At 38.6% G+C, this 72,089-nt stretch overlaps 2 protein-coding genes across 2 annotated transcripts; both read right to left on the reverse strand.

The window, feature by feature from the left end:
• Positions 1 to 31,012: 31,012 nt before the first annotated feature.
• Positions 31,013 to 31,525, reverse strand: LOC132272677 (uncharacterized mitochondrial protein AtMg00810-like). The gene has a single exon (XM_059773777.1). The coding sequence runs from the start codon at positions 31,523 to 31,525 to the stop codon at positions 31,013 to 31,015; it is 513 nt and encodes a 170-aa protein (XP_059629760.1).
• A 3,771-nt stretch (positions 31,526 to 35,296) lies between these two features.
• Positions 35,297 to 36,394, reverse strand: LOC132272678 (uncharacterized). Its single transcript, XM_059773779.1, has one exon. It carries the CDS (start codon positions 36,392 to 36,394, stop codon positions 35,297 to 35,299), a length of 1,098 nt encoding a protein of 365 aa, XP_059629762.1.
• Positions 36,395 to 72,089: the final 35,695 nt, after the last annotated feature.

The raw sequence follows: 72,089 nt of genomic DNA on the forward strand, positions 1-72,089 counted from the left end.
GATGCAGGTTGGTGGGTTGTGGAAGTTGGTCTGTAGAGATGCCGAGAGGGGGTTGTTGTGAGTATAGTGGTGATGCTGTTGGAGAGAGAGGAGTTTGGTGGTGAGGTTGAGCAATCTCGAGCACTCCAAATAAGAGCTTGGGGTGCTCGAAATTTTTTGCAGAGGGCTCGGCTGTTGAGTGAGGAGAGAGTGGGGTGCAATTCGAGCACTCGACATGGGGTCTTCGAGTGATCGAATTAGAAGCAGTAGCCGCGGAACTGAGGTAGGCAGCTGCGAGCACTCGAAACTTGGTCTTCGAGTGCTCGAAATTAGGACAGTGGTGTAAGCAAGATTGGAGGCAGCAGCGAGCACTCGACAGGGAAGGTAGATTGCTCGAAATTGGATCAGTAGGCTCAGAATGTTGGATCAGTAGCCAGGGATGGAAGATGAGTGCATGGATGAGCCTGCATGGATGGATGGTAAGTGTATGGATTGGCATGGTTGGTGTAATGCTTGTGAGTTGCAGCCAAATTGAATGCAAGGAGCTTGCATGAGGATTTAAGCAACATTGACTGAGCTGGTGCACTCTAAAAATGAGGATTTAAGCAACATGGACACCTATGCATGCAATGCAGCAAGTTGTGAAGGCATGCAAGGATGCTGATGGATTGTGCCACGGTTTCAAAATGTTTCTATGCATGCAAATGTAGTGCCAGATGATAAGCGCCAAATATTGTATATTCAAGCGCCCTAAATTGCATTAGTAAAGTCCGTTGTATGTTAATTTATGTAGATTATCTTCATTTCTATGTTTTTATGCATTTTCAGGTTCATTGGCCAAAATGGAACAAGAATAAGGCCTTGTGGAATCTTGAGCAACAAAAGGTGCCAATGCTGAATTCTGGCAGCAGTAGAACCTGGACTTTGCTCACCATTTTGACCTTCCAAACTCGAGAAATGGACTTCCCTCATAACATGAAAGATTTAGAGCTCTGAATTAGCTTTCCAAATCTTCAAACGGTTTGTCATTCGGAGCTCGGAGCAGAGAGTTATGGCCTTGTTACCAGAGGCGCGCAGAACTGCCTGGCAGCAATGAAATTCTGCCTTGATCTTCATTTTCGACCAACCATCCTTGAGAATTGGATCTCCACCAAAACATGAAATATTTAGATCTCTGAATTAGCTTTTAAAATCTTCAAACGGTTCATCATTCGGAGTTCGGAGCGCAAAGTTATGGCTATTTAACCAAAGTAGGTCTGGGCGGAGCAAGTGAAGCATGGGCATTTTTACACTAAATTCGAGTGCTCGAGGCCTTGCTTAGAGTGCTCGAATTTTGGGCAGAATGCCCTTCGGAAATGGCTCATTTCAGCCTACTTGCACCTTGGTTTCTTCACTTTGCTTTCCTCTTTAATGAAGTGGTTGGAGATGTTGGTTGGTGACCTTTTGGTGGTAGATAAGGCAAGGAAGGCCACACATATCATGATCCCATATTCTACAAGATTAGAGGAGAGAGAAGAGAGCAAGGAGGAGGAGTTCTTCAAGCCAACACAAGGGAGCACGAAAATGGAGTTGGATGCCTTGCTTCCTCCTTCATCTAGAGCTACCATGGGTAACTAAACCTCTTCTTAGGGAGTTGATGTAACCCTTGTCAAGTAAATATGTATTAATTGTGTTTATATTTGGGGAACTTTGCATTTATGTAACAAGTTGTCTAATCTAGAGATACACTTTGAGGTATTTGTGTTTCATTCCATATTTAATCTTGTAGAGACTCTTATCTTGTCTTAGAAATTGTTTCTTCATGATTATGCTACTTACATCTTTATAGTGAGAATGAAGATGAGATTATACAATGGTTTTAATGGCATGTTGTTTAAGAAATTTGATATTCCATGGCTTAGGGAAACCTTTGATGGATTGTGGCTTAGTTCTAGACTTCATGTGCACTTACCACACAAATTGAGGACTTTGATAGTTCATAGCTTAGGAAGGATACTTCATTCTATACCATAGTTTAGATAGATGACTTATGCCAACCTTGGATGGATTATACTTAATTCTTGAATGTGTGAACTTCTTGAAGATATTGTAGTTATCTTGCATTTCTACATATCATGGTTGCATGTATACTTTGTTCCCCAAGTTAATTGCAATTAGGCATGTTTATATGGCTTGTGGTGAAGTCAATTCCCTAGTATTTTCTCTATTGTTCTATCTCTTTACTTCCTAGCACATTACTATTTTATGCATCTTAATTTCATAGCTTTAGTGACAAACCAAGCAAACACCCTATTCCCCCTTATCATTCTAAGAACAATTCTAGACACTTAGGTTGCCATAGACTAGCGCAGTCCCAGTGGTTCGACTTACCCGACCAATAGCCCTATTTTACAATGATTCGTGCTATTGCGAAGGTTGATGTTTAATTGACCAACCGATCAATTTTTGGCGCTGTTGCCGGGGACTGCAAACGGTTTAGCAACCAAAGTTTAGGGTTAATTTTAGTTTGATTGTGAATATTGTGTCTTGTGAATATTCCTTGTGTGTTTTGACCATCTTTGTGTTTTAAGTGTTGTAAGATTCTAGGGACTCGAAGCTCGCCGTGGGAATACTAGCAAATTGTAAGTCTAGAGGACCCCAGGTAAGTCTCGTGACTTCTAGTTTCGAGTTGTGAATATTGTGCATGTGTTAAATTTAGTTTTAGTTTAGTTGTGAAGCCCTTATTGAGGCTCTTATCCTGTTTAAATTTTGTGTTCAAGCATCGGTCCTTGTCGTGGCCATTTATTTCCTATCTTGTTGATAATTGAGGAGAAAGGGATCATTGTATGTGGAGTTTATGATAAAGAATTGTTGTGTTAATTGCTTTGTATGTTGTTGAATTACTCCTAGATGGAGGATAATTATCTCCCAACTCAATTCTACACACCACATGCGTTTTGTGCTTTTTGCTCTAGTAATTCACATCATACAAGAGATTGTCTTCCAACGAGACAATTCTCGGATTTTTATCTAGAGCAACCAAATGAAAATTTCTTTGAACCGGGTAGTAATCCATACTTCAATGGTTACAACTCGGGTTGGGGAGACCAACAAAACTTCTTGTGGCATGACATAGGAAATTCAACCCCACAATCTCATATGCAACCTTTTCAACCCAATGATCATTCTTTCCCGCCCTCTTCTCCTTTTCCACCGTCTCCATTGGATGAGCTAATTGTTGCTAACAAACAAATGATGGAGTCTATGCACACGCAAATGATGGACTCCAACAATCAACTATTGGCCTCCCTTGCTAGCATGCAATCCACAGTAGAGTCTATCAATCAAGTGGTACCATATCACCAGTCCCAAGTTAGTGCAATGATAGATGACCAAATATCTCAAATTCAACAAAGGATTAATGCTAAAAATCATGAAGAGGAGGAAACATTTTCATTTGAATTTATGGCCAATCCAAAAGAAAATTCTATGAATGATGAGATTACTCCTAGTAACTTTCATCATGAGAATGATCAAGTGGTCATCACATATGAAAATGATGAAATAGTGGTTGAAGATCAAATTGTTGCCACTCATAAAATGGAAGAATTTGTGGTTAAAAATGAGGAAAAAGATGATGAGATTGCATCCTTTAAAACTCTAGAACAACCCCTAAATAATCCTTTGCTTGATGCACCTCCTTCAATGGAGGATCCTCTAAAAGCTTGTTTGGCTCATTTCAATTGTGAGGATTTTAATGTTGACAATTCCATTTCAGAGGTGAATTCTTTGCTTAATATTCATCCACCTATTCATTCTCTTCCTTGGTCAACATCAAATGTATCTCTTTCTTGGGAGCTTGCATCTCATCTCATTCCTTCTCCTGAGTTATCTCAAGCTGTTGAGCCCGAACCACCGGATAAGTGTGGGGAGGATGTTGAAAGTTTGAAGGACAATTCTCCGGGCATTCCCGTGCTAAATATGATTTTTCAAAAACCTTTGCTAGGTGTGCCCTCACTTGATCCACCTTTCCCTTATCCAAATCAGCCCCTAAATAATCCAAAGTTCTTCATTGAAGATGAAGAGTGGATTGAGGTCTTTCCATTACCTCTTTCCAACTTTTGTCTTCAAGCTCTTTTCCTTCCGCTTCCAAAAGAACTTTCTTACTTAGGGAAGCTTGAATCTCTAGAGAGACATGGTATAGGGTAAGGAGGACTAACTTGATCTCGGTGTGTCTAGCTATCGAGATTTTTGAGGATTAGTACCTGCTCTAACTTCGTCTAGCTATCGACATTAAATTTAGCAAAGCAAGGGAATAAATTCTTTCGATGTTCCAAGCTTCCCTACCTTCTCAAATTGCTCGTGCCTTGAAAATTTCTGGGAAATGGTTTCGAAAAGCCAAAAATTTGATTTTTCTAAAATGGTCTTCAGTTGTGTTCCGCAATTTTAGACCGGCTTCTTAGACCTTCTCAGCCCTAATTTTCATTCCCGAAAATTTCCATCGCTTCCTAGCAATTTCATCGGATCTTGAGAATGCTTCTCATGTGCATATTTTCTCATTTTTAATGCACAAGTTGGAAATTTTCTCAAAATTCTCCATGCATTAGAGAGAAGCTGCAAGGTTTGAAAATTTTCTCAAAATTTTCCATGCATTGGAGATGAAATGCAAAGTTTGAAAAGTTTTTCATCCAGGCATTAGAAATGTTGAGCAATTTGACAATTTTTCCAAAAATTTTCCACCCATGCATTGGAACGGACTGAATTTGCAAGTTTGAAAAATTATCCATGCATTAGAGAAAAGTTGCCAAGTTTAAAATTTTTTTAAATTCATCCAAGCATTGGCACACAATTGCAAAGTTTGAAGAATTTTCAAAAATTAATCCATGCATTGGATTGACATTGCAAGTTTTAAAAATTTTTCTACATTCATCCATGCATTCATGTTGGCTGAAAAATTCATTTCCATGTTGCTCACATTGCACATTCCATTGCAATGAATTCATTTTCGAGCCTACTGATCCAATTTCGAGCAATCTACCTTCCCTGTCAAGTGCTCGTTGCTGCCTCCAATCTTGCATGCACCACTGTCCTAATTTCGAGCATTCAAGATCCAAGTTAGAGTGCTCGCAGCTGCACACCAATTTCAGCCCATCATTCGCAGCTACTGCCTCTATTTCGAGCCCTCGAATCCCAATTTTGAGTGCTCGAACCTCCTCCACATCTTGCCAATCTCTCTGCCCCAAGCTCGAGCACTCTAGCTCCCATTTGGAGTGCTCGAGCCTAGCCAACATGCCCACCATGCAACAAACCAAGCAACCTTCCAATCATCAACCAACCTCTTCACCCCATCCTCTCCACCAACCTCCAACCAACCCACAACCCCTTCACCTCACCACCTCTCCCATTCTCGGCAACCCAGCAACCACCACGCATCCATCTTCACCCTCCACCATCAGCCCCATGTAACACACCACCCAACTCCAACCTCACCACTGAACACTTCTCTCTCTCGCCAGCCCTTCACCCAACCACCACCTTCTCTCTTTCTCTCCTCAACCCACTCCATGCATCCCTCTCCCTCACCTGCAAACCACCAACTCAACCTCAACCCCACACACCACCCTTCTCCCTCTCGGCAACTCCTCAACCAACCCACATCAACCCACACCCATGCATGCACAATCATGCATGCACAACCTTTATCTCAAACGCATCAACCTCACCTCATCATCCTCAACCCGCATCTCATCCCACCATGCATGCAACCCATAACTCACCACCATCAACCCCCCAACCTTCTTCATCTCTCTCGGCAAACCTCAACCCATCAAACCCACCCTCTCGGCATCTCCATCCACAACCCCAACTCTCTAACAACCCACTCCATGCCAACCCCAAGCCACCCCACAACCTACATTTTCATGCACAAAGCTCCCCTCACCTCTTTGCCATATTTTCGAGCACTCGAAGCCAAGCTTCGAGTGCTCGCACTTGCTTGAGTTCTCACACAACAAACACCCGAGCCCACTGCCCCATTTTAGAGCACTCGAAGACACACTTCGAGTGCTCGAACTAAGCCACCTCTCTTTTAAACACAACCTCAACCAACCAACTCCCTCTCACTCGGCTCAACCTCTCTACAACTCATCAACCTCACCTCACAACCCTCTCCCAAATCCACTACCCCTCTCTCGGCAACCATGCACACCATCCTCCAAACTCAACCTCTCGGCACCCTTAAGCTCCAACCCAACTATCCAAACCCACCACCTCATGCATGCCTCCATAACCACACCACCACACAAGGACATGCATTCATGCATGCACCACCACTTCCACCCCACATTTCCCACCATGCATGCATGCATGCACCTCTCCATACATGCTTATCCATTTCCTTCCACTCCCCATGCATGCTTACCCACCCATCTATCAATCTCTCATCCACATCTTCCATTAACCACAAATAATGGGCCTTGTGTTCTCCATTGTTGGGTAAGTGTCTACCCTCTTTTTCTTTTAATTTTTGATCCATGGAGGATGGGATTGCTTGTGTGAAGGATTTGTGATTGTTTGGGAGTTGTGTATTGCATTTGCAGGGCCAAATTTTTGGATTTTCTCATCTCTAATCAACCTTTGGCCCTCTTCCTTTTTGTCTTGCACACCACGTGTTTGACGAATTGCCTAAGCCAACTTTATCTCTCTAAATGCACGGCTTTTGGCATTATTTTGTTTTCCATTTTACACTTATGACTCATGTATGCTAATTTGTATTTTGTATGGATTTTTACCTTGCAATCACATTCAGGTTAGTATTTTTCTTTCTGTTTTGATTTTTCTTACGAGACCTATGCTTTCACCTGTGTACATTAGTTCTGTTTTGATAGGTCTTCATGTCCAAGTTTGGGGGACGCCGTTGCGCACTCACATGGCTGAACATCTACGTCGTCGTCACTCCACTTGGTATTATTGTTCTTTTACCCTCTTTACGCTTATTTTGATTTACTTGTCTTCTCACATTGGGGACAATGTGACATTCAAGTTTGGGGGTGCATTTATGCATTTTTGGTTTTGCATTTTTGCTAAGCAATGATAGTATAACTTGACACTAGTTGGAGATGAAGCATATGTTTAATACCTTGTGTATAGAAGCAATTGAAATTTTTGAAAATAAAGAAAAATTTGAGTTGAAATGATCATGTAGATTCAAATTAGTCTGTATAAATGTCTCAATTAAATTCTCGCTGGATTTGACACTCTTTTAAGCTTCACAATGCACAGATGCACATTGGAAACTTAACTGTGAGGCATGCAACTTGATCGACCTTGACCTTGGCCTAGTTAATTTGATTTGATGAACCTGATAGATGAATATCTTTGGCATGATTTAAGTTGTCTAAAAAAATTAAAAATAAAAAAAAAATTAAAAAAAAAAAAAAAAAGCCTGAAAAGGAAAGAAAATAATGACCAGTTGACGTTCGTAGCCTTTCCAACTCGAGCTATTAAGCCCTAGGAGTGTCTCTACACTTAACACCCTAAAGCCATCTGGTTTGGGAGTTGTTGGCCTAACGCTTGCTACAAGGGTTGGTTAGAAAGCTTAAAGGACTTAAACATTGCACGGTCATTCAAAAAAAAATAAACTGGTAATAAACATGGTTCGTTGGAGTTCGTAGCCTTTCCAAATTGAGCTATTAAACCCTTTGGAGTGTCTCTACACTTAACACCCTAAAGCCATCTGGTTTGGGAGTTGTTGGCCTAACGCTTGCTACATAAGTTGGTTAGAAAGCTTAAGGGACTTCAGCATTGCACAACCATTCTATGTTTCGCTTATGAGTTACAATAAATTGTCAACAAGCAACAAAAGTTGTCTTGTAAATAAAATCATGCCTTAGGGACCTCATTTAAAGGGGAATTCAATGATTTGAAAACTTGTGCTTTGGAATTGGAAAAGAAAGTAAAAGCCGCATGTTGAGAATCTAATTCACTTTCACTGAAGCTAGAGTTGATTTCCATTCAAGAGATGATAATTGAGTTATCTATATAGACTTTGATGTTGATGCATGTATGTGGAAATGTATTTAGCCAATTTTTGTATCAATGCTTCATATATGCAAGGTAGTCTTCCCAATGACCCCATCTCCAGCTCTTTTTCTATTTCAAGTTATTTTTGAGCAATGTATATATCTTATTTTACCATGGATGATATTTTTGTAGTAGCAAGCCCATGGTTGTCTTTTCATTAAGTTTTTCATTGTAGATTTGCTAAGGGACTAGCAAAATGTAAGTTTGGGGGTGTGATAAGCGCCGAATATTGTATATTCAAGCGCCCTAAATTGCATTAGTAAAGTCCGTTGTATGTTAATTTATGTAGATTATCTTCATTTCTATGTTTTTATGCATTTTCAGGTTCATTGGCCAAAATGGAACAAGAATAAGGCCTTGTGGAATCTTGAGCAACAAAAGGTGCCAATGCTGAATTCTGGCAGCAGTAGAACCTGGATTTTGCTCACCATTTTGACCTTCCAAACTCGAGAAATGGACTTCCCTCATAACATTAAAGATTTAGACCTCTGAATCAGCTTTCCAAATCTTCAAACGGTTTGTCATTCGGAGCTCGGAGCAGAGAGTTATGGCCTTGTTACTAGAGGCGCGCAGAACTGCCTGGCAGCAATGAAATTCTTCCTTGATCTTCATTTTCGACCAACCATCCTTGAGAATTGGATCTCCACCAAAACATGAAATATTTAGATCTCTGAATTAGCTTTTTAAATCTTCAAACGGTTCATCATTCAGAGTTTGGAGCGCAAAGTTATGGCTATTTAACCAAAGTAGGTCTGGGCGGAGCAAGTGAAGCATGGGCATTTTTACACTAAATTCGAGTGCTCGAGGCCTTGCTTAGAGTGCTCGAATTTTGGGCAGAATGCCCTTCGGAAATGGCTCATTTCAGCCCACTTGCACCTTGGTTTCTTCACTTTGCTTTCCTCTTTAATGAAGTGGTTGGAGATGTTGGTTGGTGACCTTTTGGTGGTAGATAAGGCAAGGAAGGCCACACATATCATGATCCCATATTCTACAAGATTAGAGGAGAGAGAAGAGAGCAAGGAGGAGGAGTTCTTCAAGCCAACACAAGGGAGCACGAAAATGGAGTTGGATGCCTTGCTTCCTCCTTCATCTAGAGCTACCATGGGTAACTAAACCTCTTCTTAGGGAGTTGATGTAACCCTTGTCAAGTAAATATGTATTAATTGTGTTTATATTTGGGGAACTTTGCATTTATGTAACAAGTTGTCTAATCTAGAGATACACTTTGAGGTATTTGTGTTTCATTCCATATTTAATCTTGTAGAGACTCTTATCTTGTCTTAGAAATTGTTTCTTCATGATTATGCTACTTACATCTTTATAGTGAGAATGAAGATGAGATTATACAATGGTTTTAATGGCATGTTGTTTAAGAAATTTGATATTCCATGGCTTAGGGAAACCTTTGATGGATTGTGGCTTAGTTCTAGACTTCATGTGCACTTACCACACAAATTGAGGACTTTGATAGTTCATAGCTTAGGAAGGATACTTCATTCTATACCATAGTTTAGATAGATGACTTATGCCAACCTTGGATGGATTATACTTAATTCTTGAATGTGTGAACTTCTTGAAGATATTGTAGTTATCTTGCATTTCTACATATCATGGTTGCATGTATACTTTGTTCCCCAAGTTAATTGCAATTAGGCATGTTTATATGGCTTGTGGTGAAGTCAATTCCCTAGTATTTTCTCTATTGTTCTATCTCTTTACTTCCTAGCACATTACTATTTTATGCATCTTAATTTCATAGCTTTAGTGACAAACCAAGCAAACACCCTATTCCCCCTTATCATTCTAAGAACAATTCTAGACACTTAGGTTGCCATAGACTAGCGCAGTCCCAGTGGTTCGACTTACCCGACCAATAGCCCTATTTTACAATGATTCGTGCTATTGCGAAGGTTGATGTTTAATTGACCAACCGATCACCAGACAATATTGAAGTGGGATCACGTGGTGAAAGTTGAATGCGTGAACTCATGAACGAATGCATGAATGCAATACAGGCATGCATGCATGCAACATTGTAACCTATAGATTGAACATTCTTATGCATGCATGATAAAATAAATAAAAATAATAATAAATAAAAAAAATAAAAAAAAATAAACATAAAAATAAAAAAAAATAACAAAATAAAATAAGATAAAATTAAATTAAATTAAATACTTCAATGGATGAAATCCCCCCCCCCCCCTTTTTTTTCTTTTTTTTTTTTAAACTTTGCAATTTCTAATGCATGGAAAAATTTGCCAACTTTCAGAACATCACACAAAGCATGATTGAAATTTCCGGAGAAAATTTTAAACTTGCAAATTCATTCCATTCCAATGCATGGGAAATTTTGAAAGTTTGGTTTTGAAACCTTGCAATTTTTCAACCTTTTAATCATCTCAAATGCATGAAGAATTTTGAGAAAATTTTCAGACTTTTCATTAAAAATGATAAAAGATGCACATGAGTCGCATTTGAAAAAAATCTAATGAAATTGCTAGAAAGCGATGGAGACTTCCGGGAATGAAAATTAGAGTTGAGAAGGTCTAAGAAAAATCAAAATTTTGGCTTTTCTAAACCGTTTCCCAGAAATTTTTTTTTTTTTTTTTTTTTTTTTTTTTTGCAAGGCACGAGCAATTTCAAAGAGAAGGAAGCTTGGAAATTGAAAGAATTGCTTCCCTTGCTTTGCTAAATTTTATGTCGATAGCTAGACAAAGTTGGAGCAGGCACTAATCCTCAAAAATTGGATCCGTCAAGGGGACTTCCTCAACTCTTTGGGTTAGGATTGTGCCGTCTATGCAAGGCTTAAGCCGTTGGCCATTTACCTTGAAGAGTGATCCACTTGCAGGATCACGAAGTTCGATTGCTCCATGAGGAAAGACGGTAGTGACAATGTATGGACCATCCCATCTTGACCGGAGTTTATCGGGAAAGAGTTTCAAGCGGGAATTGAAAAGCCAAACCTTTTGTCCGGGGGCAAAAGACTTCTTGACGATGTGTTTGTCATGAAAAGCTTTAGTCTTTGCCTTGTAGATTTTTGTACTTTCATACGCGTCATTACGCAATTCCTCAAGTTCATTTAATTGCAACGCACGATTAGAGCCGGCTGGTTTAAGATCAAAATTGAACCTTTTTATGGCCCAATAAGCACGGTGCTCTAATTCTACCGGGAGATGACATGCTTTGCCAAAGACAAGTCGATATGGTGACATGCCAATGGGTGTCTTATAAGCTGTCCGGTAAGCCCAAAGCACATCGTTTAGCCTTAATGACCAATCTTTGCGGTCCGGTCTAACCGTTTTTTCCAAAATGTGCTTAATCTCCCGGTTAGAAATCTCTACTTGACCACTCGTTTGAAGGTGGTAAGGTGTAGCAACCTTATGAATGACGAAGTACTTGGTAAGGACGGATTTGAGATAACGATTTCGGAAATGAGATCCGCCATCACTAATGATTGCTCGGGGCGTACCAAAACGACTAAAGATATGGGACTGAATGAATTAGATCACAACTTTATGATCATCGGTTTTGGTAGCCTCAGCTTCAACCCATTTAGACACATAATCCACCGCTACAAGGATGTACTCATAGCCATAAGAAGATGGAAATGGTCCCATGAAGTCAATCCCCCATACATTAAAAATTTCAACAATCAAAATGTTAGTGAGGGGCATCATATCTCTTCGGGACATGGATCCAAGTTTTTGACATCGTTCACACGATTTGCAAAAATTATATGCATCCTGAAACAAGGTAGGCCAAAAGAATCCGCTTTGAAGAACTTTGTTAGCGGTCTTTTTGGCACTGAAATGGCCTCTACAAGCAAGAGTATGGCAAAAATTTAGAATGCTTGTGGCCTCGGTTTTAGGAATGCATCGCCGGATAATTTAGTCCGGGCAATACTTGAATAGTTCTGGATCTTCCCAAAAGAAATGCTTGACTTGGGAGAAAAACCGGTCCCTCTCTTGTTTAGACCAATGAGCTGGAATTTTGCCAACCGCAAGATAATTGACAATATCCGCAAACCATGGAAGAGTAGAATGTGAAACTTGAAGAAGTTGCTCATCCGGAAAGGAATCACGGATGGCTGCGAATTCTGAAGATTTCTCAATAAGCAAACGAGAGAGATGATCGGCGACAACATTGTCGGTCCCTTTTTTGTCCCAGATGTCAATGTCAAACTCTTGAAGTAAGAGGATCCATCGAATTAAACGGGGTTTTGTCTCTTTTTTCGCTAACAAATGCCTAAGAGTGGCATGATCCGAAAAGACGATGACCTTGGAGCCAAGAAGATAAGAGCGAAATTTATCCAAGGCGTACACCACAGCTAGCAATTCTTTTTCAGTGGTGGTGTAGTTCAATTGGGCATCGCAGAGAGTTTTGCTAGCATAATAAATGACATGTGGAAGTTTATCCACACGTTGGCCCAAAACCGCCCCTAATGCATAGTCGGATGCATCACACATGATCTCAAAGGGAAGAGACCAATTAGGGGGTTTCATGATTGGGGCGGATGAGAGGAGAGTGCGAAGTTTGATGAAAGCTTCCATGCAAGCGTCATCAAAATTGAACGGAATATCCTTGGCTAAGAGATTACACAAGGGCCGTGAGATTTTGCTAAAATCTTTGATGAAGCGACGATAGAATCCGGCATGGCCAAGAAAAGAACGAATTTGACGGACTAAATTCGGAGGAGGAAGATTAAAGATTAACTCAACTTTTGCCTTGTCTACCTTGATTCCCCGCTTAGAAATGACATGTCCTAAAACAATGCCTTCTTGGACCATGAAGTGGCTTTTCTCCCAACTTAGAATGAGATTCGTCTCTTTGCATCTTTGGAGCACAAGAGATAAATTTTTGAGACACGAGTCAAAGGAAGAGCAAAATACGGAAAAATCGTCCATGAAAACTTCCAAAAACTTTTCAACCATATTGGAGAATATGGACATCATGCACCTTTCGAACGTTGCTGGTGCATTGCATAGACCAAAAGGCATGCGTCGATAGGCAAAAGTACCAAAGGGACATGTGAATGTTGTTTTCTCTTGATCTTGGGGGGCGATTGCCACTTGGTTATAGCCAGAATAACCATCAAGAAAACAATAGAAGCTTTGGCCGGCTAACATTTCTAGGATTTGATCAATAAATGGGAGTGGGAAATGATCCTTCCTAGTTGATGAATTGAGTTTCCGATAGTCAATGCACATACGCCACCCGGTGGTGGTTCGTTGTGGCACGAGCTCACCCGCTGAATTTTCAACAACGGTGAGACCGGATTTCTTGGGGACAACTTGTGTGGGGCTCACCCACTTGCTATCAGAGATAGGGTAGATGATTCCCGCATCTAGCAATTTGATCAAATCTTTCATGACCACTTCCTTCATATTTGGATTTAACCGGCGCTGAACCTCTCTAGTAGGCTTTGCGTCATCCTCCATATGAATGCGGTGCATACAAATGGATGGGTCAATTCCTTTCAAATCTGCCACTGTCCAACCAATAGCTTCTTTATGCTTTTGGAGCACCGCTAAAAGGTTGGTCTCTTGGTCTTTTTGAAGGTCCGAGGCAATAATGACCAGAAGGGTTTGCTTTGGACCAAGGAACACATACTTGAGATGGGCCAGGAGTGGCCTAAGCTCAAGTTGTGGCGGAGATAACAATGATGGGACCAGAGGAGTGGTGGAAAGTTGGGGAAGTGGTTCTTTTGGAATTTTCCAAGGAGGTACATCCATGATAGCATTAATATCAAGTAAGGAATTGACTTCTTGAATGGCTTGATCAACATCAAAGTTTGAGAAGTCAAAATGGGACATGCAAGTTTCAAGAGGATCTTTGCTTAGAATGAAGGGGAGAGATTCTTCGACCACTTCATCAATGACATCCACAAGAAAACAATCATCCTCATTGGAGGGATGTTGAGTTGCATGAAAGATGTGGAGTTTGACTTGCATGTTTCCAAAAGCAATGTCCATCACCCCGGTTCGGCAATTAATTGATGCATTAGCTGTGGCTAAAAATGGCCTACCAAGGATTACGGGAATGTGCTTTTTTGGGTCATGGACCGGTTCCGTATCAAGAACCACAAAATCTACCGGGAAGTAGAATTTGTCCACTTTGATGATAACGTCCTCGAGAATACCTCGTGGATGCTTGACCGATCTATCGGCAAGTTGCAAAACCACGGAAGTCGGCTTAAGATCTACCAAACCAAGTTGTAGGTAGACTGAATATGGAATTAAATTCACACTAGCTCCTAAGTCAAGGAGGGCCCTCTCGATTTTGCTGTCACCAATGACGCAAGAGATTGTGGGGGCACCCGGATCCTTATACTTTGGAGGAGTGCTGTGCTGAATGATAGCACTAACATTTTCAGTCAACCTCACTTTTTTTGGCAAATGATTTTTAGAAGTGCGCTTTTGAGTGCACAAATCTTTGAGAAATTTTGCATAGGGAGGGATTTGCTTGATAGCATCCAAGAGGGGCAAGTTAATCTTCACTTGCTTGAAAACTTCCCACATGTCTTGAATTTTACAATTCTTGTTCCCAAAATGTGTCGACTCTTGAAGACGTTGAGGAAACGGAGCTTTTGGCTCATAAGTAGTTTCCACATTTGGGGTGACATGTGTGGGATTTTCGTGAATGGTATTTGGACAAGAATTTGGATTAGAAGAGCTTGAATTTGGATTTGAAGAGCTTGGATTTGGATTTTTTAAAGGAGGGTTTTTCTCACTTGTGTCTCCATCAACCTTGTTGTCAACCACTCTACCACTCCGAAGGGTGGTGATAGCTTGAACTTGTTCATGAGTCGGCCCACTCGGAGGAGGGGTTTCATCAATCACATGCATTCCTCTAGGATTTTCAAAAGGTTGAGAGGGAAGCTTGCCCTTGTCCTTTTGAAGCAATTGATTCACCGAGTTAGCTATTTGGCCCACTTGATTTTCGAGATTAGCTATGGATTGAGTATGAGAGTGAACCATTTGGAGAGTAGCTGCAAGGATGTCAAGAGTTGCTTGTTGGCATCCATTATTTGCTTATTTAATGATCCCATCATTTGCTTGTTTGCAGCTACTATCTCATCAGTTGGACAAGAGGTTGATTGGAGACATTTGGATTGTAAGGAGGACGGTAGCTTGAAGAGGCTTGGAAAGGTCTACCTTGATATTGAGAAGAGGGCTGATTTTGCCGCCCTTAGTTTTGGAATTGGGAATTTTGTGGGGCTTGTTGCCGCCACAAGAAATTCGGATGATCTCGCCAACCCGGATTGTAGGTGTTGGAATATGGATTGTTCCCGGGCCGCGAGAACATGGCATTAGCTTGCTCTTGGTTGGGATTGGGAAATTGCTCCGATGTGGGGCAATCTTCCGAGAGATGGAATGGACTAGTACATGAAGCACAAACTGAACTTGCCAAATTTTGAGACAATGAAGGAGGAAGATGTGGTGCCATCAATTGGTAGAATTTATGAGCGATGACATCCATTTGAGATGATTTCTCCCTTATTGATTTTGGCTGACAAGGGTTGGTGTTGTTTGGAGTGGTTGAGGTCGGAGCCCTACGAGAATTGTGTTGAAGTGAATTTTCACTCAAATTCTCAAGTAAGGTCTAAGCCTCATCCGCATTCTTGGACATGAACATCCCACCACACGAAGAGTCAACCATGAATCTATGGGTGTCGGTCAAGCCGGCATAGAAAGCTTGCACTAATTGCCATTTTGGGATCAAATGATGAGGACATTTTTGAAGAAGATCTTGTAGCCTTTCCCAAGTCTCATGGAGTTGTTCTCCATCAACTTGAGAAAAACTTAGAATGGAACACCTCATTTGGTTGGTTTTACTCACTGGATAATACTTCTTAAGGAATTCTTGTTGCAATTGAGCCCAAGAAGTAATGGAATAGGGAGCGAGGGAGTTCAACCAATATTTTGCCCTATCCTTTAGGGAGAATGGGAAAAGATGGAGATGAAGTGCATTGTCCGGAAAACCTCTCAACTGGATGGTCGAACAGATTTCAAGGAACTCATCAAGATGCTTATATGGATCTTCATTATCAAAGCCATGAAATGATGGAAGCATTTGAATGGTACTAGACTTGATCTCATATTGAGCTGCATCGATATTTGGCATCACTATACAAGAAGGAGAAGCATAGGTGGTAGGAATGAAATGATCTCTAAGAGTCATTGGTTCTACATTAGGAATTTCAGCCCTTTCATTCCCCGGATTTCCTACGTTATCCCCCATTGTATTGAATTCAGTTTCAAGATCCCTTATAAGAGTGGGTTCCCTAAGGTTCCGTCTAAGAGTTCTTTCAAGTGAATTTATATCAATAGGTGAGTCAAGTGTGGGTAGAGAGAGTGACCTACGTCCAAACATCAACAATTCACAACAACATCATCACAACAAATCTTTATCATCAACTCCACATACGATGTTCCCTTTCTCCTCAATTATCAAGACAGAAAATAAATGGCCACGACAAGGACCGATGCTTGAACACGAAATTAAAACAAGATAATAGCCTCTACAAGGGTTTCACAACTAAATTAACTACTTCTAAAGTTAACACATGCACAATATCCACAATTCGAAACTAGAAGTCATGAGACTTACCTGGGGTCCTCTAGACTCACAATTTGCTAGCATTCCCATGGCGAGCTTCGAGTCCCTAGGATCTCACTTACAACTTAAAGATGACTAAAACACACAAGGAATATTCACAAAACACGATATTAACAACCAAACTAAAATTAACCCTAGAACTTTGGTTGCTAAACCGTTTGCAAGTCCCCGGCAACGGCGCCAAAAATTGATCGGTTGGTCAATCATACATCAACCTTCGCAATAGCACGAATCATTGTAAAATAGGGCTATTGGTCGGGTAAGTCGAACCACTGGGACTGCGCTAGTCTAAGGCAACCTAAATGTCTAGAATCGTTCTTAGAATGATGAAGGGGAAATAAGGAGTTGTTTGTTTGTCACTAAATTGAATATGTGAAGTGCATGAAATAGAAGCTTGCAATAATTGAAGCGAGATAAGATACGAGTAAGAAAAACTAAGGAAGTGAATCCGTCTCCATCCCTATACACATGCTAGGCTAAATTTAAATTCGGGAAATCAACATAAACGATGGTCATGATACATAACAACCCTTGGTTGCTATAATATCCTCAAGAGGTTCATTGAATCAAAAACAAGAATAATCCATCAAAGAAATACATGCTTAAACTACCTAAACTAGGGTGTAGTCTTCAACATGCTCCCTAAGCCAAAGATTATCAAGCCCTTAATTGAATGATAAAAGCGCATAAAGTTAGGAATCAAGAATAGACCATCAAAGGGGGAACCTAAGCAATGGACTATCAAAGTTCTCCAACTTCATGCCATTAAAACTATTCCATGATCTCACTACCATTGTCACCATGAGAGTGCAAGCACTATGATTAAAAGAATAAACCATCTAAGATAGATAATTAATTCAACAATAATTATTAAAATACATGAAGATCCATTACAAGAAGCAAAATGCTCTAGACCATGAAAAGACCATAGGTTATACATTGAAATCCCAAAATAAAATCTACACTAGAACATGCTTACAAGGGAGGGACTTCATCACCTCCCTAGAAGAAGAGTTAGTTACCCATTGGAGCCTTAGAATGAAGAAGAAGCTTGAACTCCATCTCCAATTTTCGAGCTCCCTCCTTTAAGCTTCAAGAACACCTTCTTTTCTTGCTCTCTTCTCTCCCTCTATCTTGCCAAAATTCAAGGATATAAAATGTGTGACCTTTGGTTGCCTTTTGTCCTCCAACAAAACCCTCTCTCTCCTCCAAGGAACACCTCCAACCACTTCATAAAGAAGGAAGATGGCATTGAGGAAACCAATGTGCAAGTAGCTGAAATTGAGCCATTTCCGAGTTCAATCTGCCTGATTTTCGAGCACTCGAAGAGTGGTCTCGAGCACTCTAAATTAGTGCAATGTGCAACATGCTCTTCTTGCTCAACACTGACCTACTTTGGTAAAACTGATATAACTTTGTGCCCCGAACTCCGATTGATGATCTGTTTGAAGATTTGGAGAGCTGATTCAATGCTTTAAAAACTTTATGTTTTGATGAAGATCCAATTCTCAAGTCTGGTTGGTCGAAAATGGGGAGAAAGGAAGTACTTCAGTGCTGCCAGGCAGTTCTGCGCACCTCTGTTAAGAAGATCATAACTCTCTGGTTCGAACTCCGAATGACGAACCGCTTGAAGATTTCGAAAGCTGATTCAGAGCTCTAAATCTTTCATGTTATGATGGAAGTCTAGTTCTTGAGTTTTCTAGGTCGAAAATGGCGACAAAAGTCAGGTTCTACTGCTGCCAGAAATTCAGAATTGGCACCCTTTTTATTCAAAATTCCACAAGGCATCATTTTTGCTTTCTTTTTGCACTTTAACCTGAAAATGCACAAAAACATGCAAATGGAGTTAATCTACATAAAATAATCAATTAATGGACTTTGTTAATGTAATTTAGGGTGCTTGAATATACAGTATTCAGCGCTTATCACAATTCTCAAGGATGGTTGGTCAAAAATGAAGATCAAGGCAGAATTGCATTGCTGCCAGGCAGTTCTGCGCACCTCTGGTAACAAGGACATAACTCTCTGCTCCGAGCTCTGAATGATAAACCGTTTAAAGATTTGGAAAGTTGATTCTGAGCTCTAAATCTTTCATGTTATGAGGGAAGTCCAGTTCCTAAGTTTTCAAGGTCAAAATGGCGAGCAAAGTCCAGGTTCCACTGCTGCCAGAAATTGAGCATTGTGACCTTTGATGCTCAAAACTCCACAAAGCATCCTTCTTGCTTCTTTTTGGCCAATGAACCTGAAAATATGCAAAAACGTGCATATGAAGGTAATCTACATAATTAAACAAATAATGGACTTAAATAATGCAATTAAGGGCGCTTGAATATGCAATATTCGGCGCTTATCACACCCTCAAACTTACATTTTGCTAGTCCCTTAGCAAAACTACAATGAAAAACTTAATGAAAAGATAACCATGGGCATGCTACTACAAAAATATCATCCATGGTAAAATGAGATATATACATAGCTCAAAAATAACTTGAAACAGAAAAAGAGCTGGAGATGGGGTCATTGGGAAGACTATCTTGAATATATGAAGCATTGATACTAAACATATTTCAACATGCATGTATCGACATCATAGTCCATATAAATAACTCAATTGTCATCTCTTAAATGGAAATCAACTCTAACTTCAGTGAAAGTGGATTGGATTCTCAACATGCGGCTTTTACTTTCTTTTCCAATTTCCAAGCACAAGTTTTCAAATCATTGAATTCCCCTTTAAATGAGGTCCCTAAGGCATGATTTTACTTACAAGACAACTTTTGTTGCTTGTTGACAATTTATTGTAACTCATAAGCGAAACATAGAATGGTTGTGCAATGCTGAAGTCCCTTAAGCTTTCTAACCAACCTATGTAGCAAGCGTTAGGTCAACAGTTCCCAAACCAGATGGCTTTAGGGTGTTAAGTGTAGCGACACTCCAAAGGGCTTAATAGCTCAAGTTGGAAAGGCTACGAACTCCAACGAACCATGTTTATTACAATTTTTTTTTTTGAATGACCGTGCAATGTTTAAGTCCTTTAAGCTTTCTAACCAACCCCTGTAGCAAGCGTTAGGCCAACAACTCCCAAACCAGATGGTTTTAGGGTGCTAAGTGTAAAGACACTCCTAGGGCTTAATAACTCGAGTTGGAAAGGCTACGAACGTCAACTGATCATTATTTTCTTTCTTTCTCAGTTTTTTATTTATTTATTTATTTATTTATTTTTTTTAGACAACTTAAATCATGCCAAAGATATTAATCTATCAGGTTCATCAAATCAAATTAACTAGGCCAAGGTCAAGGTCAATCAAGTTGCATGCCTCACAGTTAAGTTTCCAATGTGCATCTGTGCATTGCGATGCTTAAAAGAGTGTCAAATCCAGTGAGAATCTAATTGAGACATTTATATAGACTGATTTGAATCCACATGATCATTTCAACTCAAATTTTTCTTTATTTTCAAAAATGTCAATTGCTTCTATACACAAGGTATTAAACATATGCTTCGTCTCCGACAAGTGTCAAGTTATACTATCATTGCTTAGCAAAAATACAAAACCAAAAATGTCTAAATGCAAAACCAAAAATGTCCTATTGCACCCCCAAACTTGAATGTCACATTGTCCTCAATGTGTGAAGACAAGTGAAACAAAATAAGAGCAAAGAAGGTAAAAGAACAATATTACCAAGTGGAGTGACGAATACAAAAATATCCATCGATGTGAATGCGCAAACGCGTCCCCCAGACTTGGACAGGAAGACCTGTCAAAACAGCACTAATAGACACAGGTAAAAGCATAGGACTCTTAAGAAAAATCAAAACAGAAGAATCAAAACAGCACTAATAGAAATGAAAACACTAAGACGACTGTTAATGCAAGGTAAAAATCCATACAAAATACAAATTGGCACACATAAGTCATAAGTTCAAAATGGAAAACAAAAAAAAATGCCAAAAGCCGTGCATTTAGAGAGATGAAGTTGGCTTAGGCAATTCGTCAAACACGTGGTGTGCAAGACAAAAAAGGAAGAGGGCCAAAGGTTGATTAGAGATGAGAAAATCCAAAAATTTGGCCCTGCAAATGCAATACACAACTCCCAAACAATCACAAATCCTTCACACAAGCAATCCCATCCTCCATTGATCAAAAATTGAAAGAAAAAGAGGGTTAGACACTTACCTAACAATGGAGAACACAAAACCCATTATTTGTGGTTAATGGAAGATGTGGATGAGAGATTGATGGATGGGTGGGTAAGCATGCATGGGGAGTGGAAGGAAATGGATAAGCATGTATGGAGAGGTGCATGCATGCATGCATGGTGGGAAATGTGGGGTGGAAGTGGTGGTGCATGCATGAATGCATTTCCTTGTGTGGTGGTTTGGTTTGTGTGGATGTTGGTGAGGAGTTAAGAGGGGTTGGGGTGTATGAGGTGGTGAGGGTGGTGAGGGTAGTGGGTCAAGCAAGGTGGTGAGGGTAGGTTTGATGGGTTGAGGTTTGCCGAGAGAGATGAGGAAGGTTGGGGGGGTTGATGGTGGTGAGTTGTGGGTTGCATGCATGGTGGGATGAGATGAGGGTGGTGAAGTGAGGTTGATGCGTTTGAGATGAAGGTTGTGCATGCATGGTTACGGGTTGGTTGGAGAGTTGCCGAGAGGGAGGAGGGTGGTGTGTGGGGTTAGGTGGGTTTTAAAATAGGTAGGAAGTGGGCTTGGTTCGAGTGCTTGAAGCTGCACTTCGAGCACTCGAAATGGGGTCAGTGAGTTGGATTCATGGGTGTGAGAGGTCGAGTATCTGCGAGCACTCGAAGCTTGGCTTTGAGTGCTCGAAAATATTACAGAGGTGAGGGTGAAGTTTGGTTTGCCGGTTGGATGAAAGAGTGGAGAGTGGTTGTATGGTGAGGTAGCTAAGAGAGAGAGTGATGTGTGTGCAAGGTCGTGGGGTTAGGGAGAGTTGGTTGAGAGTGTTCGAGCATGGTGTTGTGTTGGGTTTAAATAGTGAGTTGTGGTGAGGGTTGGAAGGTTGGGGTTTGTGGTCTATGCATGGTGCACTCGGCATGGTGGGTTGGTGGAGAGGTTTTGAGGTGGCCGAGTGGTAGAGGTTGGCTGCGTGGGTTTTCATGCATGGGCATGCAGGGTTGATGGGCATGCATGGGGTGAGGAAGTGGGTGGGTTGTGAGATGCAGAGGAGGTGTGTATTGGTGCATGCAAGGGGTTGGGTTGGGTTTGCATGCAAGATGGGCATGCAGGAGGGGCTGCATGGGAAGGGAAGTTGATGGTTTGGGTTGAGGTTTTGGATAGCAGGTCGTGGAGTTGGTTTGGTTGGTGCCGAAGTGGGGTAAAGGTTGAGATGCTGTGCAAAGCTGTGGAGGTTGTGAGTTGGTGTGGTGGTTGCATGGTCGTTTAGAGAGAGAGAGAGATGGTGGGTTTGGATGTGGGGGTTGGCATGGTGCATGGTGTGTATTGATATGTTGATGGCATAGTGGCCGAGAGGTGGTGTGAGTGAAGTTGGTGTAGGTTGGTAAGAAGGGTGAGTTGTTTCTTGCATGGTGGCTTATGCATTTGGGGAGGGTTGCAGATGGAAGGTAATTACTGGAAGTGGGTTGTTGCCGAGAGAGAGAAGGTTTAGAGTTGGGCATTGTCGAGCAATCCAAATGGGTGCTAGAGGTGCTCGGAAATTGGGCAGTGAGATTGAGAGAGGTTAGTATGGGATGGAGCAAAATTTAAGCACTCCAAAGAGGAAGCTGGAGTGCTCGAGCTTGGGGCAGAGAGAATGGCCAAGATGTGGAGGGATGTCGAGCACTCGAAATGCCAATTCGAGTGCTCGAAATTGGATCAGTAAGCTCGGGAAAATGAAGAGGCTTATGAGATGAAATGCTGAGCACTCGGAATGGGTGCTAGAGCCCTCGAACTGGAGGTAGTAAGCATGTTAGGCGGACGAAATCACTGGGAAGGATTTTTTGAACAATTGTAACATTATGCCAATAGAAAATTTTCCAAGCTTGATACATTGCAACATAATGCAAAATGGATGAATTTCTCAAAAATGAAATTTTCAAGCTTGGCATGCATCGGAAGAAATGGAGACTTTGTATTGGAATATCATTGGAAACTTTGCATGCTATTCCAATCCAATGCATGGATAGATTTTTAGGAAAATTTTGAAAACTTTGCATGCCATTCCCATGCATGGAAAGATTTTTAAAGCTTTGCAACTTCATTTCAATCAAATGCATGGAAAATTTCTGGAAATTTTTTTTAAATTGCTTAACCTCTCTTCTAATGCCTGGATGAAATTAAGAAAATTTTTAAATTGCACACAATTGCTCCAATACATGGATGATTTTGAGAAAATTCTCAAAGTTTGCAAGAATCATGTTAATGCATTAAGATAGAAACTTCCAGGAATGAAAGTGAGAATTGAGATAATCTAAGAGGCCAGTCTAAAATTGTGGAACACAACTAAAAATATTTCCAGAAAAATTAAACTTTTGGCCTTTCTAAACCGTTTCCCAGAAAATTTCAAGGCACGAGCAATTGAAGACAAGGGAAGCATGGAAATTGGAAGAATTGCTTCCCATGAGTGCTAAATTTAACGTCGATAGCTAGACGCACCGAGATCAAGTTGGTCCTCATCACCCTATACCATGTCTCTCAAGAGATTCAAGCTTTCCTAAATAAGAAAGTTCTTTTAGAAGCGGAAGAAAAAGAGCTTGAAGACAAAAGTTGGAAAGAGGTAATGGAAAGACCTCAATCCACTCTTCATCCTTAATGAAGAACTTTGGATTATGGGGCTGTTTTGGATTATAGGAAGATGGATTAGGTGAGGGTGCACCAAGCAACGACTTATGAAGGGTCATATTGAGTACGGGAATGCTCAACAAGTTATCCTTCAGAATTTCAACATCCTCCTCACACTTATCCGGCGGTTCGGGCTTAACAACTTGAGACAACTCAAGTGAGGGAATGGGATGAGATGCAAGCTCCCAAGAAAGAGATACATTTGATGTTGACCAAGGAAGAGAATGAATAGGTGGATGAATATTAAGCAAAGAATTCACCTCCGAAATGGAATTGTCAACATTAAAATCCTCATAATTAAAATGAGCTAAGCATGTTTTTAGAGGATCCTCCATTAAAGGAGGTGCATCAAGCAAGGGATTATGTAGGGGCTGTGCTAGATTTTTATAGGATACAATCTCATCATCATTAATTTCCTCATTTTTAACCACAAATTCTTCCATTTTATGAGTGGCAACAATTTGATTTTCAGCCACCATTTCATCATTTTCATATGTGATGACCACTTGATCATTCTCATGATGAAAGTTACTAGGAGTAATCTCATCATTCATAGAATTTTCTTTTGGATTGGCCACAAGTTCAATGGAAAATTCTTCTTCATTTCCATGATTTAGAGCATCAACCATTTGTTGAATTTGGGCTATTTGGTCATCTAACTCTACTCTAGATTGAGAATGAGAATGAGTCGTGGATTGCATGCCAACAATGTCATCCAACATTTGCTTATTGGACTCTATCATTTGCGTGTGGAAAGACTCTATCATTTGTTCATTGGCAGCTATTAACTCATCCAATGGAGACGGTAGAAAAGGAGAAGAAGAGGGCTGGAAATAATGATCATTGAGTTGAAAATTGGAGTGAAAATGTTGCCCTAGAGATTGTGGGGCTGAATTTCCTATGTCATGCCACAAGAAGTTTTGATGATCTCCTGAACCCGAGTTATAACCATTGAAGTATGGATCACTACCCGGTTCAGAGAAATTTGCATTTGGTTGCTCTAGATAAAAATCCGAGAATTATCTCGTTGGAAGACAATCTCTTGTATGATGTGTATTACTAGAGCAAAAAGCACAAAACGCATGTGGTGTGTAGAATTGAGTTGGGAGATAATTATTCTCCATCTAGGAGTAATTCAACAACACACAAAATAATCAACACAACACTTCATCACCATAACCTCCACATATGATATTCCCTTTCTCCTCAATTATCAAGACAAAAATTAAATTGGCCACGACAAGGACCGATGCTTGAACACGAAATTAAAATAGGATAAGAGCCTCAACAAGGGCTTCACAACTAAACTAAAACTAGATTTAACACATGCACAATATTCACAACTCGAAACTAGAAGTCACGAGACTTACCTGGGGTCCTCTAGACTTACAATTTGCTAGCATTCCCACGGCGAGCTTCGAGTCCCTAGAATCTTACAACAATTAAAACACAAAGATAGTCAAAACACACAAGGAATATTCACAAGACACAATATTCACAATCAAACTAAAATTAACCCTAAACTTTGGTTGCTAAACCGTTTGCAGTCCCCGGCAACGGCGCCAAAAATTGATCGGTTGATCAACTAAACATCAACCTTCGCAATAGCACGAATCATTGTAAAATAGGGCTATTGGTCGGGTAAGTCGAACCACTGGGACTGCGCTAATCTATGGCAACCTAAGTGTCCAGAGTCATTTTAGAGTGATAAGGGTTTATAAAGGTTTTGTTGTTTGTCACTTAAGCTAAGAATATTGAAATTGCATAAATTAGAAACTTGTAAGAATTAAAAAGAGATGAAATATAAGTAGAGAAAAACTAGGGAAATGAATCCGCTCCAACCCTATACACATTCTAGATTGAGATTAAATTGGGAAAATCAACATAAATGATGGTCATGACACATAACAACCCTTGGTTGCTATACTATCCTCAAGAGGTTCATTAAATCAAAAACAAGAATAATCCATCAAAGATTCACATGCTTCAACTACCTAAACTAGGGTGTAGTCTTCAACATGCTCCCTAAGCCAAAGATTATCAAGCCCTTAATTAAATGATGAGAGCACACAAAGTTAAGAATCAAGTATAAACCATCAAAGGGCATCCTAAGCAATGATTTATCAAAGTTCTCAAACTCCATGCCATTAAAGCCATTCTATGATCTAACTTCCATTGTCACTATGGAAATGCAAGCAATATGATAGGAAGAGAAACCATCTAAGACAAGATGAATAGCTCAAAATAATCATGTATAGACATTAGAATTCATTACAACACATATGATGCTCTAGATCATAAAATCACCAACAATAATACATTGAAATCCCAAAAGTAAAATCTACACTAGAACATGCTTACAAGGGAGGGGCTTCATCACCTCCCTAGAGAAGATTTAGTTACCCATAGGAGCAATGGAAGAAGGAAGAAGCTTGAAGACCTCCTCCATTTTCGTGCTTCCTTCTTCAAGCTTGAAGAAATCTATCTCCTTGCTCTCTTCTCCCCCCAAAATCTGATCAAAACTTGCTTAAAATATGTGTCGCCTTGCTTCCCTTCTCTTGTATAGATAAGGCTCTAAAAACCCCCACCAACCAACATCTCCAACCAACCATTAAAGAGGGAAATTAGAATTGAGGAACCCAAGATGCAAGTGTCTAAAAATGGGCCATTCCCGAGTGCAATTCTGCCCTAATTTCGAGCACTCGAAATAAGGGCTCGAGCACTCGAAATTGGAGCAGAATGCTCCATTCTTGCCTTGCTCCGCCCGGACCTACTTTGATGAAATGGCCATAACTTTGCGCTCTGAACTCCGAATGACAAAATGTTTGAAGATTTGGAGAGCTAATTCAGAGCTTTAAATACTTGATGTTTTGGTCGAGATCCAATTCTCAAGGATGGTTGGTCAAAAATGAAGATCAAGGCAGAATTGCATTGCTGCCAGGCAGTTCTGTGCACCTCTGGTAACAAGGCCATAACTCTCTGCTCCAAGCTCCGAATGACAAACCGTTTGAAGATTTGGAAAGCTGATTCAGAGATCTAAATCTTTCATGTTATGAGGGAAGTCCAGTTCCCAATTTTTCAAGGTTAAAATGGCGAGCAAAGTCCAGGTTCCACTGCTGCCAGAAATTCAGCATTGTGACCTTTGATGCTCAAAACTCCACAAAGCATCCTTCTTGCTTCTTTTTGGCCAATGAACCTGAAAATATGCAAAAACGTGCATATGAAGGTAATCTACATAATTAAACAAATAAGGGACTTAAATAATGCAATTAAGGGCGCTTGAATATGCAATATTCGGCGCTTATCATGGGGACGGTTGTAGGCATATTTTTGTTTGGGTTACAAATGATCTCAAAAATTTATAACTTTTGATGTTCAAATTAATAGTCATGTCTTTTTGAGTTTCAACCAATAGACATATCTTTTTGGTTTGAACCAACAGACATGTCTCTGTACCTACAGAGTCATGCATGTTGCATGCACCGGTACATAGCCTTTGTGATCTATGCACCAAGAGTTATGCGCATGGTATTTTAGAGATGTTTTGCTATAAACTCAATTGTCGTGTTATAAACTCAATTGTTATATGTTTTAACGTACCATTACATGTTTTAGTTTGGGTTACTAACGTTGATTCGTTATATATATACATGTATGTATATCATGTCTTTTGAGTTGCAATCAATGGTCATGTCTTTTGGGATTAAACCAATAGGCATGTCTTTTGAATTTAAACCAATAGTCATGTCTCTCCATTCAGAGAGTCATGTGTTGCATGCACTCCTACTTACTCTATCAATAAGGGTCGCTAATTTAATATTTATAACATGTATAAATTTTAAAAATTTTGGATCTTATTTTGTCCCTTAAATATTAATTTTCATAAATATGTCATTTTTCTTAAGTTATCATCACTAGTTGAATGTTTTATATATTTGATGATATACAAGGCATAATCAATGATTAATTTAAAGTTTTATAGCATATAAGTTTATGAAATTATACATGTTATTAAAATTATATACATAATTACGCATGTGTCTCATGTTATAAATTGTTGCATAATATGTATATGTATATGTATTGATTCATTCGGGAAAATTGAATTATATTTTGCAATTCTAAGCATAAGTGTCATTTAATTTGATTGAGTGTTTAGTCACCAAAGTGACCCACTCATGAAAATTTTAATGATATTTGTAACTAGTGGCAAAATTATTATTTTGTTAAAGTTAAAGGATTGTGTTGGCGTTTCGTAAAGACGAGCAATGATCAAGCCCAAAGGTGGGTCATTGAGTTTGTCCAACTAAGCGGATTGAGGTAATTAGTGTAAAAGACATAACTGATGACTCACTATGCCCAAAGGAGTATAAGTTATTATTGTGTTTTCTATGATTAATTAGCTTCAAAGGTGAAAGTTATTTCACCAGTGGGAGACTAATATATGATAATTTTGGCCCAAAGGAAAGATAATTATATGTTATGTTGATCTCATTCAGAGTTAATTATTTTGAGGCATTATTTAATTAACTCTGGAAAGTTTAGTTGACCTTCCCATCAATTAAACTATAAATGTGTGGCCTTAGTTATTCTCAAAGTTAGTGGGAGTAAAATTCATCTTTAGTGTAAAATGTGGATGACAGTGACATTATTGTACATGAGATTAAACAATTTAACTTCTCAAACATTTGAGATGAAGGTGTTGGTGACGCCTTTTTATTGGCATTAAGTTTCACCTAAATCAATTAATCTTGTGAAATTCTTGGATTGCCACAAAGAACCTAACTAGATAAATTTTTGAAAGTATTTGACATATAATACTATAGAGGTAGAATTGCACCCATTGTAAAAGTTGAGAAATTTGGTAATTTAATTACCAAGAAAATATCTATAGTAGTACTACGTAAAAGGCATTTTTTACGCCTTTGGGAACCTAATCTATGCTCAAGTTTTGCATATGGTTAACTATAATATAGCATTAGCTAGTTAAGCAGATATCATAGTGATCCTGGTTTGGATCTATAGTATGCGGCAAAGAAATTTATAAGTTACCTGCAAATAATTAAGAACCATATCTTTCTAGGAGTGGTGAAAACTGACTTTATTGGTTGTCAAGATAGTATACAAATCCACTTCAAGTATTGTTTTACTATTATGATAAGTGATAGAAGCAAAGTTTATGTGCATGTTATAAAGTCACATTTCATGCTTTATAAAATATCAATTTTGGACTTCAAGTCAATACTGCTACAGTCTTGTATTAAAGAAACAACAAGAGTCAAGTTGGTCTAAAATATGACCGTTAATACCTTGCTGTGAAATAGAGGATACAGAACCAGCTAGTGTCTGATTGAGCACATTGATACCCAACAAAAGATTGTTGATCCCATAACTAAAGGTTTGCCGCTAATGTTGTATAGTAAGCATGCAAATTTCTCTTTGACAACATTAATTTACTTAGTTAGCGGGAGGTTATAATTGGCTCAGGTAAAGACAATTTTATTTTGTGATCACAGTTATTATCCTTATTTACTAGATTTTTTATATTAGTGCACATGTGTATGGAAAATTTGTGAAGTGTCCAGTTTTGAGACACGGTGTGTTCTTATTGAGACACGGTAGGGCCGATGCATGGCATGAATATTGTATTGAATAGATGCACATGCAAAATATATGTGACGTTGGAGTTGAGTTTGATAGTATCAGTGACCATTGATGTCTTATATCATTGATGATATAATGATGCCTTTGATCCCATATTAGTAGACTCAAAGGTACTCCCAATTGATGAAAGATGTGTTTCTTATATATATGGATTAACTTTTGGAGTACACTCAATGATCATTTTGATCTTGATATGATCAGAATTAATTATCGTTAGACTAAGTAGGAGAATGTAAGCAAAATATTAATAGTCTAACAATAATTAATTAATATTTAGTTATCCATATATTTGAATGAATAGTCACCTATATATTTAAGAGTTGTGTTGTTTTGTTGAAGAGTCACATATAAAGAGTTGTGTTGGTTGATGGAACCAACACACCTCTTAACATTTACTTGAACGATCCCAACCCTCATCTATATATATGCATAGAAGTCTGGAGTCCATCATCCTGTATGCAATGAAAGATAAGAGGGTTGAAGGTTGTCTCCCATATGATATAAATAAGGTTTCCGCTATAATTCCCTTTAATATATTTTCATATTGGGTATGTCTTCTTTATCAAATTTATGCATTCGAACCATGTTTCTATTTATGTTAGAATTTTCTAACATCTCCCCCCCCCCCCCCCTCCCCTGAATAATATCAATCTCACCTCTCTCCCCCTTTTTGTCACAAATTAATAAAGGTCTAAAGGAAGAAATATCCTAGAAGTAAGAAGCAACCAACCATATAGAATCTGTAAATTGAATTCAATGAGAATAATAGACTCCACAAGACAATATGAATCAACACATATTACCAAGATCAATTCAATGAAGTTTCATAAACTTAGTAAGTGTAGTAAAATTACCACCAAGTTCCAAAAACATATGATTTGTAAACTGTTTAGATTTCAGATAATAAATCAATGATATCACATATCCTTAGAAATCAAATAATCAACATGTGCAAAATACATTTTTTTTTCTCTCTTTATGCTCTATTTTTTCTTTTTGCACATTGACGGCTTTCACTATTTTGGGCAACCAGTTCTTTCTCTTATTCCCATTTGTTCAAGTCAAGGTAGTTTCAGACAAATCCCAAAGATAGCATTTTCCAACTCTTACAAATTTTTTTTTAACAGCAATTATTTTCATATTTTTTTTTTCAGAATTTTTCATTCCAAACTATTTTTCATTTTTTTTATTTCACTCTTTTGGTCCAAACCACATAAAATCAAGTTTAAATTCTACGACAATAATTAATCATGTCAACATCATCTTTGACCATAACAATGACATAAAAAGTAAGTAAATGTACTATCAATAATCCATTTACTATACGAAACAAGTAAGCAAAATCAATTTCATTAATTCATAGCCATAGTATATTTTATACAGATAATCCATGTGTCATAAAACTCCTTTTGTTCAACATATTTAATCAATTAATATGGTTTGCTTAACTTCCCAAAAACATAATCTAGACGCTCAAGATATGCATGAAAAACCTTTCTAAATTATGCCTTTGCAATGCATATAATTAGGGCAACAAAAGCCTATAGATTTCCTAAGATGAGAAAACTTAAGAGTATCTAATGGCTTAGTGAGAATATCAACCAAATTATAATCAGTATGCACTTTTTCCAAAGACACAACATTTTGTTCAACAAGTTCCCTAAGAAAGTGATGTCGAATGTCAATGTGCTTAGTCCTAGAATGCAAAACTAGATTCTTTGAAAAATTAATTGTATTAGTATTATCAAAAAAGATAGCAATAGTACCTTGATCAATTCCATAATCCAGAAGCATCTATTTCATCCAAAGCAATTATGTGCAACAACTTCCAGCAACAATGTATTCCGCCTCACAAGATGATAATGATATGCAATTTTGCTTCTTGCTATACTATGAAACAATATTAGTACCAACATAGAAACAATCACCTAAAGTATTCTTTCTATCATCCTTGTTACCAACCCAATCAACATCAGTATAGCCTACAATCTTAGAGTTAGATATAGAAGAATAATGCAATCCATAATTCAATGTACTACTAACATAACGAATAATGCACTTCACTGCAAGAACGTGTTGTTCTATAGGATTAGCTTGATACCTACCACAAACACCTATGCTAAATGAAATATATGGCCTACTTGTTGCCAAATATAACAAGCTACCAATAAGACTCCTATACAAAGAAGGATCAACCTTGTTAGGATCAGAATCTCTATCCAATTTGGATGAAGTACTTATAAAAGTTTGCATATGCTTTGAATCTTTCAAACCAAATTTCTTGACTAGCTCATTTGCATATTTTGATTGAGATATGAAAATCCCATCATCAAATTGTTTCACTTGAAGAACTAGGAAGAAACTCAGTTCACCAACTATGCTCATTTCAAAAGTATTACCCATATTTTTAGTAAAATCATGAATAAGGTTATCATAAGTAGCACCAAAAATAATATCATCCACGTAGATTTTAGCAACAAGAAAATCTTTTCTTTTCCTGAAAATAAAAAATGTTTTATCTTCTCCTCCTCTTCCGAAGCCCTTCTGCATTAGATAAGAAGTTAACTTCTTATACCATGCTCTAAGTGCTTGCTTTAACCCATAAAGAGTATTTTTAAGATGAAAAACATAATCAGGATTATGTGGATAAAAAAAACCGTTTGGTTATGCTACATAAACTTCTTCCTGCAAAATAGCATTAAGAAAAACACTTTTTACATCCATTTGAAACAATTTGAATTTAAAGTGACATGTAAAAGCAAAAGAAGTCGAATAGACTCAAGTCTAGCAACAAGTGCAAAAGTCTCATCAAAATCAATTCCTTCAACTTGAGTATATCCTTGTCTAACCAACCTAACTTTATTTCTCATCACAAGACTATATTCATCAAGTTAATTTTTAAAGATCCATTTGGTCCCTATGATATTAATATCACTAGGTCAACCACTCATCCACCTACACATCATACTTTTACCAAAATCGAGATGCTAGAACTATTTATGTTAATAGTTCTAGTATCTCGATTTTAGTAAAAGTATGATGTGTTGATGGATGAGTGGTGAAATTTAAAGTAAAGTGTTTTGTTAATTGTAGTATGATGTGTACAGAGATGGCTGATAATTGTTCTTCATTTAATTTACTTCGTTGATTTTACAAAATGCAAGACAAAATGGTGGCCCAATCATTAGATCCGTGGCCCAATCATTAGATCCATCTGTTTATGTGGCTACTAGCAGTTCTGTCCCGGAGGATGAGCATATTTTGGAGAACTGTCTTGGAATAGGAAATAATACATAGTTTCATGGCTTCGGTTATGGAAAGAAGGCTCCAGCAGCATCCTCAAGTCGTATGAGGAAGACAAATGTAGAGTGGGAGATAGAGTTGGAGGCTGAAAGGAGGAAGGCTAATAGAGCTGAACAAAAATGTGATGAAATGATGGAGTTCATAAATGATTTGAAGGCACTGTGAAAGATATCTTGGAGAACCAAAGGGTGTCTTCTCCTCAATTCATGTTCACACCATTCGGCGGATATCGTCCTACACTTGGCAGCCCACAACAGCAACAACCTCCTTATGGACCTTTTGGTAGCCTATTAAATAATCTGCAGCCATCGATGTTTGGCCTGTTTGGTCCGTACACATCACTTAACTTCGACTCAGCAACAAGTGATTAATGATTCCAACTATGTTATTGATATTTACATATTTTGCTATTAGGTATTGATTTGACCATAAATTGATATCACTTTGTTTTTTAATTAATGGTTATAAAATTTAACTTTTTTTTTTTTTGAATTAATTTCGACCTTCTTTAGAGTTTTAATGAATGAGCAATGGATATAAGATATAACAGACAGGCAAAAAGAAATTTGGGCAATTAATATAGTAGCCGGGCATACCACCATTAAAATAATAATAATAATAATAATAAAATGGAACATTCGGCCCATTTACTTAATTGGGACTATTTGAGACGGATGTTTTTCTGTCCTAATTAAGTATTTGGGACGATTATTTTTCTGTTCCTAATAAGTATTTGGGATGGATGTTTTTCTATCTCAATTGTTCGGTCCCTAAAATCCTTTTGGGACGCAACTAACGGTGACATTAACCATCCCTAAAAGGTAATAGGGATGATTTTTAGTACTTTTAGATACGGTTTTTTTTGTCCTTAATAACTAAATTTTTTTTTGTTCTTAATAACTAAAATTCTCGTAGTATACTAATGTGCACATGGGATGTTGTTACCGAATAAACTGAAGAGAAGTCAAAAACTTTTGATTCATCGATCATTATCGGAAAAATAGGCTCCATTCATATGGAATACTAGTCCTAAAGCCAAGCAACGTTCACCAAGTAATTAGAGTGGAGTTCAAGAGTCTTCCACATTTATGTGAAAATTGTGGAGTATTAGAGAGAGAGAGTGTGTTAAAAGATTATACAATGTTGGAGAGAGATCGTAAATATTCGGAGGGAGTGAAAAACATTCTGAAGTACTAAAAGGTCAATAGGATGCTCTACAAGGAGTGTGTGAGTATCAGGCGGCTGAGGCCGGGAAGTGAGACAATTCAACACCAGCAGGGAAGTTTACGTGAGTACATGCTATATGTGGATTAAATTTGTCTTTCAAGGTCACGACGTACTATTCAATGAAAGTCATTGAGAGTATGATGATATTACTAACATTCTTTGTTTGACACTAGTCTAAGAAAAATGCACAAATCCAAATGTATCCTTCAATACACATCAAGGGTGATCCAAAACAGAAAAATATTAAACTAGTCTAAGAAAAATGCACAAATCCAAATGTATCCTTCAATACATATCAAGGGTGATCCAAAACAGAAAAATATTATCCAAAACAGAAAAATATTAAACTAGTCTAAGAAAAATGCACAAATCCAAATGTATCCTTCAATACATATCAAGGGTGATACATTTGGATATTTTTTTATTAACCAAAATCAATATGTTTTAGAAATAGGAAGGCAAACGAAACAAGACGACATTGATATATGTATATATAACTAAACTACATGGACGTTTAATTTTTTTGCGTAACACTCAATTAAATAAAACCACAAAAACAAACCTCATGAGTCACTCCATAAAAGAATCAGAATCAAATATTATAGACTATAGTCTTACCCATTAAACAAACAAAATTAAGAGAATTAAGAATGAGCCAATAAAAGAATCAGAATCAAATATTAGTCTTACACAATATTAGTTTTACCTGTTTGGCAATAGATCGCGATTGAAATCCATTCTCATCAATGTGTTCAATGTGGAAAAAAAACCTCTCCAGCTAGGGATAAAAAAAGCTGACTGGCAGTCGAGTTAAATTTATATTTAACAAACTTTTAATATATACATAATAAATTTGACTTTCACTTCACAGGCTGAATTGATTGAAATCTCAACATCCCTAAAAAAAAATAAAATATAAAATAAAAAAAATACTACTACTACTACTAGATGTATAACAGAAAAAGAACCACAAGAATTCTTATATCTATCAAAAGGTAAATTTGTAAATTTTTTGTGAATTTTTCTCTTTAATACGAACAATCCTTCAACTATTGATAATATTTGGAGCCTAAGAAGAACAAATGATACACCAGTTAAAGGGAAGAACAAAATAAGAAAGAAGATTAACCAGAATTAGAACGATTTCTTTCCTAATGCAAAAAAAAAAAAAAAAAAAAAAAAGGGTAAAAAAGGTATTTTAAATTTATTCAAAAGGTAATGTTGAATGGTATAATAATATACTTATATAATGTATAAAGTGGTATTTGTACATATGGTAAAACAAATGTAGTTGAGTAATTTTTTTTTCTTCATTTGCTGACTTTGCGATCACAAGAATATGTTGGCATCTTACCGGGCCTGAGAGAGTAATTGGTGATGATTTTTTTCAGTGTTAAAAGGCTAATTATTTAAAATTTTCTAAACAATTCTTTCATATTCACACAAATCAAACAAAAAATAAATAAAAAAGAAATTTGAAGAAGAAGATGTTGATAGTATATAAAATCTCTCTTGGATATGAGAGGACAAGAGAGAGATGAGAATCAAGTGCGCAATATATATGCAACAACTAGTTAATCCTCCAAATATTGTTACGGTAGCTTTAAATTGATCATAGTATAGTAGTTTGTTACTACTACTAAATTAATTGTTCCATGGGTTAGGGGTGAGCCAAATGGGGGGTGGCTGATGAATCTTGTTGAACGGATGGAGATGAGACGGGAAAAAGGATGTGACTGTGAAATCTCTCATGTTGTAAATACCCATCTCATAGTCTAATTTGTCATTCTCAGGAGTGAAATAGATAGAATTGGGGATCAATACCCCAGGAGCGAAATCAAGAGCTGATAAATGGAAGGCTTGGTTCAATCCCACGAACACAACTCCATCACCAAGGTCTGTCACATAGTCCCAACCTCTTTTGGGTGCATTGAGCCTATAAACATCGATCCGAATCGTCCTCAAAGGGGATCGAAAATCGCAGTACTTGGAAACAAGCAAAACATCCCCAGAATGTGACTCCACCACCAGGTAGTGTTGCCAATTCCCATAAAGGTATCTCTCTCTTTGTTTCTTTTCTGACTCCGGGTAGTCGGGCATCCCATAAGCGAAGGCCGAGTCGATATCAATTCTATGTGGGGAACAAGAATTGCGAAGATCCCAAGCTGCAAATTTTGATCCGTCGTAGTAGTTCCTGGAATAGAACAGCTGATCCTTGTTCGAATACACAATCACCTCATGATCGGCTTCTAGCTCAGTCCAAGAAGAATCGCCTACTTTACAGAAGACAAGATTATGACAATTGCATGATATAGTCACCATTACGGTGCAGTCGTTGTTGTCAGAAGATGGAGAACATGACATGACAAGCTTTTTAAAATCAGAGCATGACTCTGGGATAAGGAACCGAGGAAGCCTAGGAAGGCGGATTGTGGGCGGAACAGGGGAGACCAGAGGATTGGTTAAAAAGAGAGCACATTCATGAGGATCCAAGTAGGCCAGCCATCCGTGGGAGGACCCGACGCAAATTGCATGATCGGGTATGACAATGTTACTCTTGCTCCTCACATTGTTGAGGCTCACCACTTTTCTTTCGGCGAGGCTGTAGAAGCAATACTCTGGAAAATGAAATTCCTCCTCCTCTCCAGTACCTTTACATACCTCCTTGGCAATGGCTGCAATCACCTCATCCTTATGATCATCATCCTCTTTGGGAGAAGGTATCAACAGACACGGCGCCATCGACCACAACAGTGGATGATTACGCGGTTTTATCCCATCCTCTTAACTCTGAAGCAGATGTAGTGAAACAAGAATTACAAGAAGAACAAGAGTTGACTGCTATTCCCCGCGAACAAAGAGGCCAACTTGAAGGGCTATAGGAGGTGGAGGAGGAGGATATTGGTTGTTTGACACCCCCACCACAACCACCACCACCACCGTTGTCAAGAAGAAGATACCCTAGTTGCCTTCCCCTGTTGAGATTGAGATGACCCAAAGAAACAGTCCTCCAAACACAAACAACCGAATTCAACTTAAAAGCCATGGCTCAAATGGAATGAAATTAATTACCCAGGGACAGAATCGATCGATCAGAGTAAAAAGTAGATACTACCCTGGTAGTCTTTGGGAAGAGGGTAAATAAGAAATGTTCAACAAATTAGGGTTTTCGAAATCTAGAAAAATGATGAGAAGTAGAGCATAAACAATGACATCTATTTAGTTGGGGATGAAAGACGAGAGCAATCACAAATCTGTAGATAGGGGGAGTTAGCAAGAGAAGTCTGAGTCAAAGAGAATGAACATTTAATTAGGTCTGAAATTATCAACCACACACTATGCACACGCAGCAGCATTAGCTCTTTCAAAAATGAAAAATAAAATCTTGGCTTCCAAGAAAACCAATTATTAGTCTACTACACCTACCCCACTTGCCAAATTAACTTTATGAAAAATTTGAAGTTTAAAATTTTGGAAAGTTAAAAGATATTCGGTGAAAAAAAGTTACTTAATTAAAGTGATTATAATAGGACAATGTTTGCATCCTCCATTTTGGAGGATGAAGTTCTGTCGTGCTCCATTGTCATTGTTCATTCTCTATTTAATGTGATCCAATGTCATTGATACACGTTTAAAAAAATAAAAAATAAATTAAAGATGGGCGTTACCCTTACAGATTAAACCGTTTGTCTTTCCTTTTCTTTTTCTTTGTTTTCTTTCCTTCTTAAACACGATAAGATACCGGCGGACCAAACTCTCCTCTATCTTCCTTTCTCTATCCACAGCAAAGCAATTCTCTCTCTTCTTCTTTTTCTTCTTTTGGTCTTACCGCAATGCAAATCTCAATTAACTAAACATATACAGGGCCGGCCCTATGCGAACTTTTGGTTACAAATTTTTTTTATTTATTTGGTGGCGCATCATTCATGGCCTATAAATTTTGTCCGTTCTATCCACAGCAAAGCAATTCTCTCCCTTCTTCTTTTTCTTCTTTTGGTCTTACCGCAATGCAAATCTCAATTAACTAAACATATACAGGGCCGGCCCTATGCGAACTTTTGGTTACAAATTTTTTTTATTTATTTGGTGGGGCATCATTCATGGCCTATAAATTTTGTCCGTTAAATTATTTGCTGCATTTGATTACAATATATATATATATTTTTTGTGGCCCATCATTTATGGGCCTATAAATTTTGAGACCCCTTAATTTTTGAGGCCCTAAGCGACCGCTTTAGTCGTCTTGGGTGAGGGTCGGCTCTGAACATAGATAAAAATAAAAACTCATAATTTTGTAGAAAATAGTAAATAAATAATCATTCATTGTCCAAACTTGCTCCATAAATAAATAATTATTTTTGACTCCAAAACAAAATAATCATTCACTTTTTAGTAAAGAGAAAAAAATATCAAAATTCTATAGAAATCATAGAAGAAATAATTATCCTTTTTTTTTTTTTTTTTTGCCATTATCATATTTTGCATGAACTCTATATGTAATATTGGATTGCTAGGCATACTACCCTATGAATTGATAAAATTCCATAAGCAGTCGAATTGAAAGTGATGAAAATAGAGATAAAAAAATTTAGAAAGACCTGTTAACCAAGCAATAAATAAACAATTCATAGGGCTTGACTAAAACTTTTAGGTTTTTAAAAGTATATACATAGTTTTCTATTATACTATTCCGTGTGAAATTATAAAGATTTTACACTTATTGAAGACTATATACTTAGGGTTTTAGAGACTCGTAGGGTTTTAAAATGGAGGCAACCACAAGCAGTGGAGGAAGGTGGTGGCGGCGGCATGCAGTGCAAGGTGGAAACTAGGGTTTCAGATAGAGGTTGGATATGGAGATGGAGAGAGATTTGTTTTGCTGTGAAGAGAGAGATGAAGACAGATGATCGTGTTGTAGAAGGGAAAAAAAAAAAAAAAAAAAAAAAAAAAAAAAAACGGTTTAACTCGTAAAAAATGGGTAATGTCCATCTTTAATTTTTAATTTTTTTTATTTTTTTAGACACATGTTCCAATGACGTTGGACCACATCAGATGGAGGATGAATTTCATCCTCTTAGACGGACTACTCAAGCATTGTCCATTATAATATGAACAATACTTGCCTACTCACCGATGAGTAGGAAGTATATGCTTACCCCTGATGTATTGCAAAAGTAATGTGACAAGTGTCCCTAAAATAGAAAATAATAAAAATTTAAAAACTTAAATGCTTACCGGGTCAACCCAAATGAATGTAAATCAAATCTTAATTTAACTCTCCCTCTTTCTCTCTCTCAAACTATTTCGCTGAAACCCTGATCTGTTTATAGTGGAAGTTTTGACTTTTATCTTTAATGGTTTAATGTGTAATCCTTATATATACCTATCAATTATTTTTATTTAAAGTACACCAAATTACATAAAATCTGGTTCACATGGTTTGATAGATGATTTGTTGATTGCAGAATCGATTGTTATTGCTTATTTCTAATCTTCTTTTTCTTTTGGTGGAAAACAAATATCTATGTACATTTATAATTATTCTTTCTATTCATCATCCAGAGCTTTATTTGTATCTTGTAATATTATTTTATTTAAGAATTTTAGCTTAAAATGTTTTTTTTTTTTTTTTTCCTTTTGAGTTCCGTAGCTTCGTAGGAAGTTACGTTGGCGTCTTAGGGATGACATACATCTCTAGAAACCATAGTTTTGTCTTTCGTTCAGCATTTAGGATCCAATATTGGGTCATCTTTCGAGTCATCACTGATGCACCAAGTTTGAAAAACTAGGGTCGTCATAGGTGGTATCAGAGCATCTGGGTTCAAAAACCATAGACGATGGGTTTGGGTTCATTTTATGTGTAATACCCCGTATGTTTAAAGAGTTTATTTAAATTAATTCTGTATATTTAATGAGTAGATTTATTCACCTATAAATTGTGTATGTTAAATTATTAAATTAATTTTATTTATTTGTGCACGTAATATTGATTTTATGTTCTATATATTATATAAAGTTAGTTTAGAAATTTTATTGGTTATGTTTTATATTAATTAATATTAGTTAATTAAAGTATTACATTTGTATTATAGTATAATAATAATAATAATAATAATAATACTAAAGCAATGTCATGATGTAAAGTTGATATTAGGATTGGATTTCATTTACTAGGGTAGAATTTTATGGCAATTGTTGGACTTAGCTTACATGGCCTTAAAGTAATGTAGGTAGGAATGTTTGGATAGTTAATATAAGTTAGATATTTGTATGATATATATTATATAAGTTAGTGTATATATAATAGTTAGCTAACTTACCATTTGAAGGAAAAACCTCACGTAAGTAGAAGAGTAAAAATAACAGTGAGCTATTCTAGAAGAGTGAAAGGAAAAGAGAGAGAGAGGAGCTTGGACCGGCGTAGGTGATTTTACCCGGCTACGCACAACCGGCGGATTTGTTTCAAATCCTTAAGGCAAGTTGTTATCTACTTTTCCCATTTGAATCCATAAATTAATTATTTAATGTATTTAGATTATTTTGGAGCATAAAGAATATGCTAGGATTTTAATAAATTATTAATTTTGGTTTATTAAATTACGGAAATATTAATTATTTAAGGGGTTAGATATTATTTTATTAGCCTATGTAATTAATTATAGCTAAAAATAATTATTAAAGGATTTAGGGATTTTTTTTAGAATTTTATAGAATTTTTCGGGATTTTTCTGTAATTTCCGGTGAAACTCTAACGAGATTTCCCGCCGCCAGCAGTGAGGAAGATGACCGGAGTGATCCGGTGTGATGCGGCGTATTGTAGGTTAGTGTGCGCGCGCATCCTGGTCACGGAAGAATCAAATTGATCCGGTGCATCGCATTCTATGTTACTGCAATACATCCGGATCAGTAACCATTGGATTAAAGGATGATCATTAGATCAATCCAGTGTAGCGCGCCCACAGAGACACGATACAACCAACCAACCAGCACGCGTCACATCAGCAGGAACCATTAGTGCGCACGTGGCAGCGCGTGTGCGCGAGTGGCTGATGCCAGACGCGCATGGCGGCGCGTGTAAGCGCGTACGCGTGTGAGGAAGGTGGCAGCGCGTGTAGGAAGCTCTAGGAGGCACGTGAGGGCGCGTGTAGGGTCTCTGCAGCAGCTAGAAAAGTCTAGAATACCCCTAGGGACTGATTTATAATTTCCAGAACCTTCAACTTGCATTTTTGGGCCTCGGGTTGATATTTTTGGGATTAACGGGACTTTAAATTATTATTTTTTACCCGTTAATTACTATTAGGTCCGATTAATATTTCTAAACATTAATTGTATCATTTACAGTATCGATCGCTATGAAACAGATGTAATTAATGTAATGACATATTTGAATATAAATTGTGTTATTATTTAATGTTAAATGAAATGATTACATGATGTGATTCCTATAAATTGTCCGTTATACATTACAGGATTATTTATGTTATTAATGACATATGAATCATTATTGTTATGCTTTGTGCAATTCAGGTAGTAAGTGGACTGCTTAATAACTTAAGTCGCATTTATATTATATGGATGTGTTGCCATATAGAACCATGTGAGCTGACTAATAAGTTTAGACTCATTTATACCTTATGCATTCGCTGCCATAGACAGCTGTGTGACTGTCGGGGTATGTGGTTTAATATTATTGGCATATGTTGCCTAAGTGATATGCTCAGTATATTCATTAGTACCTTGAGATGTGGTACCACTGTGTAGGACTCATAGTCTGTGTTGTCAGTACCCATTCACCATGTATTAATAGCTAATTTCCCAGGTAGGGAAAGGAGACACTTAACCACCTCATGTGAGTCTAAGTGATCACCGTCTATTCTGGTTGAGGTCATATTATACATTGTGTAGTTTCATTAGGGTGTATACAGGTATAGTATACTTCCAATTATTAATGATTAATTTGTTTGATTCTCTGATTTGGGTCATAGTAGAGAGGACTTGCTCATGGGGTTGACCCACCATTGTTGTTATTTAAGGACACGGTCAGTACCCGTTTCAAGGTTGAGGCTTAGCAGTGTGGGACCACCATCCGAACTAATCTACTCTTACGGTCTCGTTCAGGGTAAAAGTTTTATGTATTACTTTGATTTCAGTTTTATTGACTTCCGACGTTGAACTTTCAGGTTTATATTTAGGGATCCTTGACATAGAATTTCCAAGTTGTATAAAGGAGTATTGTATTTAATAAAGGATGGATGGATGTTTTATCATTTAGTTTTCCTTTCCTGTCTAAGTTCTTCTATTATTATCATTTTGTATTCCATGCTTGTATATTACCAATTGTTTTTGATATCCCTCATTTTTCGTGTATAAGCCTGATCAACTTATGCGTAGAAAATGTGGGGGTGTTACAGTTGGTATCAGAGCTTTCCAGATTCAAGTGTCTTAGGGATCTGTGGTTACTATACTTCCGCATTGTGTATTCTAATAACTAGAGCCTAAGTCTTAGAGTTTTTTGTACTCTTTTAGTCGGTCCATTATAATGTACTGACGTTAGATTTTGCTAATACGACAGAAGGATGGTTAGACGTGGGACAAGGAGTGCGAACAGAAATCGTAGTATTTCCCCAAATCAAGATGAGAATCAGGAATTTTCTCCTCAAATTGCTGATATCATTGCACGAGCTGTAGCAGCAGAAGTAGCATCTGCTCTATGAAACCAACAACTTCCTCAGATGGCACCTGTTCCTGAACCAGTCGCACAGCCAATGTCATGGGACAAAACTCGTCACTCGTTCATCAGAGGGAATCCACCATCATTTGCAAGGTCTACAGATGTCATGTTAGCATATCAGTGGAAACAGGAGAGTGAACGTCATCTTCGGATGGAAGTCTGTACTGAAGTGCAAAAACAGATGTTAGCTACTTTTATGCTGATAGGCAATGCGTTGCAGTGGTGAGAGTCTATCACTACCATTGAAGAGAGGACCAGATTGATATATGCTGAATTTCAGACTCGCTTTGATAGCAAGTATTTTCCCTTGTCAATAAGATCTACAATAAAGACCGAATTTCTGGATCTACAACAGGGGGATATGACTGTGGCCGAATATGAACAGAGGTTCATTAATTTGTCTTTATTCGCACTAGAGGAGGTGAATACTGAAGAAAAGAAGAGAGACCGTTTTGTTAAGGGGTTAATATGGCCAATTAAAATGGTGATCGTAGGTAGTCCTCAATGTACTACTTACATATAGGTGGTTAATGCCGCTTTACAGCACTGCCAGATAAGGAGTGATTACCGGAAATCCAAGGGAGATAAGCGAGCTGACTAAGACTTCACTCACCAGACAGTGGAGAGGGGAAGCAGTAGTGGTACCAAGTTTAATGACCGGGGCAGAGTTCAAGGACATCAACCTTGGAAGAAAAACAAAGGAAACACAGAGGTGCAGAGAGATAGGGTTCCTAATCAGGGTAGACAAGTTGGGGTACCTCAAACTGGACAAAAACAGTTTTTGGGAAATCAACAAAGGAGGCAGATAGGTCCTTTCAGGGACGTTGTTATCACTATAGGGAGATTAGGCATCTAGCCAAGATGTGTCCCAAAGCTAAGCAGGGACAGTATGGGCAGCAGAGACCTAATCAGCCCTTACCTTTACCGGCCCCACAGATACCACGTGGCCAAGTTTAGAACTTTCTGACACTTCCAGCACCACCACTTCCTCAGGGACAACCTCCACAATAGTTGCAGCATGGCAGGGTATATAACATCATGCCATATAATGTGCAGTCTCCTCAGGCTATTGAGGGTATGTTTTCTATACATGGTAGATCTGCTCGTATACTGTTTGACACTGGTGCATCACATTCTTTTGTGTCTAGATCTTTTGTTATCTTATCTGGTATGACGACTCAGTTTTGTGACCAACCTCTCAATATTTATACACCATTGGGAGTTAGCGCAATTTTACGAGAGTGTGGCGGTGATGTTCTTATAGATATGGGCCGGCTTCGATTTCTTGCAAATTTGTTAGTTTTAGATATGCATTCTTATGATGTTATACTTGGGATGGACTGGTTATCTCAGTACCATGCTCAGGTTAACTGTTACGAAAAATCTATTGTATTTGCTATACCAGGACAGGAGATGTATCTTCTTGTTGTACCACAACCTGATAGAGGGCCTGGCACTTATTTATTCTTTATTGAGGAGGACTCACAGGAAGAGACTACAGTATCTCTTGACAGTATCCCGGTAGTGCAAGAATTTCAAGATGTATTCCAGGAAATTCTAGACTTGCCACCGAGTCGGGAGATAGACTTCGTCATTGATTTAGCTCCAGGTACTACGCCTATTGCTAAGGCGCCATATAGAATGGCACCAATGGAGATACGAGAGTTGAAAGATCAAATTCAACAGTTGCTCAGCTAGGGATTTATTCACAGGAGTACTTCACCATGGGGAGCACCAGTATTGTTTGTTAAGAAGAAGGATGGATCTCTTCGTCTTTATATTGATTACAGAGAACTGAACAAGGTCACTATTCGCAATAAGTACCCATTGCCCAGAATTGATGACCTGTTTGATCAGTTGAAGTGAGCTACTTACTTCTCGAAGATAGATTTGAGATCTGGTTATCATCAGCTACGAGTCAAAGAACAAGATGTTCCAAAGACAGCATTTCTCACAAGGTACGGATCTTATGAGTTTCGTGTTATGCCTTTCGGCTTAACTAATGCCCCAGCTATCTTTATGGACCTGATGAATAGAGTATTCAGAGAGTACTTAGATCAGTTTGTCATTGTGTTCATCGATGATATTCTGGTCTACTCTAAGTCGGAGAAGGACCATGCCAGACATTTACGCACCATCTTGTAGACACTTTGAGAACATCAGTTGTTTGCAAAGTTTGAGAAGTGCGAATTTTGGTAGAAAGAGGTTAAATTTCTGGGCCATGTAGTGTCAGAAGAAGGGTTAGCAGTAGATCCAGCCAAGGTTGCGATAGTTATGGAGTGGGGACTACCTACCTCACCGACAGAGGTTCACAATTTTCTGGGATTGGCAGGGTATTACCGCAGGTTCATCCAGGGATTTTCCAAAATTGCGGGTCCACTTACTCATCTGACCAAGAAGAATGTACCATTTGTGTGGGATGATTCTTGTCAGACTGCTTTTACTGAATTAAAGAGTAAGTTAACATCTGCACCTATCTTAGCCACACCTCAGAGTGGAATCGAGTATTTAGTATATATCGACGCTTTTTTGAAGGGTTTAGGTTGTGTGTTGATGCAAGAAAAGCGACCAGTTTCTTATGGGTCCCGGAAGCTTAAGACTCATGAGCTTAATTACCTAACTCACGATTTGGAGTTAGTAGCAGTGGTTTTTGCCTTGCGTATATGGAGGCATTATCTTTTGGGGGAAACTTTTTGATTGTTTAGTGATCATAAGAGTTTACAGTATTTGTTCACCCAGAGGGAACTGAATATGAGACAGCGCAGATGGTTAGAGTTCGTGAAAGATTATCACTTCTCTATTCAATATCATCCAGGGAAAGTGAATGTAGTAGCAGATGCACTCAGCCGCCGACCCTATGTCAGCCTTTCAGCTTTGTTTGCAACAGAGTGGGATGCTTTGAAGGCTGTTGATGAGTTAACAGACGCTTTTATGGCATGCGTGGTAGTAACTCCTTCTATCATTCACCAGGTCATTAAAGCTCAACTCACAGATCAACAGTGTATTGATCGGGTTTTGGAGTTAGCTTCAGGTGATGTTCCTTTTTATTCCATGGGTACCGATAGAGGATTGAGGTACAAGGGACGTTTAATTATTCCTTTAGCTGACAATTTGAGAAATGTTGTGATGAGAGAGACACACACTTCTCAGTTCTCTGTAAATCTAGGGGGATACAAGATGTATCAGGACATGAAACGCCAGTTTTGGTGGGCCGGTATGTAGAGAGATATAGCTATCTTTGTCTCTAAATGTAGCACTTGTCAGATGGTTAAGATTGATCATCAGAGACCACCAGGATCTTTACAGCCACTTCCCATACTAGAGTGGAAATGGGAGAGTATTTCTACGGACTTCATAGACGGATTACATACTTCACATCATAATCACAATTCTATTTGGGTCATTGTTGATAGATTGACCAAGTCCGCTCATTTTCTGCCTATTCGTTCAAACTTTACGTCATAACAGTATGCTAAGCTTTATATTGCAGAAATGGTGAAACTCCATGGCATACCATTGTCCATCGTATCAGATAGAGATCCGAATTTTGTATCAGGATTTTGGAAGAGCTTTCAGCAAGATTTGGGTACAGAACTTTATCTTAGCACTGCCTATCATCCTCAGACAGACGGACAGACTGAGCGAGTCAATCAGATTTTAGAAGACATGTTGCGGGCTTGTGTTCTTGGTTTTAAGGGCAATTGAGAGGAATATTTGCCGCTTTCAGAGTTTGTTTACAACAATAGTTATCAGAAAACTATTGGTATGGCGCCATTTAAGGCTTTGTACGATAGACCAAGTAGGTCTCCTGTTTGTTGGCTTGGAGTTGGTGAGAAGAGCTTTTTGGGTCCTGAATTTATTAAGGACACGTTAGAAAAGATCGCTATCATTAGGGATCGGATGCGTACAGCTCAAAGCAGACAGAAAAGTTATGCCGACCATCGAACTCATGTTTTGGAGTTTAAGGTTGGTGATCAGGTGTTACTTAAAGTTTCTCCCATGAAGGGAGTAATGCGGTTTGGGTCAAAGGGTAAGTTATCGCCTCGTTTTATGGGTCCTTTTATGATTACAGATCGAATTGGAGCAATAGCTTATCGTCTGGCTTTACCAGATAATCTTCATAGGGTACATAATGTCTTTCATGTATCGATGCTGCGAAAATTTCTACGGGAAGAAGACAGATATCAACACATTGATGTGGGTGAGATTCAGTTGCAACCCGATGCAACCTATTTAGAACAACCTTACTGTATTCTCGATTGTAGGAATCAGATACTGCGCACGAAGACTATTCCATTAGTACGTGTATAGTGGAGTCATCATAGTGAGACAGAGTCTACTTGGGAACGGGAAGATATTATCCGTGCCAAGTATCCCGAGCTCTTTCATACAGGTAAGTAGTGAATTTCGGGGACGAAATTCCTTTATTAGGGGGGGAGAATGTAATACCCCGTATTTTTAAAGAGTTTATTTAAATTAATTCTGTATATTTAATGAGTAGATTTATTCACCTATAAATTGTGTATGTTAAATTATTAAATTAATTTTATTTATTTGTGCACGTAATATTGATTTTTATATTCTATATATTATATAATGTTAGTTTAGAAATTTTATTGGTTATGTTTTATATTAATTAATATTAGTTAATTAAAGTATTACATTTGTATTATAGTATAATAATAATAATAGTAATAAAGCAATGTCATGATGTAAAGTTGATATTAGGATTGGATTTCATTTACTCGGGTAGAATTTTATGGCAATTGTTGGACTTAGCTTGCATGGCCATAAAGTAATGTAGGTAGGAATGTTTGGATAGTTAATATAAGTTAGATATTTGTATTATATATATTATATAAGTCAGTGTATATATAATAGTTAGCTAACTTACCATTTGAAGGAAAAAAAACTCACGTAAGTAGAAGAGCAAAAATAACAGTGAGCTATTCTAGAAGAGTGAAAGGAAAAGAGAGAGAGAAGAGCTTAGACCGGCGTAGGTGATTTTACCCGACTACGCGCAACCGGCGGATTTGTTTCAAATCCTTAAGGCAACTTATTATCTACTTTTCCCATTTGAATCCATAAATTAATTATTTAATGTATTTAGATTATTTTGGAGCATAGAGAAAATGCTAGGATTTTAATAAATTATTAATTTTAGTTTATTAAATTAGGGAAATATTAATTATTTAAGGGGTTAGATATTATTTTATTAGCCTATGTAATTAATTATAGTTAACAATAATTATTAAAGGCTTTAGGGATTTTTTTAGAATTTTCTAGAATTTTCAGGGATTATCTGTAATTTCCGGCGAAACTCCGGCGAGGTTTCCGGCCGCCGGCAGTGAGGAAGATGACCGAAATGATCTGGTGTGATACGGCGCACTGTAGGTTAGTGTGCGCGCACATCCTGGTCATTGGAAGAATCAGATTGATCTGGCGCATCACAGTCCATGGTACTACAATACATCCGGATCAGTAACCGTTGGATTAAAGGATGATCATTAGATCAATCCAGTGTAGCGCGCCCACAGAGACGCGGTACAACCAACCAACCAACACGCGCCACATCAGCAGAAACCATTAGTGCGCGCGTGGCAGCGCGTGCGTGCGCGTGGCTAATGCCAGACGCGCGTGGGCGTACGTGTAAGCACGTGCGCATGTGAAGAAGGTGGCGGCGCGTGTAGGAAGCTCTAGGAGGCGCGTGAGGACACGTGTGGGGTCTCTGCAGTAGCTGGAAAAGTCCAGAATACCCCTAGGGACTGATTTGTAATTTCCAGAACCTTCAACTTGCATTTTTGGGCCTCGGGTTGATTTTTTCGGGATTAACAGGACTTTAAATTATTATTTTTTACCCGTTAATTATTATTAGGTCCGATTAATATTTCTAAACAATAATTGTATCATTTACAGTATGGATCGCTATGAAACAGATGAAATTAATGCAATGACATATTTGAATATAAATTGTGTTATTATTTAATGTTAAATGAAATGATTACATGATGTGATTTCTATAATTTGTCCGTTATACATTACAGGATTATTTATGTTGTTAATGACATATGAATCATTATTGTTATGCTGTGTGCATTTCAGGTAGTAAGTGGACTGCTTAATAACTTAAGTCGCATTTATATTATATGGATGTGTTGCCATATAGAACCGTGTGAGCTGACGAATAAGTTTAGACTCATTTATACCTTATGCATTCGCTGCCATAGATAGCTGTGTGACTGTCGGGGTATGTGGTTTAATATTATTGGCATGTGTTGCTTAAGTGATATGCTTAGTATATTCATTAGTACCTTGAGATGTGTTACCACTGTGTAGGACTCATGATTTGTGTTGTCAGTACCGTGCACCATATATTAATAGCTAATTTCCCAGGTAGGGAAAGGAGACACTTAACCACCTCGTGTGAGTCTAAGTGATCACCGTCTATTCTGGTTGAGGTCATATTATACATTGTGTAGTTTCATTAGGGTGTATACAGGTATAGTATACTTCCGATTATTAATGATTAATTTGTTTGATTCTCTGATTTAGGTTATAGTAGAGGGGACTTGCTCGTGGGGTTGACCCACCATTGTTGTTATTTATGGACACGGTCAGTACCCGTTTCAAGGTTGAGGCTTAGCAATGTGGGTCCACCATCCGAACTAATCTACTCTTACGGTCTCGTTCAAGGTAGAAGTTTTATGTATTACTTTGATTTCAGTTTTATTGACTTCTGACGTTAAACTTTCAGGTTTATATTTAGGGATCCTTGACATAGGATTTCTAAGTTGTATAAAGGAGTATTGTATTTAATAAAGGATGGATTGACGTTTTATCATTTAGTTTTCCTTTCCTGTCTAAGTTCTTCTATTATTATCATTTTGTATTCCATGCTTGTATATTACCAATTATTTTTGATATCCCTCATTTTTCGTGTATAAGCCTGATCAACTTATGCGTGGAAAATGTGGGGGTGTTACATTATGCATCTCGTTGACATGCTTTGATGCATTCACATGTTTATGTGCTTATTTGCTTAAGTGTTTAGAAGTATCTTTTGTTTAACATGCATGCTTGTATGTTTATATTCTTAGGTGTTAATGTTTTTGCTGTATAAGTTAACATGATTTCGGTACTTATATGCTTATGTGCTTAAGTGTTTAAAAGCAATTCTTATATATCTTAACATTGCCTATATGTTTGTTTAGCCTTTTATGCCTTGTGTTTTGTACATTCATTTGGCCAGTTGTGTTTTGTCATGAGTGCTTGAAGATGATTGATCCTTCTTCCTCACCACTCGTTGTGTCTTGGACTTAGACAGCTAATAAGATATGAGAGAGGCACGAAGCTTCTCATCATGGGTTTCATGAACTGTTAGATGCACTTATTTTTCTTGAGAGCATGCTAGTTGCTAATTATGCTATTTGTTTTAAATTTTTATTTACTTGTCTTGTGACAGAATATGTTTTACATAGATTGTCTATCACTTGTAGAAGTATATAGACTTGTTGATGTGCTGTATGTTGAATGTTTAGTATGCCTACGCGTGTAAATGAATTTATCTTATGTGCTTAACATAATGGTAGTGACATCATGCGATGGCTTTATGTATACCTTATTTCATGTTTTACCTTCATGCACTGATCTTGCTCGGTCGGGTAAGATTAATGCTAAGACATTGTCTCTTGGAGTTCATAGTGTCCTTAGATACATCCTTATTTTGTAGGGTTCATGCCTTGTGAAGGGAGAATCTACCTTGTAGGGTCTCCACGTTGGGAGCCATTTTGTCTGTTTCGATATCTTAGTAGTTTGGTGTCATAAAATGGTATTAGTGTTTAAGTTGAGTAATTAATTTCATGGGTATGGTTAATCACTCGTTTTTGTGTCATTGTAGAGTGTAGACATGATGGATGACGAGTTTGAGTCGACGGGAGATGTTGTTAAGGATCGGGCTTGGACTATTTTGTTTGGCTTCATGGAGTAAAAACCTCCTTTGTTTTTGGGCAAATCGGGTTCCTTGGAGGCAATCCAGTGGGTGGATCAAATCTTAAGGACATTCAGGGTGTTGCAGATTGAAGATGAGGACACGAGGGTTAGACTTGCCACTTCACAGCTCAGGGGCGTGGCGGGTATGTGGTGGAAGTTGATCACAGTACTCGCGTCATTGAGGGATTGGGCTGGGAGACTTTTCAGGAATTGTTTCTTGACAAGTATTTTCTAGTGACGGTTAGAAAGGAGTTAAGGAAGAAGTTCGTTGCGCTGATTCGGGAGATGATGAGCGTTACACAGTATGAGATAGAGTTTACCTTTTTGTCTCGCTTTGCACCGGAGGTAGTGCAGACGGAGACCTTGAAAGTCGATAAGTTTATGGATAGTCTCAGATTTTGCATAAGGAGAAAGATGGTGGCTTTGGCTTTGCCTACTTACTCAATAGTGGTTGAGAGGGCACGATTGATTGAGATAGAAGATTTGGTGATAAAAAGGATTAGACAGGCAAGGAAGGATAAAAGGAAAGAGAAAAGAGAGTTGGTAATGCATCGTAGTAATATGAGTTTGGCATCTTTAGCGTCACCTAGGCATTCGCCTATGAGGTCTTTCTTGATAGACATTGTTTGCTTCCGATGTCAGCGATCTGGGCATTATGAGGTTAATTGCCCACTTTCTCAGCCTTCACCAGTGGATGGGGCAAAGAGATGTCATAGGTGTGGTCAGACGGGACACTTCAGGCGGAATTATCCCTTAAAGAAAGGTGGTCGTGGCACCTCTGGGTTGTAATAGGACTTGTGGAGTCTCAACGAGGCTCATCCGTGTTTTAAGGTACGTCTTCTTCCTTGTGAGATAGTCCTTTTGAGAGACATTCCACTTTGTTTGTACTTTCGTGGCATTACCTTTTATGCAATCACCTTTACATGTTTATATATCATATCGTTTGAGCTTGCCTTAGAGACATGTTTAGGATATGTGACTATATGTTGATATGTGTGATGATAAGGATGCCGTGGTTTTTAATATGCTATATGTGCTTATCATGCTAGTAGCATTAGCGATGTATAGTGTGTAGTTTCTTACTTGATCTCTATGTGATAGGTAGATTATTTGATTTACCTTAATTATACTATGTGCTTAGTAGTAAGGTATTATTTAGTTTACGTGATTAGATATTGTGAGTATGTGCTACGTGGTGTCGAGTATATGCATCGGTACATCGTGTTGCACTGAGTCGTATATATAGTGTACATTATTTTGAGATTAGGACTTGGTCACTATATATAAGTTTGTTTTATGATAAGGGACACGGTCCTATGTCATCATTTTCTGTCATCATAACTGTATATTTAATCTAGTTCTTACTGTTTGTCATTATACATTGATCAATGGGGTTATGTGACCTTGGTTGTCGGGATTGTGATGTGTGAGCTACGTGGAAGATTTTTGTTTTTAAGGATTTTGTCAACCCTGATAGTGATTCTGATCCGGTGTTTTAATTCCTGAGTGTAACCTTATAGTAGGTCCATTTTAGGATGGTATGTAGGATCTTCAGTATAGAGTCTTGTAATGAAAGTCGTTGTGACTAGGGAGATGTTGATGTTGTTTGATTTTGCGAAGTCCAATCCATTGGCTTAAAGGCACAGACTTGTCAGGTTTTGCATTCGTGACTGATGTTGTTGATTACGGTATTGGAGATGTGGGAATTATCGATTTTCTAAGTATTGAGGATTTAGGGCCTTAAGCATAACGATGCCTATGACATTATTGTTAGAGTTTGGGATTGGCCCAGATGGTCTGGCCGGACATCTTTAGACCATACCTTAACTTTCAAAAAATGCCAGGTTCCCGTAGTGCTTTTGGTAATGATTATTTTTTATATTCATGTCATTTGTATCGAGAGGTTTCACTGGTAAACTTAGTGGGGGCATGCTATGAATTAGGGTTATTTACAATTAATGCTACCGTACCAAGTTGTATGCTATGGACGGGTGCTCGTTACTCGCAATGCTACCTTACTGACGAGCTTATGTGGGCGGGTGCTAGTCACTGTCAATGCTGCCACGCATTTAGGTATGCTGTGGATGGGTTTTAGTCACTATTCATTCTGCCATGTTGCCTTTAGCTAGGTGCTTTGATTCGATAAGTATTTGTCGTTAGGATTCGTGTGTTGATTCAGTCGGTGACGTGTTTCACGATTTGGTGATTCTTGGCCTTGTTCCCCTGTCTGGTTTCAGATCTTAAAAGTTGTCCTTTAGTGATTGTTGATTCGTTCGTAGATGTGACCTCGTGTCAAGTCCTTGTTTTGTTCTCCATAGGATGTGTCTGATTTCGAGGACGAAATCTCTTTAAGGAGGATTGGTTGCAATGACCCTGTCATTTTTCTTCCCTTCTTTTTTCTTATTTTTACGGATTTTCTTTTTCCTTTAATGTTTCTTTTCTGAGTTCGGGTTTTGTCCCTTCGGATCATCTCAAGTGCTCTGGAATAGTTCCCGACACTCTTTCTTTAAGAGATTAGTATCAACCTTGTGATGACGGTGTCATCTTCCTTCCATTTACAATGTCTTTTTTTCCTTTATTTGTACCTATTTGTTTATTGCATCTTTTCGCATAACCTTAGGATTTGTGCTTGGATTTGACTTCTGACTTCACGTACATTCTCTCCATTTGATTTTCATTAAATGCATAGTTTTACTTTTGTAGAAAAGCATGTTACTTGTATACTTTTCTCTATAAGGGTATGGATACATAGTTTCTTCGGAAATATTTTCACTTTTTGGGGTATTTTTGTAATTAAATTATTTTTGGATATTTGTCTTAAGGACCATTTTATAATTTATTTTGTGAGATATTTAAAGGAGGGACCTTTTTGCAATTTTTGAAAAAATGTGACAAGTGTCATACTCTCATTGGTCCACTTGTAGGCATCCTATTGGTCCACTTATTGGCTTAGGATGATGACAAGTGTAGGGCTTAGATTGAGCCTTGTGAGGAGGCCTAAGATGGTAACAAGTGTAGGCTTTAGATTGCATCTTATGTGAGGGCTTAGGATGGTGACAAGTGGAGGGCCTCGATTTGATCTTGCATAAGTGTGTGTGAGAGGTAGTGTTTGTGTGTGTGTGTTTGACTATCTAGGGTTTCATGTTAGTGGAGGAATACACAATCCTCCACTAACTCTTCATCTCTTTCTTTCTAACCTCTCTTTTGCCTCCATTGAAGCCACCTTAAACCTAGCCTTTAAACCTTGGTTTTGAACCTTTTCCACTCACCTTATAGCTTGAGTCTTGGAAGACAAAAGGCTCCCCTCATCCTCCTCTACAACACTCTTGCCCAGTTTCTTGGTTTGACTTTATTTGCTTTGGATTCTAGAGCTCTCTGCTCTACTGAGGTAGGGGATGTTCTATGTTTATACCCTTAGTGTTTTAATCCTTATTTTGGGGTTGAATATATATTGTATGCATGCTTTACTTCTAGAACTTGCATATAAGTTGCTTTAGTATATGATAAACTTAGGGTTTCATGTTGAATATAGCTTGTGTGCAACCTATATATTGTGTATCTATTGCTTCATTTAAAGTAACCTAGAATCTAGAGATTTTCATGTTTAGTGGTTACTTAAATCTAGTGATTTTATATGTATAAAGATTACTTGATTTGTGTATAAAGCATACCTATGAATTGTTGTATATTCAATGTTTATTTAATGTTGAAATAAAAACTTGAAAGCTTGCTTATATTGAGAATAATGCATTTCATAAATTGACATGTTATTATAGCTTAGGGATTTACATTGTGATCTTGTAGAGATGTAGTGTTTATATGTGAATCATGGTGTGTGCCACTCTGGCTTTAGGAACATAGTGGTCATCATTTAGTTCATAGACATGCATTTGATTTTGAGTTGTGTATGCATGGGGTTCCTATCATTCATAATCTACATCCCAAGGATGTTTCCTCAAGTTCTATTCCATAATCCACCACAGGAGTTGAAGGTGGAGTCACTTCTTCATCTGCTCCTAACTTTGAGACAGCTTATGAGCCAAGAGCTCCTTATCCTGAACGTCTCAAGGAACCCTCCCACTTTGGTAAACAAGAGGAGAAAATTCAAGATATGATGGAGGTCTTTAAATAGGTCAAAATCAATCTTCCTATGCTTAATGCTATAAAGCAAATTCCAGCCTACTCCAAAATTTTAAAGGACTTGTGCACTCTCAAGAGAAAATCCAAAAGCCAAGTTCCTAAGAAAATTTGCCTCACCGAACAAGTTAGTGCCATTCTTAAGTACAACACTCCTCTAAAGGTTAAAGATCCTCCTACAATTTCTTGCATCATTGGAAACAATGTGGTAGAGCGAACACTTCTTGATCTTGAAGCAAGTGTTAATCTTATTCCTTACTCGATGTATGAGATGCTAGGCCTAGGAGAGTTAAAACCTATCTCGGTTTTTCTATAGCTTGCTGACCATCCTGTCAAACAACCACGAGGTATTGTTGAAGATATAATCATAAAAGTGGACAAGTTCTTTTTTTCTGATCGATTTCTTAGTTATTCATACAGAAGTGGTCCACGATTCCAAAAAGTATATTCTGGGCGTCCTTTTCTAGACACGGCGAATGTTTACATTAACTATAGGACTGGAGCCATGGATTTATCTTTTGGAAATATAAAAGTCAAGCTAAACATCTTCAATACTATTCATCATCCCCACAATGATAGTGAATGTTTCTTCCTTGATATTATTGATGAGTTGGTTGAAGAATCACTTCCAGCTATTTTATCCAAGGATCATTTAGAAGCTTGTCTAAATCACTTCAATTATAAAGACTTTGATATCGAATCTTCATTATCTGAAGTGAATTCTTTACTCAATTCCACTATTATCACATATTTTCCTCCATAAAAATCTAGACTTGAGCCTCTTCCTCCATTTTCTAGTACTCCACCTATTCCTTCTTTAGAGTCTCCACCTAAGCTTGAGCTTAAGCCACTTCCGAACAAGCTCAAGTATGCTTTCTTGGGTTTAAATGACACCCTCCCGGTGATCATTGCTTCCAATCTTATAAGTTCCCAAGAAAGTAGTCTCTTAAAAGTTCTTGAGCAAAATAAAGAGGCTATTGGGTGGAGTGTGGCTGATTTAAAAGGAATTAGTCCCACAATTTGCATGTATTAGATTCATTTAGGGGAGGATTCTCGAACATCTCGGGAACTCCAAAGAAGATTGAATCCTAATATGAAGGAGGTAGCTTTGAAGGAAGTTATGAAGTTGCTAGATGGGAGAATAATCTGCCCCATCTCAGATAGCAAGTAGGAGAGTCCTACTCAGGTAGTACCTAAAAAGACAAGTATTGCAGTAGTTAAGAATTCTGAGGGAGAATTAGTTCCACAACGCACCACCACTGGATGACGCGTGTGTATTGATTATCGGAAACTCAACTCCGCTACTAGAAAAGATTATTTCCCATTACCATTTATTGATCAGATTCTATAACGATTGGCTGGCCAGAGCTATTATCGCTTTTTAAACGGATATTCCAGCTATAATCAAGTGGCCATTGATCCTAAAGATCAAGAGAAAACTACTTTCACTTGTCCATTTGGTACGTTTGCATATAGACAGATGCCTTTCGAATTGTGTAATGCACCAGCAACATTCCAGAGGTATATGATGTCTATCTTTTTAGACATGGTTGAAAAGTTTCTCAAGGTCTTTATGGATGACTTCTCTATTTTCAGATCCACATGTGAAAACTGTCTCCAAAATCTATCCCTAGTGCTTCAGCGTTGTTGGGAAACTAATCTTATTCTTAGTTGAGAAAAGAGCCATTTTATGGTTCAAGAGGGGATTGTCTTAGGATATATCATTTCAGAGAGAGGTATTGAAGTTGATAGAGCCAAAGTAGATTTGATCTCTAAATTGCTTCCTCCTACCTCCGTAAGGGGAGTACGATCATTTATTGGGCACGCCAGGTTCTATCGACGTTTTATTAAAGCTTTCAGCAAATTTTCTCGTCCTTTGTGTAATCTACTTTCAAAGGACGCTCATTTTGTCTTCATGAATCATGCCTGGAAGCTTTCCATAAGCTTCGCTCTCTTCTTTTTTCAGCTCCTATCATGAATCCTCTAGACTGGACTCTTCCATTTGAGATAATGTGTGATGCATCTGATTATGCTATGGGTGCTATCTTGGGACAACGAGTAGATAAGCTTCCTCATGTTATCTATTATGCGAGCAAAACTCTTTCAGAAGCACAATTGAATTATAACACTACTGAAAAATAGTTGCTTGCAATTGTCTTTGCTTTAGATAAATTCAGATCTTATTTGTTGGGTTCTAAAGTAGTGGTCTATTCTGATCATTCCGCTTTAAGACATTTTTTCCCTAAAAAGGAAACCAAACTTCGTTTGATTTGATGGATCCTCTTGCTTCAAGAGTTTCATTATGAGATCCGAAATAAGAAAGGGTTAGTGAATGTGGCAGCTGACCATCTTTCTAGAATTCTGATTAAGGATACCTCAACTTCACTTCCAGTTTGTGATTCCTTTCCGGATGAACAACTATTTGGGGTTTCTCATAAGGATTTACCTTGGTTTGCTAATATTGTGAATTACCTCACAATAGGCAAAATTCTTTTATCTTGGTTAAAGTAGGAAAAAGATCAATTCTTCTCTCAGATTAAGATGTACTATTGGGAAGATCCCCAGCTTTTCAAGTATTGTGCTGATTAAATCATTCGTAGATGTGTTCCTGAGAGTGAGTTTCATAGTATTTTGACCTTCTGTCACAATTTAGCTTGTGGAGGTCATTTCAGCGCAAAGAAAACTGCAGCTAAAATTCTTCAATGCAGTTTCTTTTGGCCTTTACTCTTTTGGGATGCATACTTGTTCTGTAGGTCGTGCCTTTGATGTTAGCAGTTAGGATCAATTTCCTGAAGAAACATGATGCCCTTAACTCCGATCTTAGTCATTGAGGTTTTTGATGTATGGGGTATTGATTTCTTGGGTTCTTTTGTTCAGTCAAATTATAATGAATATATTCTTGTGGCTATTGATTCTATGTCTAAATGGGTTGAAGCAGTGGCTACTAAAACCGCCGATCACGCAGTCGTGGTTGAGTTCATTCAAACGAACATTTTTAGTCGGTTTGGTATGCCACAAGCTATTATTAGTGATGGGGGTGCTCACTTCTGTAATAGGTATTTTCGTACTCTGGTACAAAGATACTCTATCACTCATAAAGTTGCTACTCCCTATCATCCCCAAGCCAGTGGCCAAGTTGAATTATCCAATCGTGAAATGAAGAGATCTTGAAAAAATGGTTAAGCCAGATCATAAAGATTGGTTATTAAGACTAAATAATGCTTTGTGGGCTTATCGAACAGCTTTTAAGACTCCGATTGGCATGTTACCTTACCGTCTTGTCTATGGTAAAGGGTGTCATCTTCCTGTAGAATTAGAACACAGAGCTTTCTGGGCTATAAAAAAACTCAACTTTGATATGAACTCTACTGGTTCTAATAGGAAGTTTCAGCTAACAGAGCTCGAAGAATTGCGTAATGATGCTTATGAGAGTGCTAAGGTTTACAAATCAAAGATTAAGGCATTTCATGACAAGCATATCTTGCGTAAGACTTTTGAGCCTGGGAAGAAGGTTTGGTTGTTTAATACACGACTGAAACTTTTTCCTGGCAAGATAAAGTCATGTTGGGAAGGTCCATATATGGTTACCTTATGATACGATTGAGATACAAGATTGCAAGAATGAACGACTGTCCAAAGTCAATGGACAAAGACTTAAGCCCTAAATAGAGGGTAGTATGCAGAAAGGCACAGTAGAGGCAGTTGAAATTCATGATCCTATTTACTTGGACTAGAGAAGTCAGACTTCCTCGAACTATCAACGTTAAACTTAGCATGCTGTTGAGCTGTCGACATTAAACTTAGCATTTGTATATTGTACCATAATTTTGTTTTTATTTCTAGCTTTTATTTTTGTTTGTGATTTAAAATTCTTAGGTTTTACTAATTTTTATGTTTATCTTATTTTTAGTTTAGGCTTAGGTTAAATAAGAAAAAGATAATAAAAAATTAAAAAATACAAAAAATCCAAAAATTTGTCTCAATACTCAAGCCTTCACTTTGAAGCTAGAGCATCAACTACCAAAAGCTCGAGCTTGCACACGCTAAGCTCAAGCCTTCAATCATCGTTAACTATAGGGTTTATGGCTACATGCTCGAGCTCTCATCTGTTAAACTCAAGCCTTAGGTTTTAAAAGTTTTTAAAACCCAGAACCTGAGTTCTCCGTCTCCTATTGCATATCGTATATATCTCTCCTATGAAGTTTCTCTCTAAGTTTTCTCTCCATATTAACACCCATGACATTTTCCTTCCAGATTTGCAGGCAATATTCAGGTAAAGATCTTCTTTTTCATCCTCTTTCCATTGTTTCCTCCTTAGATAATTAAATTTCTGGATCTAGACTAAGAGAGCATGAGTTTCTCTTTGGATGAATGATTCTTTGGATTTTCATACATCATTTACATATATCAGTTGTTTAGATCGATTCTTGGTTGATTTATGCATTGATTTCTGAGATCTGTTTCGATGAAGTTTAGGTAGAGCTCGAGCTCTGTAACTTTAAGCTCAAGCATTAGTTGAAACTCGAGCCCAAAAGGTCAAGCTCGCACCTCAGTTTCCAGATTGCAGGAATTGGAGAATTTTGGGAGATTTTAGGGATTTTTCTTGAAGGATACTACTAATTGAAAATAGAGATGATTCTTCCTACTCCTTCTAAGCGTGTTAAGGTGACTAAAGATGTTTTGCTAAGTGCTTGGAAGACAATTCCAATTTCTTATGAGATGACCTTTGATTCTCAGGCGTTCATCACTGATCCTTGCACTAAATGGGCTATGAAGTCTTTCAGTTGCAGGCATCTTCTACATCTTATGGTCCATGTTACTAAGATTGCATATCCTCGTCTTGTTCGTTTGTTTTATCTCAATCTTGTTTATAGTGAGAATCACCCTTATGAGCGTAGGACTATGATTGATAGGCATGAGTTGATTATTAATCCTTGTGCCATTGTTGCAGCTTTAAAATGTTACCATATACTTCCTGAGGTGGTAGATGAGAGGCGTAATTGTCCCACTTTCACACCTTTCCCTAGGGTACCAATTGCAGAGAATTTAATTCAAAAGCTGTGTGATGGTCGATTTGCCAGGAGAAAGCGTAGTAGTACTACCAAGGCCAAAATTTCAAAGAGGTTATGGATTCTAGATTCTATTATCTCTGCTAATGTTGATCCTCTTGGGCATAAGAATATTAGGAATACTGATTTTCTCCAGGCACTGTATGCTATTTAGTTTGAACACTGGTATTCGTTTCCTATGACGATTTTCTGTCAACTACTGGAGTTTTGGTCAGAGATTGGACCACACAAGACTGTTCCTACCCATATTTTACCTTTTCCATATAAGATTACTAGGCTATTAGAGCTACAGGGTTTGGTGGTAGGTTAAAAAGAGCAATCATATGATGAATCTCCAAAGTTTGGAATGAAGGAATGGAATAAGGTATGGACACATATGCCAGCACATTGCCGCAATGCAGTAGGGTTTTGGTGATGAGGGATACATAGCAATTACTACTAGAAGGTTAGAGGATGATTATGAGGCTACGGAGGATGAGATGGATCTCTCTGATAGCCAGGCCCTACCTAGGAGGAGGCCAGTTCCGGCAACATTGCCTGAGAGTTCTTCTCAGGCTGAGATTAGAGAACTTCAGGCTAGAGTGGCCGAGCTGCAAGACGAACAGACGATGATGAGACAGATACTGACTGCGCAACAGAGTATTCTAGAGGAGTTATTACGCTGCACTCCATCCGATCGTTCTACTTCTACAGATACTCCTCCACCTCAGATATATTAGCTGTCTATGGCTTTTCTATATATATATTTTTTGTTAGATAGGCACTTTTGTTGACTAGGGTAGTATTTTTGGATGTATTTATTTCTTTATGCTGTATTTCTGCCCTACGTCTGTTATTTCAAAAGCATTATACTGATATTGATCATATATTTATATGTTTTTTGCCTAAACTATCCTCATGTTAATCTTTGCGTTACATGTGATATTTCTCTACTATTACTTTATATGTTTAATACTCTGATGTGTGTTGGAGGTTGTTGATTTTGCCAGATACTGCAGATTAAGTTTGGGGGTGATTTCTTCATTTTTACCCTTCTGTGCATCCTTTTTATCTATCTTTGCTGGTCTGCTTGTATGGTAATATCTTTCTAACTCTCTTTTGTTCTCACACATTGAGGACAATGTGCACTAAGTTTGGGGCTAAGGCTGGAAAATTTTAAATTGTTGATAACACCAGGTCATGATCTGTGATGTTATAAGCATGAGTTTGAGTTTGTTGATTATCTATTACTACATTAAAAAGTGGTTGAGTGGTTGATAATCAAGTTAAAAAAGGACAAGAAGAAAAAGAGAGGCTTAGGGTTCCCATTGTTGTAGGATAGCACTATAGAGAGGGTGTCAAACCCACAGGGAGATGATTATTTATGTTCTACTTTTAATTAATTCCTATTGGTTTGCAGGTAACTGGTTAAATTGTTTGATTTGTTGTCATGGTTTTAAACTAAAATTAAACTTAAAATTAAACTAGAGTAATCAGGGAGAGAAAGGCCTCAGGGTTTTGACTTCACCATAACCTTTATACTATGGATAACTATTTCAACTCTGGATATTTAACAAATTATATTTTAAATGAATTGAACTCAATAACATTCGTTCAATTCGGGTTTTAAAGAAAGATGTTTTACAAAATTCAGTTAACTATAACCTATCTGCGGTTAGCATGGACTATCCACCTACCTACTCTAATTACTTTAACTACTTTGTAAACAATCCATCTTTCCTAAACATAGACTATGAAAACATTCTTTTATAAAAAAAACATTGGAACATCATTATATGACTTTTATACTTATATCTTGCAGGGCTCCACCAGATACCGTCCAATAAGATAGGTTGAGAATAGAAAACAAATAGTTATATCTAAGACAATGTAATAACAATTTGAAAACTATTTAAAGCATTAAATCCAATTGAGTTGTTCAATTGCTCATAGTCATATAATCAAAAACATAATATACATTATAATATCCCAGAGTTAAGAACAATCAAACCATAGTACTAGATTGGGTTACATTAGTGCCCTAAGAGAGGAATTAGCTACTCATGATGATGCCAAATATCATCTGTGTTGTAATCATCTCCATCGTCACGGACGGCACTTCTCTTCTCAGGATCTTCACTTTCTAAGGTTATGAAAACCCTAAAAGCTGCCACCACAGTATCAGCCTTAAAAATAAAATGAGAAAAAGGGACTTGGAATTTAAGACCTCTTCTATCAATGTCTATGCCTTCTTTTATAGAAGAAAATAAAGATCTGGTGGGCTTTTAGGTCTTCTGGCCCATCTGGAGTGAAATACGACTTAAAAAGGAATAATCCCATAACTTGAAATATAATCTGTCATTGAAAGCTCAAGTTTTAGGAAGTAGAGCTCGAGCTTTGAGGTTCGGGGCTAGAGCATTGGGAATGGGGCTCGAGCTTCTCTAGATAAATGCTCGAGCTTTAAGGAATGGTGTTTGATCTTCACTTTAACTCTTAGTCAAATTTCTTCAACTATTTTTCGAAGCGTCTTTTCCTTCAACACTTAGAATATTTTTTGGATTCATTTCTTTAACATTGCTCGGTCCAAGCTTCATGGGCTTAAGCACAAGGTACTAGGCTCAAGCTTTAGGAACTCAAGGCTCGAGCTTTGAATGATGGTGCTCGATCCTTGAGTCTTGGCATGAGGCCCTGGGAGCTTGGTTTTTTCCCTTAAATCAACTTTTCAAATTTCGACGCCTTGTGCTCGAGCTTGAGGGCCAAGGCTCGAGCACCCTTTGTTAGGGTTCGAGCTTCAATGCCTTGTTGACTTTTCTTCTTTTTTCTTGCAAGGTGATAAGCGCCGAATATTGCATATTCAAGCACCATCATTTGCATTAATTAAGTCCATTAGTTGGTAATAATGTATGGTTTAGCTTTATCTATTTGTTTTCGTTTATTTTCAGGTCGGTTCCCCCAAATGTAGCTAAAGGAACGGTTTTAATAATCTTTTGAAGAATCAAAGCAAGTCGTTGCTGGGGACAGTTATTTGAGCCAAGTTCCTTGAGCCATCATGTGTATAAATGTTGCGGCATTGCATTCAAAATGACGACCGCATCACTAGACCAACCAAGGGGGCTAAAGAGAAGGCTGAGAATTTCTGGCAGCCAAGGCTCCGTGGGCGCCCGCCACTCCAACGCGGGCGACTGCCATTTACTCCACTAACAAGCCTTCCTCCGTGGGGCCCCGCAGCTCCCGCGGGCGCCCGCCGCCCCACCACGGGCGCCCGCCAAACATGGCAGCAAGCCACCTCTGGATGCAAGCGACCGTGGCGCCCGCCAGTGTCGCGCAGGTGCCCGTCGATCTACAGAGAGCAACTTACCTGCCCCTGCTTTTGTGCTAATCCTTGTTCCCTCTCCATTTTGTGTGGTCCAAATGACCTCAAGGGTGGTTGGAGCTCGTGATGGAGTGGATGGAAGTAGGTTTTTGCCTAGATAAAAGGGGGAAGGCTTGTATTTTTCCATATCTCACATTTTTGGCTAAGTTATAGAAAGAGAAAGGAGTGTTCTTGACTTTTAGTATAATTTGGGTCCTCTAAGTACGAAAATAGAAAGGATGAGCACTTCAATCTCTTCATTCCTTGTTCTTATCGGTAACTAAATCCATCTCTAGGGAGGTGATGAAGCCCTCCCTTGTAAGCATGTTTTAGCTTTGATTCTATTTTGGGGTAATGATGTATAGTTTTGGTTTTTCCATAATCTAGAGCACCTTACTTCTTGTACTGGATTTTAATGAATATAAATGACTATTTTGAGTTGATTATCTTGTCTTAGATGGTTTCTTCTTTTAATCATATTGCTTGCACTTTCATAGTGACAATAGAAATAAGATCATGGAATGGTTTGATTGGCATGAAGATGGAGAACCTTGATAGTCCATGGCTTAGGTTCCCCCTTTGATGGTCTATGCTCGATTCCTAGCTTTATGTGCATTCATTATTAAATTAATGGCTTGATAATCTTTGACTTATTGAGCATGTTTAAGGTTACACCTTAGTTTAGGTAGTTTAATCATGTGGACCTTTGATAGTTTATTCTTGCCTTTTTGATTTAATGAACTTCTTGAAGATATTAAAGTAACCAAGTGTTGCTACATATCATGACTATCATATATATTATTTTTTTCCCAAATTAGTTCTAATCTAGCATGTGAATAGGGTTGGAAGTGGATTCATCTTCCTTGTACTCGCTATTTATTTTTCTATCTCTTTAATTCCTCGCAATATTGTTTTATGCATTGCTCAGTTCTTAAGTTTCGTGACAAACCAACAAACCTCTTTACACCCCTTTCATCATTCTAAAAGTGGTTCTAAGTATCTTAGTTGCCATAAACCTGCAGTCCCAGTGGTTCGGCTTACCCGACCAATAGCCCTATTTTACAATGATTTGTGCTATTGCAAAGGTTGATGTATAATTAACAACTGATCAATTTTTGGCGCCGTTGCCGGGGACTGCAAATGGTTTTACAACCGAGGTTCTAGGATTAACTTTGGTTTGATTGTGAATATTGTGTTCCTGTGGATATTTCCTCTTTGGTTTCGTGAAATTTGTGTTTTAAGTTTTCTTGTGAGAATCTAGGTACTCAAGCCCTGCCATGGGAAAGCCAGCAAATTCGTAAGTCTAAAAAACTCTCGGTAAGTTTTTGAAGTCCTGGTTTCCAGTTTGTGAATATCTTGCATGTGTATAAATTAGAGATAGTTTGTTTATATTGCAAAGCATCGGTCCTTATCGTGGCCATTTACTTTTCTGTCTTGATTGATAATTGAGGAGAACGTGAACATCGTATGTGGATGTTATGGTGAAGGGATATTTTATTTGCTGTGAATTGCGTAGTTGGGACGTAGGTCACTATCCTTGCCTACTCTTGAAGTGCCAATTGATATAAATTCACTTGAAAGAACTCTTAGAAGAAACCTTAGGGAATCAGAAACTTTAAGAGGACTTGATCTTGAAATTAATACAATGGCCAACAATGAGGGAAATGTCGAGAATGTAGGGATCTATAATGATAGGGCTGAAGTTCCAAATGCTCCTATGACTCTTAGGGACCATTTCATCCCTACAACTTATGCCTCTCCCTCCTGCATAGTGATGCCAAACATCGAGACTGCCCAATATGAGATCAAATCTAGCACCATCCAAATGCTTCTATCTTTTCATGGCTTTAAAAATGAGGACCCTTATAAGCACCTAGATGAATTCCTCAAAATATGTTCTACCATCAAGCTGAGGGGTTTCCCTGACAATGCTCTCCATTTGCATCTCTTCCCATTCTCCTTAAAAGAAAGGGCAAAATATTGGTTGAACTCCCTTACTGCAAACTCCATCACTACATGGGCTCAATTGCAACAAGAATTCTTAAAAAAGTACTATCCAGTGAGCAAATCTAACCTAATGAGGCGTTCCATTCTTAACTTTTCACAAAGCGAGAAGGAACAACTCCATGAGACTTGGGAAAGACTTCAAGACCTCCTTAGGAAATGCCTGCACCACCTAATTCCAAAATGGCAATTGGTGCAAGCCTTCTATGCTGGTTTAACTGATACCCATAGATTTATGGTTGACTCATTATGTGGAGGGATGTTCATGTCCAAAAGTGCGGATGAGGCATGGACCCTACTTGAGAATCTGAGTGAAAATTCACTGTAACATAATTCTCGTAATGCTCCGTCCTCAACCAATATAAAGAACACCAACTCTTGTCAACCAAAAACAATGAGGGAAGAATCTTCCCAAGTGGATGCCATAGCTCACAAATTCTATCAATTGATGGCACCACACCTCTCTCTTTCATTGTCTCAAAATTTGGCAAGTGCGGTGTGTGCATCATGCACTAGTCCTTTCCATCTCTCGGCAGATTGTCCCATACCGGAACAATTTCCTAATCCCAATCAAGAACAATCAAATACAATGTTCTCAAGGCCCAGAAATAATCCATATTCTAATACTTACAATCTAGGATGGAGAGATCATCCGAATTTCTAGTGGAGGCAACAAGCCCCACAAAATTTGCAATTTCAAAATCACGGGTGGCAAAATCAGCCCTCTTCTCAATTTCAAAATAGGCCATTTCAAGCCTCGTCAAGCTACCGTCCTCCGTATAATCCAAATGTCTCTAATCAACATCCTGCGTTCCCAACTGATGAGATTTTTGCTGCAAACAAGTAAATGATGGATTCCAATAAGCAACTATTGACATCATTGCAGCCCACTCTCCAAATGGTTAATTCTCACACTCAGTCTATTGCTAAACTTGAGAATCAAATGGGGCATATAGCCACTTCAATGAACCAACTTCTTCAAAAAGATAAGGGGAAGTTTCCCGCTCAACCATTTGAGAATCCTAGAGGAATTCATGTAATTGAGAAACCCCTCCTCCGAGTGGGCCAACTCATGAACAAGTCCAAGCAATCACTACCCTTCGGAGTGGTCGAGTTGTGGACAACAAGGTTGATGGAAGTAACAATGACAATGTTCTTCCTTCCAAATATCCAAATCTTCTCTCTTCTAATCCAAAATTCACTCCTGAAAATCCAAAGTCTAATGCTGAAAATTCCAAGCTTCTCAACCCAAATGGGGAGACAGCTTATGAGCCTAAGGCTCCGTTTCCTCAACGTCTCCAAGAGTCAACACACTTTGGGAACAAAAATTGTAAAATTCAAGACATATGGGAAGTTTTTAAGCAAGTAAAAATCAACTTTCCTCTCTTGGATGCTATAAAGCAAATTCCCCCCTATGCTAAATTCCTCAAGGATTTGTGCACTCAAAAGAGTACCTCTGAAAATTATTTGCCAAATAAAGTAAGATTAACTGAAAATGTGAGTACAATCATTCAACAAAGTGCTCCTCCAAAGTATAAGGATCCAGGCGCCCTAACTATCTCGTGTGTCATTGGCGACAACAAGATAGAAAGGGCCCTCCTTGACGTAGGAGCTAGTGTAAATTTGATTCCATATTCAGTTTACTTACAGCTTGGGTTGGGAGATCTAAAGCCAACCTCCTTGGTCTTGCAGCTTGCCGACAGATCGGTCAAGCACCCACGGGGTATTCTTGAAGATGTCATAATCAAAGTGGATAAATTCTACTTCCCGGTAGACTTTGTGGTTCTTGACACGGAACCGGTCCATGATCCAAATAAACATATTCCCATGATCCGCGGTAGGCCATTCTTAGCCACGGCTAACGCCTCAATTAATTGCCGAACTGGGGTCAGGGACATCGCCTTTGGAAATATGCAAGTCAAACCCCACATTTTCCATGCCACTCAACATCCTTCCGAAGAGGATGATTGTTTCCTTATTGATGTGGTCGATGAAGCGGTTGAAGAATCTCTCCCCTTCATTCTAAGTAAAGATCCTTTGGAAACTCACATGTCTCATTTTGACCTCTCGAACTTTGATATTGACCAAGCCATCCAAGAAGTAAATTTGTTGCTCGACATAGGTGCTATCATGGATTTTCCTCCTTGGAAGATGCCAAAAGAACCACTTCCTCAACTCTGTACTACTCCTCCAGTCCCTTCCTTGAAATCTCTACCATAACTTGAGTTAAAGCCGCTCCCGGCCCACCTCAAGTATGTGTTTCTTGGTGTCAATCAAACTCTTCCGATCATCATTGCATCGGACCGTTTAAAAGACCAAGAAAATAGCCTTTTAGCGGTGCTTCAAGAGCACAAAGAAGCTATTGGCTGGGCAGTGGCTGATTTGAAAGGAATCAATCCTTCTATTTGTATGCACTGCATTCATTTGGAGGACAACGCTAAACCTTCTAGAAAGGTACAGTGCCGGTTGAATCCCAACATAAAGGAAGTGGTCATAAAAGAAGTAATTAAATTGCTAGATGCGGGAATCATCTACCCCATCTCTGATAGCAAGTGGGTAAGCCCCACTCAAGTGGTCCCCAAGAAATCCAGCCTCACCGTTATTGAAAATTCAACAGGTGAGCTCGTGCCACAACGAACCACCACCGGGTGGCGTGTGTACATTGACTACCGGAAACTCTATTCTACCACTAGGAAGGATCATTTTCCACTTCCATTCATTGATCAAATCCTAGAAAGGCTAGCCGGCCAAAGCTATTATTGTTTTCTTGACGGTTATTTCGACTATAACCAAGTGGCAATCGCCCCCCAAGATCAAGAGAAAACAACCTTCACATGTCCCTTTGGAACTTTTGCCTATAGACGCATGCCCTTTGGGCTATGCAATGCACCGACAACATTTAAAAGGTGCATGATGTCCATATTCTCTGATATGGTTGAAAAGTTCTTGGAAGTTTTCATAGACGATTTTTTCATCTTTGGCTCCTCCTTCGATTCATGTCTCCACAATCTATCTCTTGTACTTTAAAGATGCAAGGAGACAAATTTAATTCTAAGCTGGGAGAAGAGTCACTTTATGGTCCAAGGGGTATTGTTCTAGGACATATTATTTCAAAAAGAGGAATTGAGGTTGAGAAAGCCAAAGTAGAGTTAATTTCTAATCTTCCTCCTCTAAATTCTGTCCGTCAAATCCACTCATTCCTTGGTCATACCAGATTTTATCGTCGCTTCATCAAGGATTTTAGTAAAATCTCTCAGCCCTTGTGTAATCTTCTTGCCAAGGATGCTCCATTTGATTTTGATGAAGCTTGTATGGAAACTTTTATGACACTTCGCACTCTTCTCTCATCCACCACAATCATGAAACTTTTATGATCCGATTATGCATTAGGCGTGGTTTTGGGGTAGCGCGTGGACAAACTTCCACATGTCATCTATTATGCTAGCAAAACTCTCTCCGATGCCCAACTCAATTACACCACCACTGAAAAAGAATTGCTAGCTGTGGTGTATGCCTTGGATAAATTCCGCTCTTATCTTCTTGGATCCAAGGTCATTGTGTTTTCGGATCATGCTGCCCTTAGGCACTTGCTCGCAAAAATGGAGACCAAGCCCCACCTAATTCGATGGATACTCATACTCCAAGAGTCTGATATTAAAATCTGGGATAAAAAAGGGACCGACAATGTTGTCGCCGACTATCTCTCTCGCTTACTCATTGAGAAATCCTCTGAATTTGCTGCAGTCCGAGACTCATTTCCGGATGAGCAACTATTTCAGATTTCCAATTCAAGTCTCCCTTGGTTTGCGGATATTGTCAACTATCTTGCGGTAGGCAAAATTCCATCCAATTGGTCCAAACAAGAGAAAGACCGATTTTTCTCCCAAGTCAAAAATTTCTTTTGGGAAGATCCGGAGTTGTTCAAATATTGCCCGGATCAAATTATCTGGCGATGCGTTCCTGAAACCGAAACCACAAGTGTCCTAAATTTCTTCCACACTCTTGCTTGTGGCAGACACTTCAGTGCCAAAAAAACCGCTGACAAAGTTCTTCAAAAAGAGACATGATGCCCCTCACTCCCATCTTAACTGTTGAAATTTTTGATGTATGGGGGATTGACTTCATGGGACCATTTCCATCTTCTTATGGCTATGAGTATATCCTTGTAGCGGTGGATTATGTTTCTAAATGGGTTGAGGCCGAGGCTACCAAAACCAATGATCATAAAGTCGTGATCAAGTTCATTCAATCCAACAATTTTAGTCATTTTGGTACGCCCCGAGCAATAATCAGTGACGGTGGATCTCATTTCCGAAATCGTTACCTTAAATCCGTCCTCTCCAAGTACTCCGTCATTCACAAGGTTGCCACACCTTATCACCCTTAAACGGGTGGTCAAGTGGAAGTATCTAATCGGGAGATTAAGCATATCTTGGAAAAAATGGTTCGACCAGACTGCAAAGATTGGTCATTAAGACTAAACGATGCACTTTGGACCTATCAGACGGCTTACAAGATGCCCATTGGCATGTCGCCATATCGGCCTGTCTTTTGCAAAGCATGTCATCTCCCAGTTGAACTAGAGCGTCATACTTATTGGGCCATAAAAAGGCTCAACTTTGATCTCCAACAAGCCGGCTCTACTCATAAACTGCAGCTTAATGAGCTTGAGGAAATTCGAAATGATGCGTATGAAAGCGCCAAAATCTATAAGGCAAAGACTAAAGCGTTTCATGACAAGCACATTGTCCACAAGTCTTTTGCCCCTGGAAAAAAAGTTTAGCTTTGCCATTTCAACTCTCACTTGAAGCTCTTTCCTAATAAACTCTATTCACAGTGGGATGGGCTATATATCATCACTTCCGTCTTTCCTTATGGTGCAGTCGAACTCCAAGATCCTACCGATGGATCTCTCTCTAAGGTTAATGGCCAACGGCCTAAGCCTTATGTTGACATCATAGTCCCTATCCGCAAAGTAGAGAAAGTCCTATTAACGGACCTAATTTATGAGGACTAATGCGCAATCTTAGTTCGTCTAGCTATCGACGTAAAATTTAGCACTTATGGGAAGCAATTCTTCCACCTTCCGAGCTTCCTCCTTCAAAATGTCAATTGCCAAGAATTTTCTGGAAATTTGCAAAGTTTAACCAAAATGTGCACTCTTCTGGAATTGTCTCATCTAGTATTCTGGCAGTCACATTCAGTCTTCTTCATAATTTTCAGGTCTCCATGCCACAATGGGAAATATTCAAGGTCATTCAGGCATGTCTCCCATCTTATCCAAGTTTAATGACTCTCTCTCTAGGGCTTTTGAGCGCCTAATCTAGTTCCGGTGATTCTACGCATGTGCTTGGGTTTTGACGCATCGTCCGTCCATGTTAGGTTGCCTTCGTTTTTATCCCGGCCCTTGGAGACTACATTATGCTGCAAAAGGCAGCATTTGAAAGGGCTCTGCGGGCACCAGCCAATCCCCGAGGGCCCCCACCAATCTCTGCGGGTGCCTGCCTCACCATCGCGGGCGCCCGCCAAGACCCACAGTACGCCTAAGTCGCCTCAAGGGCGCCCGCCGTGCGATCGCGGGCACCCACGCCTCCTTCCAGCTGGGTGATAAATGGGCTTTCAAGCCTATTGCATTACTTTTAACCTTTCTTTCTCTCTATCTCCTCGCCCCCAACCTCTTCAACCCTAAAATTATTCCTCTCTCCAACCCTAACTTCCTATCTTCATCCATTCCATCCATCATCCTTCCCTTTTTCCATCTCAATCTTCCCTCCAATCCTTCTCTCATCACACACAAGAGGATTTTGCTTCTCCAAATTGGGTAAGTTTCTTCTCCTTTCTTATTCTTTTAATTTTCGATCCAAGGAGGTTGGTCATCTATTGTTGGAGGATTGGTGATTGTTAGGTATTGAATGCATGTCATTTGCAGGTTGAAATTTTGGGAATTTTTCATATCTAACATCATTTTGTCCCTTTTCCCCATTCTTGTGCACGCCAGGTGTTCGTAGAAATTCCTGAACCAAATTTCCTCACTCCAATGGCTCCTAAAGTTGCGTCCAAGCATGCTCGCTCGTCCGAGGCCCTTCTAATATGCCTCCAACTCCAAATTGGGTGGAATGGCCAACTGTCCCCGAAGCAAAATTTAACATTGCCAATGATTTTGAGCAAAATCAAGAAATGGCATGGTCAATCTGCGATTTGAGAGCACATGGCCTCGCATCACTTTTCAAGCCACGCACTCATGCCTACTACCCACGCGTGGTTCGTCTGTTCTACACAAACCTGTTCCATTCATGTGCGGAACAGGACATAATCAAAACTACCATTGATGGCTACGTTTATGAATTTAGCCTGGATGACCTTGCTATGGCTATGGATTATCCATTGGCTTCACCGGTGGATGAAGCAGGCCTCCCTCTTTATGTTAACCCACTGGCTCAACTTCCTTTGGCGGACATTGTGGGCAAAATTTGTCACGGTCAATTTATCGGCAATTGAACCACAAGCACCAATAAATCATTCTTACCCTACCGGTTGTGGTTTCTTGATTCGGTCCTGGCCAAGAACGTCCTTCCCGTGCCAGGCCATTCCGAGCGTAAGGGGGATTTTCTAAAAGCCCTCTACGCAGCTGAAAAGGAGTACTGGTTTTGTGTCCCACAGCTTATCTGGGACCAAATTCTCAAAATTTATAATGAGTTGATCTTGGTAAGGTCCAACAGTGCCACCACCTGGGCATTTCCATTTCCATACCTTATCACCAGGTTGCTTAAAGATGCCGAGTTTAGAGCTCCTCGTGGTAAGACGAAAGAGAAAACAGTGGTTGACTTCAACCTCAGGGTCTGAAAGTCCAGCACAGTTTAGCTTAAGACATCCCGACAAGCCCGAATTGGAGATGACTTGGATTGGGGTGCTCTAGCTCCTCCTATGGCTCTCGCCCCTGATGCCCTCGCTGCTCCAGCCACCCCTTTTGCTCCGCCGTTAGATGTCATGACCCGTGCTGATTATCTTGCCCTCAATGCTCGTCTTGATGCGTTTGACGTGCGTTTTGGCAACATAGAGGGCGCCATTCAGAATACTCAGTAGAGCCAGGAGGTTTTGCAAGCTATGCTCCAGACTTTGCTTGACCGTGCACCCGGCACACCTGGCGGTTCCTCCACCACTCCAATGATGGAGTGA

The sequence above is a fragment of the Cornus florida genome, unplaced genomic scaffold (assembly GCF_030987335.1).
Source record: "Cornus florida cultivar Cherokee Brave unplaced genomic scaffold, ASM3098733v1 CherokeeBrave_3.0.0_Hap2_Chr09, whole genome shotgun sequence".
In the NCBI taxonomy this organism is placed as follows: domain Eukaryota; kingdom Viridiplantae; phylum Streptophyta; class Magnoliopsida; order Cornales; family Cornaceae; genus Cornus; species Cornus florida.

Bases quoted from the DNA above. Each gene is read 5' to 3' on its own strand.
- LOC132272677 (XM_059773777.1), bottom strand. From the start codon at position 31,525: ATGGGTAATACTTTTGAAATGAGCATAGTTGGTGAACTGAGTTTCTTC.
- LOC132272678 (XM_059773779.1), bottom strand. From the start codon at position 36,394: ATGGCGCCGTGTCTGTTGATACCTTCTCCCAAAGAGGATGATGATCAT.